The sequence below is a fragment of the Moschus berezovskii genome, chromosome 6 (genome assembly GCF_049115385.1).
Source record: "Moschus berezovskii isolate FMDL1 chromosome 6, NW_MosBer_1.0, whole genome shotgun sequence".
Classification (NCBI taxonomy): Eukaryota; Metazoa; Chordata; class Mammalia; order Artiodactyla; family Moschidae; genus Moschus; species Moschus berezovskii.
The window spans coordinates 30275435-30342493 of NC_142465.1; the positions used below are offsets into that span (position 1 = coordinate 30275435).

Here is a 67059-nt window from a genome sequence, read left to right on the forward strand (position 1 = left end):
CTCTGGAATTTGGTATTATTTGACCAGAATCGTACTGGCATAAACAGATTTTTCTGTCTAGGACTCTCCAGGGAGGACTGAGAGACCTCTTGCCCCCTGAGTCCCTTAGCCTTCAACCCTTTATTTTGGGGAATGGGGAGTCCAATGAAGACTGTCCTTACCTGACTGTGGCTGGACTGAGGGACTGGTCACTCAGTGGGCCCACCCCCACCCAAGCCAATGACCTGAATTATAAGGGCAGGGCAGGCTGCCCAATTGCCAAGGTGAAGCTAAGAGGGCTTGAAACAGCCAGAACAGAGGCTGGAGTAAGTGCAAGCGGGCTGGGTGACAGTGATGGCTCTGTGCTGGCTGAATTTGAATTTCAGACAGTGGACTCAGGCTGCTTGCCTTACCAGTCCCTCCACCTTTCCCTTCTCTCCTCTCCCCTAGGTTTAAGCTCCCTTATCCCCAACTCTCAGGCTTCTTCCAACCAAGTCCTCCAGACTGCCTTGAGCCTCACATCCTTCCCACCCTGTTTGCTTTCTAGTGCTGGGTGCTGAGTACTAAGGGTTGACCAGGAGAGATCAGAAGGAATCACATTGCCTCATCCTCAGCCCCAGCCCCTGGTTGAAAAAGGCCTAGTTGCTGGAGGGGCATGGGAGGGGGGGCAGATTTTTGATCTGGGCTCAGCCCAGGGCCAGGAGGAAGAAGATGGATGAGTGGAGGAGAAGATGCTTTCTTCCCATTGGGATCCTGGCATCTACCAACCCACTTTGTTTGGAGCCAATGTTCTCCCAAGGGCATTCTGCTCTTCTTCCTCCTCCTCCTGTTCACCTCCCCACTTTCACCTGCCCTCCCAGCCCAGCCAGCCCTCTCAGCACCTCCACTCCTCTCCATGTGAGTGCTCCCCAACCCTAAGTCAGATCAGTGGAGGAAACCTTTACTAGAATATTGAAAAAGGGTAAGGAGGGGAGGGTAGAAAGCAGGGGTACGATGGGGAAAAATCGAGTCAGTCATTACAGCTTCAAATATTTTTTCTCCACTTTTTTATTATGACTCACGTATACAATACAAAGTACTTGGACCAGAAACAGAGCTGCTGCCGGGACACAAAATCTACATTCATAGCTGGACATAAAGACGAATGACCAAAAATTATTTTATAGATATATTTTTAACGTTGTTTTTCTTTCGAGCACATTGCATAAACAGAGAATTCAAGACAGTTTAACTATACATTCAGTGCAATTTAGTTCTACTCTACTGGGGTTAGAAGCACAATAAAAGCGCACAGGACCGGCGGGCTAGGCAGTCTCAGTTGTTGGGTTTTTCTTAGTGAAATAAGCAGCAACAAACGACAACAAAACCGCATTACAAATACTCTCAAAGCAGGATTTCTTCCTATAGGTAGTGATAAAATACGTTGGAGGTTTCTTTCTTTTTTTTATTTTAAATTTTTTCTCTTTTTTTCTCCTGTATTAGGATATTTTTTAATTTCTCTCTTTTTTATTTTTTCAAGATTATTGCAGGTTCCCTTTAGGTAGTATGTTAAAGATTTACTATGATTATTATCAGTATTATTATTATTTTCATGATTATGGCGATTTCTGAGCGCTTATACCAGTGCAGCTCAGAGGAAGCTGGGCCCAACAACATGAATTAGACAGCTGAAGGGGAGGAAGGCATGGGCCCGAGTGACCATGGGATGGCTAGGTAGGATCTGAACAGCAACTGCAGGCGCCTTTCTACCCCGTGAAAAGGGAGGGGGGAGGGGGAGACCTCGTCTCCTTCAGGTTTCCATCAGGTTCCTAGAGAAAGTCAAGGGGGTCTAAGTGGGGACCCCCAGGGAGGGAGAGGGGATATTCCTTGCTATCAGTTTTAAAATGTCTTTGAACATCTTCCCTTTCTTTTCCTTCCTTCCTTCACTTTTTCTGTCCTTTGGGGAAAAAAAAGTCAATCTAAGACACTAATCCTAGCATGAAAACAAAGCCACGAGTCTTCTTCCGCATTTTGAGGGGGGGTCCCCTCTAAAATAAATACCAGAGAAGCAGGGAGGTGGCAGTGTGGCAAGAAGGGGCCGGGAGAAGGGGAAAGGGGGCCAGGTCTCAGACCTTAAAATCCAGGCAAGACTAGGAAGGGTGGGGGCAGGGAGAAGCGTATGTTGGGGCAACGACTGAGATAGACACTCGGAACTTTTCGCTGTGTCTCAGTCTCCCCCCTCCAGCCCCCAAACAAATAAAGATGGGGGGAAGTCCAAAGGTAATAAAACCAGAGCTGCAAGTATCTGACAGGTAGTTAGAGTTGTGAGTGTCATTCTATTCTCTATAAAAGCAAATGACAGTCGTAAACTTCTCAATTTATCTGCTACCATAAAATGAAACTTCAAGGGAGTTGCTAAAGGGGGGGGGGGTCTCTCTTTTTCGCTCAGTCCTTGTTCTCTTCCTTTTCCTCCTCTTCTTTCTCCTCTTCCTCGTTCCCTTCTTCCTCCACCTTCTCCTCATCTCGGGCTCCGGGCAGTTTATCCTTGTTGTTCTCCTTTTTCCACTTCATCCTTCGGTTCTGGAACCAGATCTTCACTTGTCTCTCAGTCAGTCCCAGGGCATGAGAGACTTCAATTCGACGCTTTCGTGTCAAATAAGGATTAAAGAGAAACTCCTTTTCTAGTTCCAAGGTCTGATACCGGCTGTACGTTTGCCTTCCGCTGCGCCGCCCCGGAGCTGGACAGAACAGAAGCCCAGTCTGGTTATGCTTGGGTAGGGGCTTAGCTTTCCCCTGTCACTCTTCCTCCCCTGAAATCCCCCCCCCTCTGGTTTCCCCAGTTCCCCTCCCTCCTGCGGAAAAGGCAGAGCAGGCAAGGGCAGGAAAGTTTGGGGGGTTTGTTATGGTTTAGCTTCACCTTGGGAGGTAGGGTGGGGTGGGGGCAGGGACTAGGATATGTCTGGAAAGTGGGGGCTGGAAGAGGCCAAGGGAGCACTGCAGAGTCCCCCCAGGCCTGCAGTTCCAGGAAACTGGTCCTGGCAGCTTTGTTTACAAGTGCAGAGGGGCACTGGGTGAGCAGGACTGGGGACAGAGTCTGTTTCCAAAAGGAAGGCAAAAGGGCTGGGGGTGAAGAAATGGGGCTCTGCTCACTGCCCCTCTTCAGATCTCTCTGCCTTATGCCTTGCAAGGAGGAAAAATAATTGATCTCCTGGAATGTATCACTGCTTGGTCTGATTGCTAACTGGAGATCAGCAAATAAATCACGGGCCATCCTCGCTGGAACTTGTCGCTTTCTAGCTTCCCCTTTTACTTCGAAATTGGGCGATGAGGGGCCACCCTTGGAGGGGCTCATGACCTGAGCTGCCCTGAGAGTCTCGGGAAGACCCCACAAGCCTTTGATGAGGGGCAGCTTGGCGAGGGTCTTCTGGACCTCAGAGCCCTCTAATCTACATGGCCTCCCTCCTTTTCAGGAGTCTTTTTTTTCCCCCCTCCTCTCTGACTCCCTCTCTTCTCTCCAACTGAGGGAAGTAGAGCAAAGTTGGGGTAGTGGCCCTAAGGCTAGTTCTCTGAGGGGAGGTGGTGGGTACCCCAGAGAAGCAGATCACCTGTCCTTGGGGTCCTGCCACCCTGTGACCCAGCCAGGGGAGGGAAGCAGGGGTCTTCATCCCAAGACAGCCTGGCCACTGTCCTGGACTGGGGCTCTCTGCCTTATGGAGAAACTGGCTTGTTCCAAAGGCTGATAACCTCAGGGTCCCCGGCTCCTTCCCAGCCACCTCCCCAACTTTGACTAGAGATGGTGAGAGAAAGAGACAGAGAAAGAGGAGGAGAGAGAGAGACAGACTGACTGACAGAGGTGGAGAAAACGTTTTTTTAACCCTTTGCACCCAGGTACCACCTTTCCCCCCACTTTTACCCCAATCCCCCAAATCTCCCAGACAAGCCCGGTGCCCCACCCCCAGCTGAACCTCCCAACCTCCAGAAACCCACTCAGGCCCGGGGGTGGGGCCCGAGAGAGCCCCAAGCCAGGAGGGAAAGCGAGGGCAGACAAAAAGGAGGCGAGGGAGGGGGGGAAGACCCTGGAGCGCGGGAGACCAAGGGGGAAAGAGAAAAGGCTTCTCACCGTGGGGTCTCATCCATGGAAACATGAGGCTGGGAGACGAGTTTTGATTTAAGTGGCCTTGTCCTTCGCTACTGTTAGTGTTGGCGGAGGATTTACAGTCGGGATATTGCACCACGCTCGCCTCTTGCTGAGCCCCATAAAGGGACTGTCTGGGGAGCGCCTCGTAGCCATAGAATTTGGAGGCGTCTCCGTGGCAGCTCAGCGAGCACGGGTTCTGCTGGTAGCCCGAGTTGGAGATGCCCGAGGTGCCGTGGTGGAAGAAGTCTTGGACGTGGTGCGAGGCGTGCTGGAAGCCGGGCGCCGAGCCGCCGGGCCCGTACACCAGCGCATGGCTCCGGCCCACGCTCTGCGGGAAGCGGCAGTCGTAATAGGCCGGCTCCAGGGACTCGCCGCCTTTGTACTTGGAGAACAGGGGGTTGACGAAGTAGGAGCTCATGCTGGGCACATGAAAACCCGCCGCCCCTCCCCTCTGGCTCCCGACTCCCCCGCCCGGGACCCCCGAAACTGCCCTCCCCCCGGGAGCGGTCCCCAGGCCGGCCGGCTCCCCGGGGCGGCGGGCCGGGCTGGGCAGGCGGGGGGCGCCTGGGTGCCGGCGGCCGGCGGGGCGGCGCAGCTCCCGGGCTGGGCGCGGGCGGCGGCGGGCAAGCGGGCGGCGGCGGCGGCGGCGGCGGCTCTCTTCACTGTCGGTAGGTAGAGCTCGCGCTCTCGCACTTAGCTCTTTCCTTTAACAGCCCAGGCGAATTCCTCAGACTCCCGGCGGTGGCGGCGCTTACACGCGATTCGCGTTCATCAATCCACGACATGAAGACAGGCGAGAGGGAGAGAGAGAGAGGGAGAGAGAGAGGGAGAAGGAAGGGAGGGATGGCGGGCGGGGGTAGCGGGGTTCAGGGCTGGGGGGACCTGGAGGAAGGGGAGGGGAGGAAGGGGGAGGGATGGGGGTGTGGTATGTGGGGGGGGGGTGAGCCAGCCCCAGCTAATGGCTAAGGCCAGCTTTTCCAAGGTGCGCGTTCAGATTTGAAGGTGCCTCTCCTCCCTTCCCTTTTCCTTCCTCTCAGAGAGAGAGGTACCTGAGCCAGCAGGTCAACTCAGGTTACCTCAACAGGTATAAGACCCCCCCCCCAGGGGGCTGAATGCCAACAAGAGAGATCTGTCCCCTAACAACCAAAGATGGGTTCCCCAGGGGGTCCTTAAGTCTGGGGACTTTGAGGAGGAAAAGCACATCTTATCCCCAGACACTTCAGCCATCAGAACCCTCTTGCCCCTATCCAGCTGCCCTGTACCCCCTAGATTCTTAAGATCCCTTGTCAGCTGGCTGTGGGTAGTGGAGAGGGCCAGAGGCGAGGACACGCCACATACCCAGTCAGGGCTGCACTGTCCCTTCAGACACCAGCTCATGCCTCAGGCAGGAAGCCCGGGCAATGGCCACAAGCTTGCTGGAGGCTCTGAGAGCAAAGCCGCTGGTGGGAACAGAAGGAGAGGGCAGCTGTGGTTCTATGGCTTCTGGCTGGGCTGATCCAGGAGGTTGTTTCTTAGGAGACCCCTTGTATCTCGGTTGGAGGAGTCTAAAGCAGGCCTCTTACTTGTCCCCACATACCCTAACCCCACAGGAAATGCCAGTTTGACCTGGAGGGGCCTCCTGGATTCACCGCATCCCCCTCCCCAACTTCCCCAGGCAGGCTGCCCAGGCCAGGATGTGGATGGGAACTGTCAACAGACACTCTTTAAATATTTACCCACACTTCTCTGGGGGGTTTCCCCCATCCCCAAGACTGGGTAAATTCAAGTTAATGCTAGTGGATAAAAGACCCTTATCCCATCAGCACCCTTCTCTGGCCATAAACATGTACAGTTACATGGACTGAACACAGACAGAGAGAAAAGGGAGAAAGAGAGCTGTGGACACGTGTGCTCTGTGTAGGTGAATGAAGAAGAAGAATGATTTTTCTGGTCCTCCCCTGCCACAGTATGTGAGAGCAATGTGGGGCCATACTCAGGATCCAGGCATATTGTATGTGCTCACTTCCACCACGAACAACATCAAATGCACACCCACCCAACTCTCAGAAAGCACCCCCTGACACTTCACAGACGCTGTGCACACTTGTGCACACCCAGGCATATATGAAAATAAGACCTGATAACACACATGCATCTTTCGCTCTTTGCATCACACACACAAAAAAATGCTACCTATTTTCCTCCACATCCTGGGGTTTCAGGGTTGGATGAGGAAGAAGGCAGTTAGAAAATTAGATCTTTTTCTTCACTATCCATCTGGAGCCCAGCTCTAGGGATGAAGGAAGAAATGAAAGTGCAGGGGAAGATGATGCAGAGAGAATGAGTCCTCCCCCTTTTGTATCTAAATAATTGCTGGGGAAATAGTCACTCTCAGCCACATTCCCAAAGGAGAAGCACTGGGGCCCCAGCAAGAGATCAGGATACCCTGAATTTGGAAGAATCCACCCCCATCTGAGTGAGGTGGGGACTGCTCCAACTCTGCGACACCACACCCATAACTCTGACCCTGGAGCCGCAGGAGGGGAGGGTCAGAGGGCCGTGCCAGGGCTGCAGGGTCCAGGGCAGTGGGGAACATGACAGAGATTTCCTCCACTACCAGAGCACGCTGCAGCCTTGCTTCAGGCTCTGCCTTCTCTGAGCCTGCTTTGCGGGTATAAGCTGACAGACTCTGGACTCCCAGCTTCTCGGTCACTGGGGACTGTCATAAATACTTTCCCTTTCCCTCCTGGAAAGCAGAGGCTGGGCAGGCCGCATCCGCTCTGGGGCTTGTGCCTTATCTTTTAGGGGGTGGGGGGATATCTCAACATTTTATGGGCCAGCGAAAACCCTGCCACAGAGCTATCCTTCCGGGCCTTTGTGTCTTGGAATGCAACTGTCCAGAGTGTGCTGCCTGCATCTCCTGCTTTGAGAGCCCACAGTCCCCAAACCCCTGGCTGGACTTGATTTCCCCTTTCAAGGGTCCCTCGCCTTTTCTCTCTTTAGTTCATTTGATTGTTTGTTTTTTACATGTATCTGGTTGATTTCGCTCCTGGAGCCTGGAAATAAAGGAACCGCCAGCAGCGATCCTTGCTGGGGCGTCTCCGTCCCTCGCCCCGAGGCCTGCACCGCCCTCCTAGGTATCGTGGATTTATGTTCGTTTGTCCGGGTCATTCTGCCTTTTCGTGTTAATTACGCGCTGCCTGCTTCGTGCTTATCTCCTCCGCAAAGCGATTATTTTCAACGCCCGCCCTTCTGAGCCTCCCTAGTCTGCTGGCAGAGCGAGGGCCCATCTCCTGCCGCCACTCGCGATTTATTTACACCTCGCAGGTGAGAGGATTGATTTGCTCAGAGCCAGAGGGGCCGGGCTGGGCCGGGGCGCCCGGCCTTCTAGTCGCTGCTCCTCAGGGCCGGGCCTCAAATGTCAATGCGGCCAGGCCGGCTGGGGGCACCGCCGCCGCCTCTAACATTGAGCAACAGCGCCACCTCGCGTCCACTTGCTCCAATGCAGTTCGGCCGGGAAAAAGCCAGCAGCTAAGAAGAGGCAGGTCCCCAGGCTTGACCCAAAGGTGGGAGGTGGGAGGAAGGAGTTTCCAAATGAATGCGCACGAGAGGGGTCCCCGGAAGGGATTCCCCCCTCCCCAGAAGCGCTGTTCTTTTGTTTGCTAAATCATCGAAATAAACCTTGTCCGAGGTTTTATACTATTTTCTATTTTTGTCACCCTCCCTTCCCGCATTAAGAGACACTGTGCAAAAGGAAATGCCGCGATTTTCCCCGCAATCAGGCGCATTTCTGGCCTCGGAACGCCGCGCACGCAGACGCACGCACCGAAGCTCCCGCGACCGCCTGCCCGTGGCGCGCACCTTAAACTCCTCGCTCCTCTTACCCTGCCGCCGGCTCCGTACCGCCTATTTCGCCGCCGCCTGCAGTACTCTGGGGTGGGCCTCTGACTTCTCCCGGCTCTTTGCCCCCTGGATTGTGGCCCATCCCTCTCTCACGCGCGCTCTCTCTCCACCTCTCCCTCCCAGCCAGTGAGGTCCTGTTCTCCGTGGGCCATAGACGAAACATTCCTATAATCCGATTTCAAAGGAAAGAGTGTCCACCTTATTTAAACCATAAAACAATTAAGCCCAGACGTCTAGCCAGCTCCTCGCTGCTGTTTTGTTCGGCCCCATTCAGAATCCAGCGCAGGGAGACAAACAGCGCCATAAAAGTGGCATTTCGGGGCCTCGGAAATGTACCTACCCTCTGCCTTCCCAAGTGGAACAACCTTTAGGGTTTTGTGATTCTGACAAAGGAGCAGAGGAGAGGTGGGAGGGGAGGATTAGGGCAGGGGGGCGTTTGCAAGCCCCTCTTTCGTCCCCAGCTTTCTTTCTCCAGATGTGTGTCGTGTTGCTGTGGTTTGAGTTCACAAATGACAATAAATAAAAATCGAATCCAATCCTGACCTGCAGGCTGGAGGCTGAGCTTGTACTGAACCGTGGGTGGACCGCGTGGGCCTGCTCTGGATCCCACGCTCTGGGCAGGGCCCTCCTTCCTGCCCGGAGCCAGACCGGCTCGGGCGGGCCGCAGGAAGCAGGCCGCGCTGACTGACGGACGAGGGGAGGCGACAGGGCCTTGGAGCAGGGGCGGGGAGGAGGCCCGGAAACACCGCCGAGCTCGGGCCGGGAGAGAAGCTTGAGCCCCCGCGGTCAGGACCGAGGGAGATGGGTGGGTGCCTTGTCCTCCGCGTGGGGCGCAACTGAGGCAAGGGTCCCAGAGGAGGAGCGAGATAGCCAGAAAACTACAGGCAAAGCACCTTTCAAAAGGACCAAGAAAACAATCGCTTCTGGAATTGGAAGGTCTCTTCTTAAGCGGGAAAGAGGAGAGGTGCTTCAGCGACTGGGAAAACCAAGCCACGACTTTAGACTCTCTCCCTCAAAATATTATCAAAAACAAAACGTTCACCTCTTCCCACCTTCCTCCAGCCCCTGAAACTGGACTGTTTAATAGGAGCGGGTAGGAGATTCAAATGATGGGAAGGGGCTGGTCCCTACAAGTGCCTCACCAATCCTGTAAGGTGATGCCATGGGGGGAGCTGCTTAGGAATTGGGGTTCCCAATTCTTTTCTTTTACGGTGGTATTCCCCAAGTATTCAGAGCAACACCCTGCACCCTCGCCAGAATGGGCAGCCTGAGATATTAAAGGGCTATATTTCAAGCAGTCTGAGTTTAATAGTTTCCAGATTGGGGGATTTCCGAGAAAGGGGGCGCTGGGCCGAAGCATACCCGGCAGCTTGAGTCTGCTTCTGATTAGCAGATGAAAACTGCTGGTTCTGGGGAAGGCTCTCTCGGGGTGCTAGGCAGTCGACCATCCCACTGGGCTGTTGTTACACACACATATCCCCAAATATTCACCCCTGGGGTCCCACAGCTACCAAAGAACACCCCACTTCTGGCTAATCCCTGACCAGCTTCCTTTGGCCCTAGCCTCGGGATCTCCTAGAAATGCTGCAGTTGCTCAGCATAACCACTGTCGCCCCCAGACAAACATTCAAACTTCACCCCCGATCAACATTCAAATTAAGCACCAGAGAGATAGAGAGCTTGAATAGAAAAGAGAGAACTAGGACATGGAGAGAGGAACTGAGAATACGCTGAGAAATAGAAACTAAATCTAATCTTGATTGCATTGGTTTTGCCATCTTTCTTCTCTCTCCCTCCTTTCCTTTTCTTTCTTCCCTCTCTACTTTTGCTCCCTGCTCTCTCTCTCTGCATCTTCTTTCACTCCCAATGTCCAGTGCCTGTCCAGTTCCCTGAGGCCTGCAGGGCCTTCCTCTTCACCCTTCACCGCACACCCTCCTTAGCAGCCTCCCCACCACCAAGACACCCCTCAAAGCACCGATGCAGCCAGGCAAGAATCCAGCCCCGGCCTGCACCCAGCACGCAACCTTCATCTTTACCTATCTCTTCCCTCCGATCTCATGTACTCATAAATTATTACAATTAATTACAGCCAAGGAAAACCATTCATGCCGTACCCCCACCCCCAGGGACTCCATCGAGCTACCAGGAGACTCACAGGCAGCCAGCCAGGGCAGGCACAAGCTGCACCCGGGCCTCTGCAGCCTCCACCGCACCCCGGGAGCCTCTTAGCCCCATCACACCCTGCCTGGAGAGAAGTGGCAGGCACTTGCCCTTCCGAAGTAGAGGGAGCCCCTTGCCTGGCTCCCACCTCCCCTGAAGGATCTAAGCACTTGCCTCCTCCACGTCAGAAGCCTGGGAGCGACAAGGAGGAGAAATAATGAGAACTGGATGCAGTTGGGTTTCTGGTTTTTTAAGTGACTTCGATATATTAACACAGAGCTGTTCTACCATAACAAACAGAAGCACGTTACAGGACCGACTCTGAGGATGAGAGGAGACACTGCTATGTACACGCCAGAGGCGCCGGCCTGCGCCGCTGGACCCAGCCTGCGGCATGGTTCCCAGCCCTCGCCTTTTAGCTCCTGGGCTGGGAAGCATACTTGTGTATGTTGTGTGTGTGTGGGTGTGTGTGTTTTTGTACAAAATCTGCACACAGAGCACCCCAGGCCTGGGGAACGATGGCCCGGACCAAATACAATACATGAAAAAAAAATTAGAAATGTAGCGATTCAAGTACTGGCTTCTCTGAAGAAAGGAGGAAAAAAAATCACATTTGTGTGTGTCATTTATTTCAGTTGCGCTGGGAGAAGAGAACGCGGTTTCTCTCCCCGCCTCCTCCTCCTCCTCGCTGGGTAGAACTAACTCTAAAACACCAATTTCTCAACACTCAACCCTCCCAAATCGCAAGAGTTTTCCTTTTCCCCTTCCCCCTTTTTTTTTTTTTATCCTTTTTAAGCCGATTGGCTTTTCTCTATCTTGCTCTTTCCTTTTCTCTTTCAGTGCTGTCTCCCGCCTGGGCTGGGGTATTTTGTGGGTTTTTTGTTTTGTTTTTCCCTTGGCTGTGCAAGGCAGCAGGCTGGGGCAGGGTTTAGGATTGCTCCTTGTCGGTTTTCTCTTTATTCATCTTTTTCATCTTCATCCTCCGATTCTGAAACCAGATTTTGACCTGCCGCTCGGTGAGGTTGAGAACCCGGGCCACCTCGTACCGACGGTCCCTGGTTAAATACATATTGAAGAGAAACTCCTTCTCCAGTTCCAGCGTCTGGTACTTGGTGTAGGGGCAGCGCTTCTTCCTCGTGGAACGGGCGTGAATCCAGTTTGCCACGGGGTTGCCTGGAGGGCCAAACACAGGCAGGGGTCAGTGGAGCCCCTTTCCAGCCCAGGACCCCTGCCACCCCATCCCCAAGCTCAGCCAGGCTCCCCAAACCCAATAATTGAACCTGAATTTGGACACGTTTTTGCTTTAGGAATTCCCCCCTTTACTGCTTTTGCGATCTCCCCCCTCCCTATCTTTGCCCTCCTCAGTTTCCAGCACCTAAAACTATAGGAAATCGAAGCTATCAAAGCCTCCACAGTCTGGTCCTCCTCAGCTTCAAGAGTAGTAATTCGAGAATATCCTCATAAAAAGTCCAAATTCCCAACCGTTTCATAGGCCCATAAACGCTTCTCTCTCTTGTTTTTTATTTTTATAGCGAGGTCTCTCTCCTCCCCACTTCCCTCCTCCTCTGCCCCCTCCCATCCTCCCAGCCCACGACCAAGTCCTGAAATTTCAGCAGTTCTGTTTCCTGACCCTGAGAGTCCCCAAGCCCCTCACTACCCTCTCCAGCGCCCCATCTCCGCTCTCGAAATTCAACCCTGCTGAGGCGAATTCTCAGGGTGATGCTGGGATGGGAAAAGCCTTTCTCCTCTCCCCAGGGAGCTGCTGGCCTTGGGGACAGGCTCCCCTATATCTTAGCTTCCCTCTTTGGCTCCCAGTGCCCCCTCCTCCTGCCAGCCCCAGGACAGGCTCTGCAGGAGCCAAGCCTCCAATTTCAGGTTTATGGGAGTAGCTGAGGGCAAGGAGGGAAGCCTTCAGAGAGGTATAATTAGGCCCTGGCCCCTGATGGGGCTGCAGGAAAGGATTTCCTGCAGCCCCCATCCTTTCCTGCAGCCCCCTCCTGGGTCTCCCCCAGACATTTCCTCACACCCAGGGGCTGCACCCCCTCCTCCTGCTGTTTCCCTTTCTATCCTCTTTCTGGCCCTGCAGCTCTCACCTGTACCCTCCCCTCCAAAAAAGAAAACTACCCTTGCCTTTCTCTGCAATACCCAGAAGGCTCCCCTTTCCCTAACTGGTGTGAGTGTGTGTGTGTGTGTGTGTGTGCAATTCTCTAATCTGGGGAGATGCTTCTCCCCACTCCTTATCCCTGACTCCCATTCCCACCCCTCTCTCCTGCAGACCCTCAGAAGAGGGCTCTCAAGTTTAAGGAGACTGGGACCCCTTTTTTCTCCCTCAACTCTGGAAGTCCTGATCCCTCCAAGTTCCCAGGCTGGGAAAGCCCTCAGACCTCTCATCCAGGGTTCCTGGGGGAGAAGCCCATGGACCTTCTGTTTTATGAATCTCTAGTGGGGTGAGGACCCCCACACTGCCTGGGAGATAGGGGTGGCTTTTCTCCTTGGGGTTATTTCTTCTCTATCCCCAGTGTCCTCCTCATCTCTCCCCCATCTCATCCCAAACCATAAAATGAACCTCGCCCCCACCCTATCCTCTGGCCCTGTCTGCGTTTCTTCGAAAGTAGTGACTGAGCCAAAAAGCCTGGGCTGGGGGTGTGGGGGCGGGGGTCTCATCAAAGCCAGCTCCTGAGAGAGGAGCCCCCCTCAGCCTTCTCCCAACCTGGCTCCCTGGGCCCCCTTCTCAGACCTTCCTGCCCCTGAAAGCTCCCCAAGGTAATTCGCTTTTATTGAGTCCTCGCCCTCACCCCTCTCCCGCGCTCCCTGCGCCGCTCCGAGGGGCTGTAATCCGCTCCCCCCGCCTGGCCTCCCCTCCCCTCCCGCGCGGGTTGTAAAGGAAAATTGCTCCCAACTTACTGGGGTCCAGGTCGGCCTTCTCCTCTTTGTGCTTGCTGCCGGCGAGGGCGTCCGCCTCGGGCGAGGGCAGGGTCTGCGGGGCGCGGTCGCGCAGCTCCCCGGGCGAGCCGTACATGTAGTCCGGGTAGCTGCGGCCGTCGCCCGGGCCGCAGTCGGCGCGGCGCCCGGGGTAGGCGTCCGGCTTGAGGGCGTAGTGACGGCCCCCGGCCGGGAAGCTGGGGAAGGAGACGGCGCCGGACAGCGGCTCGAGCCAAGTCCGCATGTAGCGCGTGTCGGCGCCGAGGTGGGGCTGGGGGCCGTACGGGTGGTAGACCACGGACGACTGCGAGGGCACGGGCGCCCACGACGTGCTGAACACTGCCGGCTTGGGCGCGAAGCTACAGGACGGAAAATCGCTACAGTCCGGCACCAAACCGCTGGGTCTGGCGGCGGCGGGGTGAGCCCCTGTGGCCGGAAACCTGGACGCTAGGAGGTCTTCATTGTCGTGAGAGATGAGCGAGTCCACGTAATAGTTACTGATGGGCCCCGTCGCCGACATCGTAACAGGGTTTTACATACATAAGATTATTGTATGAACTGTATATGTACTTTTTATCTGCTCACAGAACAATCAAGGCAGGTAATTATTTTTCCAGCCTTTTCCCCGCAGCTCATTGGCTCCCCGGCCCCCACGTGATCGTATTTACCCAAAAATACGGCGCGGATCAATGCGCAGGGGCTTTTTTTCCTGGCTTTTTTTTTTCCCTTCTCCCACCCCCTTCTCTCTGCTGATCCCCGCGACCTGCGTTTTCCTGGGGGTCCGCAACTCTGGACCCAAGGACCCGCCGCCCCCTCAGGACAACTCGCATCTCAGCACAGAAGCCCCTGCCGGTGTCCACCCATATGCAGATGGCCTCCGCCCCCACCCCCGGGAGGATTTCTTAATGGGGTGCCAATGCCAGTCCCCGAAGCCAGGGTTGCCGGACCCTCGGGGCTGAGCTGGGCGCTGGAACCCCGCAGGGGCGGAGAGGCCGGCCGAGGTAGGTGGAGGAACTATTTCTTGACGTAATCCGTCTCTGTCGGTCCCGACGCTCCCGCAGTCTCTGCGCGAGCCGAGATCAGCGATTGTCAGTTCGGAACGTGGCTTTTAAAAATGCGTTTTTAAATAGTGTGTATGTATGTATTTCTTTCTGGAGCAGCAGCAGCGAGGGAGGGAGAGTGGGAGGGGACTGGGGAAGCTGGGGTGGAGGGAGGGAAGGAGGGAAAGGGGAGCGTCCTTCTGCCACTGGCCAACTCAGCCCCCCAAATCTGGGGCAGGGGAAGCTTGGGGAAGGTGGCCCAAGGGTGGGAGGGGTAGGACCTCGGGACCTTAAACACCTCTGTCACTAGAAGTCCTCTCTTTGCTTTGGCACAGATATGCAAACGTCTTTATTTTAAATTTATTGTCTGTATCTTTTTATCTTTCTTTGCCAGCCTGAAGAAGTGGAAGAGAGATCTACACAACTTCAGTGGGATGTCCCCGTCCCATCTTCCTGTTCGCCCTCTTTTGCCCCCAACTCCATCTCTGAGACATCCTACCCTCCCCCCCAAAAAAGAAGTCACTCCCGGGGCTCTGTCTGCAGAGAACCAGGGTGAGAGCGGGCAAGGCGAGAGAGCGACCTCGGTCGTGGGCAAGTAGCTTGTTTTTACGTCCTTCAATAAAATTTTTATGAGGATCATTTGATTGTTCATAAATGTGTCTTTCATTAAATAAAATTGTAGGCTGTTTTTAGAACAAAAAAAGCTATGAAGGAATGGGAGAAAGCAATTTCTTTGGAGTCAGACACAGGAATTCTGGAGGGGGCAGTGTGATGGCAGGGAAGATCACACAACTTTGATTCCTCCCCCCCTCAGTAAGTTGGTTGCTACCCTCCTCCTTGAATTTGGGGTTCATTGCCCAGCCCTCTGCTTTCCATCAGACTGTCCCATGGTGGTTTAGCAAAGGTGGGCAAAGGCAAGCAGGAAATTCTCAGTGTGGGTGCAAGAGAGGGGCAGGGAAGTTGGTGGGGGTGGGGGAGAAGAGCAGGTGATATCCCCAGAGATACAGGCGTCCTAGGCAGGGCAGAGTGAATTTGAAGGAGGGGTGCAATTTCAGGGTCAGCAGGGACTAGTCCAGTTTGCGACAAGGAAAATAGGCAGGAGCTGAGGCTCTGAGACAGCAGGGAAGGACAAGGTTTCTCAGACTGGAGATGCCTGCTCTTCTTTCCCATTCCTGTCCTCAGGAAGGGACCAAACACGGGGGGGGGGGGCGGAGGCTGCTTTTTTCCTGTATCTCTGTCAACCTGTCTCCTCTAGGGAGGAGAAGGGCTAGAAAGAGGTGTTCCAGAGACTAGTGTGTGTGTGTTTGGGAGGGGGGGTGAGGAAAGCTGAGGGGGAAGGGTCTGTCTGCAGCCCACAGCACTGACCCCAGCCTGCCAGGCCCCCACCCCAGTCCCTGCTCCTCCCCTTCTTGGGTTCTCTCCTTTTCGGTCTAGCGGGGCTGGGATTTCGACGAATGGGGGGGAAGTGAGAAGTACCCGGCTGGGGAGAGGCGACCCGGGGCCTCAGCCTCTTCACCCTCAGCTCTGATTATCTTCTCCTCCCCGCTACCAGACTGGTTTTGGAAAAGCCAAATTACAGCAAGAAACAGAATATCTCTTTGGCCTTGATGGAGCTGGGTTAGCTGTCAATCAAAAATTCTCCCTCACTAGTTCAAGGAAAAGACTGGAGGTTACCGTCCCCCTGCCTAGGCTTCCTCCAAATCCCCAGCGCCATCAGCACCTCCCCCCCAGCCCTGGCGGCGGGGGACCCTGCCTGGTTCTTGGGTGGCTGCTGGCAATGCTGAGCAGAGCCGCGGAGCGTTCAGAGGGCCCGGGGCCAGACTGTGACCAAGAGGACATCAGGGGACAGAGCCTGAGAGAGACTGAGCCCGAGACAGCCTGAGACAGCAAGACTGAAGCACCGCGCCAGGTCCTCAGAGAGGAAGGGAGGAAGGAAGGAGGGAAGGAAAGAAGAGAACGGGTTAGAATAAAAGAACGAGGGAAGACAGAAAAGAGGGGAGGCAGCATGAAAAGAGAGGCAAGAGCAGGGAAAGGAAGGCAGGCAGAGAGAGTCGGAGGAAGGGCGGCGACAGGCAGGCAGGACGGGGCAGGGCGCGGGCTGGCCGAGCAGCCGTGGCATTGTGCAGCCCGCTGGCTGGCCGGGCCTTTGCCGCGGGACCGGCTCTGGGCGCGGCGGCCACTTCTGTCCGGACACAAAGGAGGAAGAGGCCTCCTCTCCTGCCCCTCCCGGGCGACCTGCTGAGGTGGGGACACCAGGCCTCCAGGATATAGAACCCTATCTCAGCCCAGGCAGCTACCCAGGCAGCTGGGAGCTGAAACACGCTCTCATCAAGGAGTAAAGAAGACAGGATGAAGGAGAAGGTTTCAAGCCCTCCGGCTCCTCCTTTTTGTCTTCGCCAGGGGACAGGGACCATCTGCCCCTACCTCAGTCTTCCTAGAAGGAAGCTGCCCCCAAAGCCCCTCTCCTATGGGCTTCTACTATTTAGGAAAGCCCCCCAGACACAGTGGCTGTAAACAGATGCCCCTTTCTCTCCTACCCAGCTTGGCCACCACCTTCTTTTCAACTCTTGAGCAGCCTGCCCACCCTGCCTGCCCACCCGGCAAGAGGCAGCAGCAGTGGGGCAGACAGATCACCAGGCCCACGCTCTCTGCTGCCATCAAATTCCCTGTGAAACTGAGGGGAGGTTGTCGCCTTCGTTTCAGAGCATGAACTCAGACCCTCCCCACTCAGGCACAGACACAGCTGTGGATCTGGAAGCAGGCCTCACCCACAGCCTCCTCCCCACCAACGCCCCATTTTGCCTGGGCCTTGCTGAGAGGCAGCCTGGGGGAGGGGGGGTTGGAAGAGGCTGAGAATCCCTGAGATCACCAGGCCACCAGGCCGAGGTCCCTCGGGTTCCACAACAACATGTGGACAGTACCCCCATCCTCTACATTTGGAGGTAGGGTGGCAGGTCAGGGCTCTGAAGCAGACCCTAGGGCTCTCCCCAAATCCAGACCTGGAGGTGTCAGGGCACCAAGGATGTGGGAGCACCAAGAAGGAGGGGTTTGTCTTCTGAGGTTCAGTTACGCCTGCTGAATCTCCTGCCAGGTTCCCAGACTCCCTCCCACCCCCACCACTCCCTTCAATTTTCCTCATCACCGATGGGGAGCCCGAGGGACTGGAGGCCACTGGGAGTCCCTGTTGGGAGATGGGAGGACTCCAGCTTTAGCTAGCAGCTGTGCATTCACTGTGGTTCTTAGAGCTCTCTTCTGACCCCAAAAGACGGGCACTGGGCAGAGGAGAGCCCCCTCAGGGGGAGGAGCACCCTGACTACATCACCTCAGACCTGGACAGCTGGGATCACAATCAAGCTAGCACCACCGTGGGCAGGACAGACAGACAGCCAGGTTAGACTGATCCCCTCCCCTGGCCCTGCACCTCCCTTTTAGTGATTTAAATTCCCTCCGGTTCAATCCACACCGTCAAGTTCGGATTATATTTAAAACAGGCTTTCTCCCGGTCCCCCAGCGAGTCATTCCGAAGCCGCAGGCAGGGCGCCCGCTCCAGGCTCGTCAGCACCCGCCTGCGCGGAGGAGGCCCTGCGTGCTCCATTTGCTTTCGTTTTCCTTCTCCCCCTGAAATGGGCTCAGTTCACCTCTCCGCTGCCCTCTCCTCCTCCCCGCCCCCTCCTCGGTTCCCCACTCCTTTCCCCCCTTTTCTCTCCTGATCCCTCTTTGTTGGGAAAAACACACCCACACACACAACTCCTCCTAGCTCAGGCCTGCGCTGGAAGCAGAAACTGAATTCTCCTGGCCGGCCGCGAGGAGACCAGCGTCTTGCCCCCACCCCAGGTGGGTATCCGGGATCCCTACACACCAGGAGTCCAGCCGCTAAGCCCAGCAGGAGTGAAACCCCCAGGGTCTGTGAACGTGGCCCTTTCAACGCCACGGCCTGCATTCCCTCCGGCCCCCTGCCCTGCGCTCTGCAGCAAACGGGGCTATTTCCACTCCCCCAACCCGATCTGGTTCCCCAGCCTGGGGAGTGGCTGGAGGGGGACCGGCCCCAGAGCTAGGGGTGCTCTCAGCCTGGAGCCCCCCGTGGTCCTGGGCGCCTGGTTACCTGATCTTTGTGTGATGTACGTATCGCAAGGAAATTTGCAGTGACTTTGGAGCCCAGACTGAGGAAGCGGAGGTGGCGAAAGGAGAGACAATACGGGTCCGAAGTACAATTAAGGAGCCAGAGCCGCTAGTCTCTTCCCCCGCCCTCCCTGCCAGACTAGGAGCTGTCTGGCCTCAAACCTCAGGGCAACCCGCGAACCTGGAGCCGGAAACTCAGCCCACGGCGGAGGGAACCAGAGGTTCTGGCATCCAGAAAGCAGGAGGAAAGCGCCCACCAACTTGGGGGCCCAGGCACCAGCCCCACCGAGTCGCTGAGAATCCAATGAATGAAAGTGCACATTCCGATGAATTTTTCCCGATTTTTTTCAGTCTTTGGCTGGACAGCCTAGGGTTTAGGACGTCTCAGACGGTCAGACAGACAAGACAGGCAAACCGCATCTCCGGAGGCAGACAGACTCACAACATGAGTGTGAGTCTGAAATCAAATACAGGTTCAACATTCCCCAGGCCTCTCTGCCAGGCCGGGCGGGCGCCGATCTCCCTACCTTCTCTCCCCTCCAGGGCGTCCGGCAGAGACCCGGAAGACTCGGTCCCTCTGGCTTGGTCCAATCCCGCCTCGGGAAGCGCCTTCGTTACCTGCTCCTCGCTCCCCACGGCCACAGATGCAGGGCAACCGCCTCCGCCGGGGGAGGGAAGCCCCGGCCACCGCAGCCGCCGCCGCCCGCCCTCCTTCCCTCCCTCCCTCTCCCTAGCCCTCCCTCCCTCTCTCCCTCCCTCGCGCGCCGCCGCTCGCGGGGCCCTCCCGCGGGCAACCTGTTCTGGACCAAATCCAGGTATCTCCGAAAGAGACAAAAAAGAAAGGCCCTCTGATGTAGAAAAGAAAGAAAGACCCTGAACTGCATTTATTTCTCACGCTCTGACCATTGGTCGGCCTCAGTTCAGGCGTCCTGGGCCCGGCCCTGCGGCTGCAGAGGTGTGCAGGCCTGCTGCCTCGCCCACGCCGGCCGCCGCGCCCCGCGCGCTGCGCGCTCCACACTCTGGGCCGCCGCCCCCCGGCAGCCCAAACACCAAGCAGACCTCAAGGTCCTTCCTACAGACTCAACATCCGGTTGCCCGCCTCGCCGCTGGCCTCTCCGCCTGGGAGCCCGCTCCGCTCCATCTGCGGCCAAAGTCCTCACACAATCCACCTTGTCCGTGCTCTCGGGGCCCGGCCGGACACCCTTCCGAGCCAAGGCGCCCGCTGACCACCCTCGGGCCGCGGCCCTGCTCGGGGCTGCACACCTCCTCCCCTGCACGGGACGCACACAAAGCCCAGTGTCCCGACGCCCCCACCCGCAGCCCCCTCTCCCCGGCCCCGCTGCCCTTCACCTGTTCTCAAGAAGGGCCGCATCTCCGAGCCAGCCGAGGCAGGGCGGTGGCCCGGGCCGGAGGGTGCCCGGGAGCCGAGGTCCCAGGGAGGCCACAGATGATCCGCCGCCTAAGCCGGAGCCCCCGCAGCCGGCGAGAGATCTCAGAGACCAAGGCTCTCCTTGGCGAGCTCTTGCCTCTTCCTCCTTCTCCCGCAAGTCTTAAACACTCACACGCCGAGAGTTCAGCTCTATAAATCCTGCTCCTCTTTCCCATATCATAATTAAAAAAAACCAGTAGGGGAGGTTTTAACTTTTATTGCGATTTCTGGAGTTGGGCTGCAGAGCATATATTAAGTTTACGCTTATGCGCTCTCGGCGGGGAGGGTCCTTTAAGAAATAAAAATCCATCTTAATATCCACAGACGAGAGAGATAATTTTTTCCCTCCTCTTCACGCTGTTTCTATTGAAGACTCCCCTCCAGCGAAGCGAATAAATAATCACCATCGCCTTAGCCATGATCCACAGCCCCAGGGCCCCGCGGTGGACACTGGCCACCAGACTGGCCCTCACCTTGGCCCTGTGAGAATGCACCCCACTCCCCAGGATATTGGGGGGGGGACACCCAGACCCATGGCTCTGTGGCCACCCCCCTATAAACCCACCAGCTCTGAAATGGAAATTGGGGCTGAGAGACCCAAAGCGCAGAAGTCGTTCATTGGTAAATTTCGGCCCATCAGGGACACTGTCTCAAAGCCAGGCACTCCTGAGCACCCCGCCCCTGCCTGGGACTCCCTTCACTCCAGCTGGCCCCCGGCTTCTGACAGCCTGAAAACTCAGAGACTGCCAAGGGCTCCCAAACCGGGGAAGCCCTTGCCTGCCTCGCACCAGCTGGCCTTCCTCCCTGAAAACCTCCCCATTTCCCTGGGAGCCATAGGGCGATTTGAGCACTTCCTTCCAAGGGAAGAGATTTTTTTTTTCTCCCCCTTACAAAGGGCTGGGGGACAGACAGAAAGACAGACTGACAATTTCAGCTGGGGAGAAGGAAGGCTCTATTACTATTCTCTCCTCTAGTCTCCATGGGATCTCTTTGTATAAGAGAGAGAGAAAAATACATGAGTATGCACAAAATATATACAGGGGATCTGGGAGAGCCTGGAGGAGGCAGAGATATAGAAACAGAGACCCACACGCTTGCAAGGTTCCATATATCCCCCAGCAGACAACTGCGTGAATAAACTTCATGTATATACTGTGTCACAGGGACACGACTTTGTTTCCCTGTCTGAAAGTTTCTAATGTTTTAATAATCGTAATAATTCCAAAGTAAGAGAACCAAGAACCTGTCCTTTGCCTTTTGCCTTTCTCTTTCCCAGTCTGAGAGCAGAGGTGTACCTCCCCATTTTCCGTGACCCTCCCCATTTTTCTCTGCAGGCAGAGAAACCTCTTTGGAGAACCCTCTCTCTAGCAACCAGGACCAGAACTGAGGAACCAGAGGGGGAAAGGAGGGGAAGAAGCTTTGCAAAGTTGCACATTGCTCGGACGCCCCTTTACCCCAGGTCCTCCCCTCCTCCCCCTGGCATCAGCCAACAACCTCTCCAACAATATGATAATGGTGGGCGCTGGCAGCCTCCGTTCACCCAGACCTTTCCACACAGTGCAAAGACTAGCAGCTGCCTGACAGGCACAGACACAACAGACCAAGGCCTACGGGCAACAGACAGCTAGAAAGAGACCAGAGCCAGATTCTTGCCCTGATGTTTCCCAGTAGGGTGTGTGTGTGGGGTTTCTACTTGGACTTGATGACTTTCTTCTAGCCTACTAACACTCTAAATATGCCCTTCTCCTGGGGATGAGGCTATACAAGAGGAAGAGGAGGTGGCTAAGCTGGCGCTCAGAGTTCCCCAGCTCCTAGGACCCCCCCACGCACCCCACTTTTCTAAGAAGTTCCAGCCCCAGTTGACTGGAGGCAGATTTTTTTTTCCTTGGGGGTGGCAAGTGGGAAAAGCTAACCCTTCAAAGACTCCTTTCTATTTCTGTGGTCTTCTCTCTTCTAATCATCCTGCCCCACCCTGTTGCCCAGCTGAGCTGGCCCGCCAGGACACCTCTTACTCAAATTCCTGAATTTCCTTGGAATTGGTTAGACCTCCTTTGTCTGTCTCCATCAGCTGGGCCCAGGAAACAATAGCTGCAGGAAAAACTCCTCTCCCTCAAGCACGGGGATTGGGGCAGGCTGAGGAGTGGACGGGATAATCTGGGGTTCTCCAGACTTGTTGTGTGGCCCCACTCACAGCTTGCCCTCCTCGGTCTGTACCCATTTTGCCCTGTCTAGCCGGGGGCCTGGAGAGCAGTCCCACTGGGGAGGGTAGGAGCAGGATAGGTGGGTTGGGGCCCTCGACGATAACCGACTGATGTAACTCAGGCAGTTTCTTGTTGCCGAGTTCAAAACTCAATCCCAACAACATGAAACTACCTAAGCCACAGATCAGCTGAGCGAGCAGGGCGGGAGATTCAGCTTTGCATCTATCGGGAGGAGAAGGGAAGGGGGTTGGGGAAGGAAGAAATTCAGCCCCGTCCCCCTTTCCGCCCCCACAACCTCCCTAACAACTAGAGGGTAGACTTTGGGTGGCTGGGTGGGTAGGGGGTCTGACTGCCTCATCAGCTTCTGGTCTAAGCAAATCGCTCAGGGAGACTCTGGTGAAATGGGACCTCAAGCCGCCAAACCCCCGCCCCGCCCCCAGCACCGCAGTGGGGCTATCCCCCTGCCTCTGGCCCTGGCCCTGGGGGAAGCTGGAGTGTCTTCCACTCTTGAGCTGGGTCCCCTGTCTTGCCCTTCTGGCTCTCCTGTGCTCTCCTCCTAGGGTTCCTCTGATCCTCTCCGTCTCTCAGCTGAACTCTGGCTTCCCTTCGTCCGTGTGTGGCCGAACCACTCCAAAGCCTCTTCCAATCAGGCCATTTGCCTGGCAAAGCCCCACAGCCAGAGCGAGTGGGGACCGAGAGCCTGGCTAAGGCTCACATCTAAACCAGCAGAAAGCAGGAAAACCTAAGCTTCAAGCTCCAACCCTCACCAGCCCATCCTCCTTTTGCCTCCCCCCAGCAGAGGACCAGACTGAGCTACATCAAGACCCATGTGTCGAGCTCCAGGCGACCCTGAGTGACCGAGTAAAGAAAGAAGCCAAAACCACCAATTTACCCCTTTAACCGCCGAACCCCAAGGCAGTGGGTCAGGGAGGGGGAGCTTGTGGCCACTGCCCTCCGCTTCGAGCCGCCACAGGGCAAGCCTGGGCTCCTAGCAAGCAAAGATGCCCAGAACACCTTCCACCCTGCTCTGCCCAAAGCGCGCTGGGCACCTGGGGACGCCGCTAGTCCCCACTCCGCCGCCAAGAGAAGAACAAGAAACCGCTTCTCTTACCTTGTCGCTGCCTCCTCCTCCTGCCACTGCCCGCGCTTCTGCTGCTGCTGTCGAGAAGGGGGGGTTGCTCAGCTCCTCATCCCCCTCCGGCGGTTAAGTTTATTCCTCTCCTTGGATAGGTGGGGGGCTCTTGGGGTTCCCCCCAGCAGCGGTGGGGTGCGCCTGGCCCAGCACCCCAGGCAATGGGATCCGTCTGCTCCTCAAGATTGCAGTTTGCTTTCTGCCTCTTTCCCTCCTCCAGTCACCTTTAAATGCATCTTTTACTGCAGCACCACATTATATTTGCAGATCATAAAATCCACCTCTCGCGCGCACCAAGACCGTCCTGACATTACTGTTTTATGACCTTGACTTATTGTGGTCACCTGGATAATATTTAAATCAACGTTATGGTCTCTCACTTACATTAAACCCGCCAAGAGACGTTCTAGAAAGGCTCTAGGAGATGAGTCGAACACAAAACACACACATCCACACACTCAGCCTCTTTGGGGGGAGGGTGTCGCTAAAAAAAAAAAAAAACACTAAAAAACAAAAAAACCACCCATTTGAGGATTACGATTCTGGAAATTTATTAGGATTTTTTTTTTCTCCATTAAGGAAGCTACATGCAAAAGATACAACATACAGAATATCTTTAAATAACACAACTCCCAGACAGGGACAGGGTAATATTTGGGGGAGGGGCATTCTGTCTTTGCTTCTCTATGTTCTATTTTTAATTTAAAAATTGTTTTTTGTTCCTCTGAATGGAATTTCTGAGATGGCAGTGATGGAGGATGTAGGGGTGCTGGGAGGATGGAGAAAAGCAGAAAGCAGTACAAATACGAGACTTCAAGCAGATTCTCAGAGCGACTGGGAGGTAAAGACACAGAGAGGGTTTGGCAGAGGCGCTGGACGCTAGGACAAACACACAAACACTAGCTGAACTTTCCAAAACGTCTATTATTCTAAGGAGGAAATGCAGCAAGGAAGAAGCGATTCTGATTTTGACTGTGCTCTGCGAGATTACAGACCTTCTCTGGTTGATTTTTTCCCCCCTATAATCGGGTGGATTCGACCTTAACTTTGCCTGGAGAACAGGATGCTATGTGTGAGTGCGTGCGTGAGTGAGGGGTTGACACACACACCAGCCACACTCCCACCCTCATCTATGTGGGCACACCACACCCCACACCCCAGCACCCCATTTCTCATGCTTTAGGTGGACGCATCTTCAGAGCACGAACCATAGGTCCCTTGGAAGGAGAGTCTGAGGTCTTTGCCTTTTTTGCAGGCGTGTTGCATTTATACTCAGGGAGGAAAAAAATATATATACCACCAGGCACAAAGGGAGGAGGGGCGGGGAAAGGAAGGTGGGGGGAGGAGCGAGGGGGAGGGGAGGCCCCGAGCTCAGGTGAAATTAAAATTGGAGGTCAGTTCCCGGATCCGATTCTCTCGGTTCATTTTCTTGAGTTTCATTCTGCGATTTTGAAACCAGATTTTGACTTGTCTGTCTGTAAGGTTAATGGTCTTGCTAATCTCCAGGCGGCGCTCTCGCGTCAAATACATATTGAACAGAAATTCTTTCTCCAATTCCAGCGTCTGGTGTTTAGTATAGGGGCACCTCTTCTTCCTTCCGCTCTTTGCTGTCAGCCAATTTCCTGTGGTGTTTTCTGCTTTTATCTCCTCTGTTAAAAATAACATTATTTACATAAGTATCCCTCGAAGAGGCAAACCCTCGCAGCACTGCAGCCTTAGCCAGCTTGCTGTGGGGGCGGCTGAGGGAGCCCAGGGGAGCTGCTCTCGCCCCACAGGCTTGGCTGGTGGGGTCCTCTAGGGTTCAGGGCTTTTAGAATTTTTCTGGGGTCTAAACTTACAGGGAAGAAAGACAGAAGGTACTTGCCTCCAACCTGTCTATTAAATTTAAATCACCCCAGTCCACCTTGACTTAGCAGGTTCTGAGTACTCCCGCTCTCCCTCAGCTTGTTGACCCTGGTGGGCTCTCTAAGCCCCACCAGACCCTCCCTCCTCTCTGTTCCCTTCCAGCTCTGGGAAGAAAAAAAAAAAAAACCCAACCAGAAGGAAAGGTGTTTTCCAGGCCTCAGACTGGGTAACAGAGGCCACCCCGCTGCCCTGAGCAATTCCCAGAGAGCTTTGGCCCCTTTCAACTCAGTGCAGGGAGGTTGCCCCAGTCTCTGCAGCCAGAGGCCATTGCAGCCGTCTCTGCATCCAGAGTCAGACCCCCAGCCCTGACTCCCACCCCAAGTGCCACAGAGCGACTCTGCCCCCACTGGATCTCCCATCGCCAGCTTTTCCTCTCCTGGCTGTTTTCCCCAGGAGTACCTGAGGCAGGGAGTTGTGCAGGCAGCAGAGGTCAGGGCAACAGCTCTGGGGCATGCTGAGGGGTCCTCAGACAACTGCCCTGGCCAGAGACCTAAGGTCAAGGGAGAGAGATCCTGAGGAAATGCCGCCTCCTGGAAATCTCCGTCTATGCAGATATTCATGCTGCCTGTACATGCGCATTTCTGCAGCGACACACATTCCTCCCCATATGCACACACACAGGGATATGCACATGTGTGTCTATTTATATAAGGAGATACTCTAAATATACTGTGTATTTTCCTTCCCCTCATGGATAGCTTCTCCCCCTGGCACACATTCTCGCTGAAATGAACCTCAAGCAGCAGAAGAGACCTTGGCTGTCTTTTCCAGGGAGAAAACCCAGAGTCCAGAGACCCAAGAGGGACACCCAGCAAAGGACTCTGCTGATGGTTCTGTGCTCTATCCCCTTCTATGCCCAATGAAACTGCCAGGTTCCTGGATCTTATCTTGATGGGGAGTGGGGTGGGGGCCCTAGGGGAACCAGGAAGCACCAGAAAAATGCAAACTTGAGGCTCTAGTTTAAAGCACTCGAATGTCTTAAATTTTGCTCCCACTTCTGCACCTGCAGCCTCCTGCCAAATTGTTCAAAGGCTCTCCACATGTAACTCTGTGCCATTGATTTTTTAAATTGGGGTTTAGAGGAAGGGAAGAAATTATAAGTGGGGAAGTCTGGCCCAAAGCCGGCTTGCCTCTGGCCTGGTGGAGGTACCAAAATGGGGGATGGAGGCAAGAAGGGCACAGGCAGAAGGCAGAGAGGGTTAGTTGGGGCTGGAGGGTTTAGATGGTGTGGGGATGGCAGGAGAGACAGGAGAGTCTATCGGGCATGGGGGCAATTTGAGCTAGGAGGTGGGCTTGTTAACCTTGACTTTGCTTTTGGTGGGGCTAGAATGCAGCTTTTCCTACCCCAAATCTGCACCCCAACCAAGCCCATGGTGTGGGGAGATAGTATAAAATTAAACTTCTGTGCTGCACACGTGCCACCACCAAGGCTTCGTGGGAGTGTGTGCCTCTCTCCCCCTCACCTTCAGGAACACACCCGTGCCCATCTTCCCGTCAGGGTCTCCATGGGCTGATCTGCCAAGGCCCACCTTTGATTTGCAGAGGAGACCCAAGAGGGCGAGGCTCTGCCCTCACCCTCTGAAAGAGTACGTGTGCATGTATGAGAGGGCACGCGTGAGTGTGTGTGAGTGTGACACAGGTCGCCGCCAGGCATGCGTGTGCACCGCATCCATATACAAAGCACCACAAGACCCAGGCCGCCCTCAGTCTGCTCAGTTCTCACTATTTCATCTGCCTCTGCACCCAAAGAGCCCATCTTGCACACAGCCTCCAGTAGCCAGTGCCGTGGGGAGCAGTTTATCCGCCCCCACCTCGTCCGCCAGTTGGGCCTTTTCTGATGCTTTTTGCTCCAACTTTTCATGGAAAACCCCCTCAGCCTCCCTCCACTGCTCCCCATTTCCTTTACATTTTCTCCAGGTGTCAGAGAAGGGTCCTGAAGGCCCCCAGCTCCTTCAGCAGAAATGAATCTTGAACTCTGAGCTTGAACTCTGCCTAGGCTTTCCCTCACCAACCAAAATCACAATGAAATCCAACTAAAGCCACACTCCCTTGCAGGAGAAAACCGCTTACTGTGCACACAGAAATTTACCAACCACTCATTTGTAGGCTGCTTTTGGAAACCAATGGGAAAACTACATTTTAAAAAATGCAACTAGAAAAAAGGAAAAGAAAAATTTTTCAAAGGGAAGACAAAAAACTTAACAACATTCCAAATGCCCTGTTCCAACGCCACAGGCGGCCTAGGCGTCTGGGGGAGGGAGGGACGCAGCGGGCAGCCCTTCACCTCCACCTCTTCCGGCCCCAGCCCTGCTGCCCGAGGCCCCCGGCCGAGCCAAAAACCGCAGGAGCCCAAACCACACGCAGGAATCAGACCCACAAACAACAAATCGCGCTTCGCAGGAAACATTTTCAACTGGGAAAACGCAGTAAAGCGAAATCCCCCTTCTCCCAAGCTTCCCTTAGTCCCTGGCCAAAGATCGCCATTTTAAGCTTTTTTGCAAGCTTCTGACCTGAGCGGGGGGGAACATCAGCCCCCCAGGAAAACAATGTAGAGCAAGCAAACCAAAGGCAGCACACACCCAGGCGCGGTCACCCGCCTTGGGCAGCACAAGGCGCCCGCAGGCTGCCCGCGATGTGCACCACCCCGGTCTCGGCGCCCACCGCCGCTGCCGGCCTTGCACCTCCACTTCGCCGCTTACCTTCCCTAGCCAAGTGACGCGCCACCAGCCTGGCGCTCAGCAGACATGAGTCGCAAGCTGGGGTCGCATTCCCAAGACCCTCCAGGGCCTCCTCGGCCCAACCCTCTCACTGCCCTCGCCCGGGGCCCGAAGACCCAGTGCCCGAGCGTCCAAGCCGGACCACGGCCCAGGCGGCCTTACCTTTTGCTTCGTTATCGGAGGTGTCTGGGCTGGAGTCGGCGGTTTTGGCCCGATCCTTTTCGCTCTCCAAGGGGCTGCCTTTGGGGCCTGCCAGGTTCTGCTCGGTCTTGATCTCATTGGGACTGGGGGTCTGGCTGTCGGACTTGGGGGTCTCAGGGAAACTCACTTTACCCCCGAGCTGGGGAGACTCCAGATGTTCGGCGCGCGGGTTGAGACTGGCCCGCTGCTCGAAAGGGGCTTCGAAGTCGTTGGCCCCGGCACAGTGGGGCGGCTTGTCCAGCGCGGAGTAGCTCGGGCTGGCGCGATAGTAGCTGGGCACGGGCACCTCGTGCTCCCCGAGGCAGGACTCCTGCAGAGGGTGGGAGTAGAGAGCTGCCTCGGGGCCACTTTTCGCCCGCTTCTCTGCGCTGTACATGCAGCAGACATTCTCCTCCTTGACACTAGGTGGGTAGGAGCAGGAGGACAGCGGCCTGCCAACAGGTTGTTCCAGGCGGTAGGCGGCTTTGGGGTCGCCCCAGGAGTCCAGCTGCGAGAGGTAGGACGGGTAGGTGTTGAGGGCGAGGTTGGGGCTGCTGCCCTCGTCCCTCTTGGAGAGCGAGGGCGCGAGCCCGCAGCCCCTCATCACCCCGCAGTTGAAGTCACTCCCAGATTGCATATACATGCCTGCGCTCCGGCTATAGCGCTCTCCTCCGCCCGGCGCAGCCAAGGGCTCCGCGTACGAGTTCGGAGTTACATTGCGAGGGCATGTCATTTTCAGAGAGAGGGGTTTTTAAGGAGCAATACTACAGCGGAGGAGCTGACATCTTTTTTTTTCCCCCATCCGGGAGGGGGGGCGGTTGAAGGGGCGGGAGGGAAAAAGAAGGGGAGGGGGGGAAATATCAGCTCCATAATTATCCGCGCATTCGGGCCTCACCATGTGACGGCTAGACCAATGGGATTTGAAAATGGCCTTGATGATTCAGACGGCCGTGACGTCAGCGGGGTCAAGTTGTCGGCAGGCGGAGTGCGCAGCGTGGAGTAACAGCGCCACCTAGCAGCCGCCTCGGGGTAGGGGCGCCGGAGCCCTTCCCCGCGAACAAAGGAAGGGCCCCCGGGGCGACGGGGGCAGCAGGGAGGTAGAGAGGGGTGCGGGAGTTCCAGGGAGAATGGGGCTTGCTTCCCCGGGAACCAGCCTGTAACTCCTGGGGAGAGGGGGGCGGGAGGAGGTGGGGGGAAATGCGGGAGAGAGTGAGAGCGCGAGGCAACACAGGGCTCAAAACAGTCAAATTCAAATTAAAAGGTCAAGACACGATTCAGGTACTTCTCCCCTCTCCTCGCCTCCTCTCTTGCTCGCCTCGGCCCCCGCCCCCACTTCTTCCCTTGGGATGGGAGTGGGGTGAGGTTTGGGGGAGGGCTCCTGTGGGCAGAAAAAGGGAGAGAAAAAGTTCAGGACTCCCGAACAGAACTAAAGTTTCTCCTCTGCTGCGTCCTCCTCCGTCGGGCTCCTTCCCTGGGGCTGGGAGTTCAGCTCGGGACCTCCTGTCACGGAAGTTGGTTGAGTCGCCAGTCCCCTGCGGGGATTGACGGGGAGCCCGCAGTGTCCCGGGCAGGCCGGGGAGGGGTCAAGACGGCTTCAGGGCTGCGTGGGCCAGGGAGGTTCCGAAGGGGTTTAGGGGTCGCGGGAGGAAGAAGCCGGCAACCCAAAGCGCCGGCTCCCCGACCAGGGAGTGCGGCCTGGGCCTGGCTGGGTGGGCGGCTCCGGGGTTATCAACTCAGGGGCTGGAAGGCTTTGGCCTTGGAGCCGGTTCGACTGCTTTGCTCCGAGCCCTGGCGGCCCTCGCTTTCCAGTTGACCTTGCCCCCCATGAAAACAGGGGATATTCCCAGAGAGACGGAGGGAACCCTCGGGGCCGCTTCGAGCGGCTTGGGGGGAGTCACGTATCAACCGGGAAACCGGGACAACAGAGGCGACGAAATCCGACCTAGAGAAGTGTCCTTTACGGAGCCAAGGAGCTGGCGGCATTTTTGAATGGAGCGGAACCAGACTGTTTTTGTGGTTGTTATTTTATTTTTTATTTTTATTTTTGTAATAAGGGGAAGCGAGAAATAAGAGACAAGGTATGTTTCAAATAGTTCTTTCCGTTTCTTCATCTCCTTTCTCCCAAAGCGAACTAAACTCTCTACCCCTTCCTCAGGAAACGGAATCTGGAGAATATTTTGTCTTTTCGGTAGCCCCACATTTCCCCCGGTGCCGAGCCTCGGGTTTCGATTTTCCAAAGGACTGGAGCCGGGCCGGGAAAGGGACCTGAGCCCTGGGCGCCCTGGCGTGGAGTGGAGACTGGATCGCTTCTAGGGAGGCCCAAGCCGGCGGCTGCTAGAAGACGACTTCGGAAAGAAATCCACGATTTCTTGCATCCAGAGGGCGAGAGAGAAGGCGCAAGGGTTCCTGAACCCCAGAAAAAACTGGAAGAAAATGTTTGTAATGTGTGACTTGCTGGCCCGGCCAGCCAAGAGAGATTTGAAATGCTTTCGTGTTTTCATTTGCAGGGGTCGCAGTGGGCTCGGCACAGGGGGTTGGCCCGGGCAAGGTTAGCCTGTTTAGGCCCCAGATGAGACTTGGCCGGCCGGGGCGGCAGTCAATCCAGGGAGCCATTTGTCCCACCGCCCACCCCGCGGGAAACGCGGAGACTTTATGGCCACTCTGTTTGTATTATCTGCATAAGTCTTTCCCCACCAGTTTGATCGAAACTGTTCGCTTTTACGAGGACCCAACGAAAATTCCCCGTCATATTTATCAGCCGAGGATAAAAATTTAGTATGGGAACTGATATTTCCTCATTTATGGGGCGATGAAATTAAAGACCAAAGCAATTGAGAATTATATGGCTTTGGGGGGTTCCCTCCCCCCTCTTTCCCATCTCCTTTATTTTCCTGCCTGGTGTGCCTGTCCCTGGAGTTTGACGTCCCAGTCCCTTGCCCTTGCTCCCCATTTTGGGGTCTGCTGGGCCCTGTCCCCCACACCCAGGGGCCGCTTGACCACCTCAGGCTTTTCCTGGTCTTTCTCTCAGTGTTGGAAGCTGGGGGCTGGGACATCGTTCCCTGAGCCTCTGCCCAGGCCGAGCTGGTATCTGCTGGGTTGTGGAAGGTTTCCAAGAGCCTTGAAGGGGAAGGGTGTGAGCCTAGCCCGGGAGGGGGCGAGGGAGGCGGCAGAGTGAGGGGGACAAACCCCAGATAACGTCTCAAAAACATCCAGCCTCACGGCTTAACCTGGGGAACCAGCTGGAGGGAAGCAGACTCACTGGGCCTCGCGACCTGTCTCTCAGACCAACCTGATCCTGGTCCCAAACCCACTCCTTACCTCAGTCTTGGGTGGGGACCGAGTCACTTTCAGAATCCTTGGTATTATTCATGGAAATAATCCCCCCGGGGGGGAGAAGGAACTTCCCGCCTCCACTCCCACCTCCTCACGAGAAGGAATAGTGTTTAAAGTTGAAATAATTAGAAGTATGATAAACACGGCTCATTAATGAAAAAAGAAATCAAATTCATCAGCCTAAATGGGACCCCCGGTGGGACAAATGTTTGCCTTTAATTACGCAGGATAAACGCAAACCCAGAGCTGTTAAACAAGTACCCGAAGCCACAGACTTGAATAACTTGTTGGGTTTTGCAGACTAGGGTTTCTGCCCCAATGGAGGCGAAAAGAAGGAAGCTACAGGGTGAGCAAGGGGAGAGGGGAGTGATTGTGTGGGTCCGGGTGTGGGTCCTTGCCCTGCCCCCTTGGGCTCCGTCTTTCCCGAGGCCACGAGCAAAGGCCGTTTCAGTCCTATTGTCCGGGCCTGGCGTTCAAAGGCACTCAGGCTGCCACGGCCACCCCGCCTGCCACCACTGCCAGGCACCCATCAGCCCAGCCACACGGGGCCTAGAGCCTCAGGCCTGCACCCCTAGGGAACTGGATTGGGGTCCAGGAAAAGTCTGTGTTGCTAAAATCACCTCACTGTTAAGCCATTTATCCAACTTTCCGGGGAAGTGCCGCGTCTGTGCCTGACTCCAGATTGCCCTTTTCTTGCTTCAACTTGGGGATGCAAAAATTCCGGGGCTTCAGGCCACAGTGAGGGGCTCAGGCTGCACCTGTATTTTGACAATCCCCCCCACCCCGAGAGCTCTGGCCCCTTGCACCCTTCTTCCCAGTACCCAAACCCTGGAAAGGGAACAAGGGATGGGAGCTGGGCCTCCTGCCGCCAGTGGGACTGTGACCAAGGGAGAGGTGGAGGGTGCTCCTCACAGATTCCAGGGTGGTCGGTGGGTTCCAGAGGACGGGCTGAGGGCTGGGGCACTAGGGGTCCCCACGTGGAAACAGAAGCAGGAAAAGGTAGTGCTCAACGAACAGAAAGGAACCTCGACTGCTTTGCCCGCTCTCGCCTTCAAAACGCCCCAGAGGCACCCTGATTCCTCCAGGGAAAATTGGCGGAGTCTCCTCACCAGGTTAAGGAAGTCATCTAGGAAATTCCAAAGATGAAGTGAAACAAAAATAATATGTCTCTCCGTTTAGGATCAAATAATAAAATAATTATACAGCGTGTGTGTGTTGAAATCTCTTCAAGCGAAATGGAAAACAAAATCACACCACTGGTGAAAACTGCAGTTTTTTTCCCTCTTGTTTTGGAGGCCCAAATAAATCAATCTCTTCTCAAAACTTGAAGGAAAGATTTGCTTTCTTCCTTAACACCGGGCTCTGCCCCGGCTGAACTGGGAGCAGAGAAATCTCAGGCAAAAGACAGAATGTTTAGAAGCTCCCCAACCCTCCACCCCACCCTGCAAAACGGATTTTCAAACAGGTACCAGAGGCAATTGAGAGGCCGAGGACGCATGGAGGGGCCTCTGATCCACCCGGATCTCCTTGCCACGGTGGCAGCCCAGCCATCAGAGTCGCTCTCACATCTGGACATTGTACACGTTTGCACCCAGATGCTATGGAGGTTACTGCCTAGACACGCGTCTGACTAGGCGCTTAATTGTATGTACAGGGCCACAAATAGTCACTTTTACCCAAAAATGTACTCCCTGCGATTCCCGAATCCCGAAGTCTGATAACCAGCACAACTGCTTTCTTGCCCCGCTGAATCCAGCTAGTTATTTAACTTTGCCTCCTGAATTGAAACCAGATAGCAAACACATCCAAGAGAAGCTTTAGGAGGAGGACGGATGGGAGGATGTCTAGGGAGGGGGAAGCCTTGCTCCCCACTTTATGGTGTGCTCCCAAGTTACCCAGTAGGTTGGGTTTCCAGCCCGAGTCAGGTCTGCGGTCAGCCCGGCTTACTCCAGAGAGAATCTCGCTCCTCCCTTACCGGCTAAATTCCTTTTTGAAGATCTTTGTTTTCCATCTTCCTCCCTACCCCTTTTTTTCTTTCCCCATCTTCTTCCTTTCTCGTTATTTGCTTTTTTCTCTTTTTCTCTGGAATCCATTTGTTTCCTCTCTTTTTCGGATTCTTTCTCTTTAAATTAACTGTCTTCCTTATTTCTCTCTTCCTTCTTTATTATACAATTTATTCTTTACTCGTCTTTCCTCCTCAATGCTTTCCTTTCCTTTGACTTTCTCCCCCAGCTCTTCTTACTTTTCTCTGCTGCACCCGGCGCCCCGAGAAGGGGAGAGCACCAGGCTCCATAGCATCCCTCCCCAGCCCCGCTGCTCAAGCTTGGAGTTGACCTTCCCCCGCCTCCAGCCTTAACTCGTTTCCTCACAAGGCGAAGTGTAGGGCTGTCAGTGGCTGGCAGCCAGGCCTCAGCAGTCGCCATTAGAGAGAAGGAAAAGCAGGGTCTGGGGCACGTCCTGACCGGTTCCGATGGCTCCTCGAAGTGCCCAGCTCCAGGGCTCACATATCCTCAAGTCCCTCACCCCAAAGGAGCCTCATCCGCCAGGCCTGTCTTTGGAAAAGTTGCTCCGTCTTTGTCGTGACTTCCAGAGCTGAACATTAAAATAGCCCTTGTTTCAGTCAACTTGATGTCCCGAGGCTGGAGTTAAGGGAAATGAAGGAGTGGGGTTCCAGGTGGGGGGCAGGTCCAAGGAGTCACGAGCAGGCTTAGCAGCCCAAGGCCACATTTCAAAAAGGCACCTTTGTTCTGCACGCTCCTGGACTGCAGCCCACTGGCTTTCCTCTTCTCTCAGTCCTACAATTGCTGCAATCTCTGGGCAGGCAGTTCTTGTCGTTTTGAATTCTGTCTTTCCTCAAACCCTTTGTGGACTTTGCAGGAGGCAGGGACGCGGGTGTGTGTGTGCAGGGACTCTGCCAACTTGGAGGTCTGAGTCAAGGTTATGGGTCTCCACTTTGTGCAGTGGGTTGAGGGTGAGCTGGATGTGTGCGTGTGTGTGTGTTTGTGTGTGAGAGAGAGAGAGAGAGAGATGCCTACAAGAAAACAAGAGGATGTGATGGAAAAGATCTGGTCCAGTTGACATCGTCCAAATTTTGGGGGTCTGTAAGTGTGTGCTAAGGTGGGCCTCAGGAATGCGTAATCCCTACCTTTAAGCCTTGTTTTGCCTTAGAGATGCAGCTCCAGACATTCCCCCCCCAGCACACACACCCTGGACCCCAGAACCTCTCTCTCCCCACCCTCCCAGAGATCTTGAGACTTCATTCCATGGAAAGACCAAAACTTTAATTTTTTTTTAAAAAAAGGGAGGAGGAATCTTGTAAAACTTTTACGCCAAACAAAGTTATAAAAACTTCCCGGGCGTTGCCTTTTCCAAAGGTTTATATGAATAATAAAGAGTGCAGTCGCGTGCAAGCAGTTCTGGCGGGCTCTGAGCTGGGAGCCTTCAGCAAACAGCATTATCCAGCCCTGGGGCACCAGGAAACCCCAAGGGCTGCCCCCTTGAGGGAATATTTGCTCAGAAAGGAATTGCCCTGTAGATTCGGAGAGGGGAGGGGAGAGGGAAGGGGTGGTGCCCTTGACTCCCGTGAAGTTCAAAGTTCTTTTTTTGCTCTGGTGAGGAAAAACCCCCTCTGCCTTCAACCCACTCGAGAAATCAGCCTCAGGTAGTTTCTCCTTCTCTGGTTGAGGAAGGGTTCCAGGTATCCCCAACTCTGTCCACCTTTCAGACACCTGGTCTGTAACCTTCTTGCTTGTCCAAAGCAGAGCTCCCCACCCGCCCCATCTGGGACACCTAGAACCTGTGGGTTTTCTCTCAAAGGTGCTTGGTGGGGCTTTGTGAACCTTCGTTCAAGTCTCCCTTGAATCACCATCCCCCCAGCAACCCCATGTCTGAGCGACAAAGAAACACAAATTCAAGACTGGCCCCAACCCACTTTTCAAGTCCCCCAGGTTCCCCCTGCACCCCCAAAGCCCATAGTGGGAGGGGGAGGGGCCCAGAGTGCTCTCTCAGCCCACACCACTTAATACCCTTGTAAACTCCCACGTGCGCTATAAACTTGGATTTTTACAACCAACATTCCTCCTTAGCTCCAGGAAACTTTGAACTCGGCCTCGGGTTTATTTACTGGGGTGGGGGGAGGGGATTGGGGGTGCTGGGAGCTGAGAAAAGCAGGAGGAGAAGACGGGGGAAATGCAGGCAAGGGGGTGATGGAATGGGGGTCTGGGGTGTGTTGGGGGAGCCGAGACTATCCACGGCGGGTTTGTTTACTATTTAGGGCGGAAGCGTTTTCTAACACAGGCCAGACTGGGTCGTTAAGGGCGAAATGAAACTGGGTTTAGAGGCGCGGGGGGGGCGCTTTATGGCGGCGTCTAGACGAGGCTCTTTTGTTCCCAGGCAGCGCCGCGGCTGGAGGGGATTACCCGAAGAGGTTGCGCCCAGAGTGCCCCTGACCGGCAAGGGGGGGTTGGACATCCCAGGGGCCCGGAGGTGGGTTTGTTTGGGGGACAGAGACCTCTTTTCCCCCCTAATTTTTAGAGGGTCACCAAGGACTGGCAGGCTCCTGGGCTTGAATCCTAGAAGCTTTTGTTTTTCTTTCACTATGTCACTCTGCGCCTTCCTTTAGAAATCCTTCTAGAGCTGGGGACGTTTTCTGAGCTTCGTAATACAGGGAAAGTGGTAGCTTTGGAGTTTTAATATTTTCCTCCAAAATCAGGAGCCATTTGGAAATTAGTATTTTGCTTTATAAACAGGTTCCTCCTATAGCATTATCGTTATCTCCTTCCTATTTTATTGGAAACACAGCCGGCAGGTCAATATGCCTTGTCATTACTGGCGGACAAACGCCATACCTAGAGAAATCGCTGGTATTGCTGTGCACACGCATGAACACATGCAAGCACACACACACACACAGAGGCTCCTCAGCTGCATTGCTGCTGACACTCATCAGCACCAACGCCGAGATGGTTACACACCTTGGAGGACACAAGCTCTAGCTGTGCATGGGGGCGATTTCCCTCCATGCTACAGGCAAAAACGCACTCAGAACATCCCTTTCCATGTGCGCCCATAGGCATCCCAACTTAAACATTTGTGTGCAAGCACATGAAAGGATTGTGGGGCTGCGTATAAACCCCAGTTTGCCAATTTCATCTCAAGACCTACATTTACAAATTAGAGACTCAGATACCTCTGTCATCAAACATGACAGAGCCTAGATGCAATAGTCAGTCCATAGTCGTGGTGCTTTTTCTTTCATTCAACAGAATTGTTATTGACCAAAAACACATTTTCTTTGGATTACAGAACAGTTCCAAAAAGAAGGGAACGATGAGAGAACTGCTTCCAAATCTCAGCCCCCAAAGAACGAATTTGGAACAGAGACCATCAGAGCGCCCTCACTGAATGCGCTGAAAGGACTCTGGTTATCTTTATACAGAAGAAACATGCAGCAAACATAGATGGGTGTGGTGATGGTCTCACAGGTTACCTGCTTCCCCAGAGCCCCACCCCAAGCCAGCCCCTCATAAAATGAATCTCTGGGGCTTTCTCCTCTGGGAAACCAATGTATAAACATCAGGGTGGCCAGCCCCAGCCCAGGGTCTTGTTGTGTCTGGAGGAACTGGCCATTTGTGCCTGAGGGGAAGGGGCCCAGCCCCACCTTCCCACCCTCAGGGACCGGCGCAGGGAGGAAAGGGACAGGGGGGGGCTGGTTTTCCCCCCTCTCCCTTCCCTCCCTCAAAACTGTATATAAAAATTCCAATACAGTCTTCTCATGGTGGGGGAGGGGGAGGAAAACCGAAAACCCTACCCTCGACCCTACACATTTAACTGCGACAGACGGAGACATCTGGCAGGAGGGTGGTGGAGCCAAGAAAATTCCTATAAATTTAAATTCGATGATGGTTACAATTAACTCCACAACAAACGTGTGCTTAAACGGAAAGCGTTGCTGGGCATTTGGACAAGGCTCGAGCAGCACGTGAGAAAGGACATCTTTGAGACTCACTGTGGAAAGTCCTCAGCCTGAGGAAGCTACCGCCACACTCCTGCCCCTGCCCGTGGAAGGGAGGGTGCAGGCCCGCTAGCTCTGGCCTACTTCACCTTCACACGCTTTGCCCGCCTGCCTCCTCCTCCGCCTGGAGAGCATTGAGGGTTTTAAGAGGAGAGGGGCTAATAAAAGGATCAAATAAAATCATAATATTGAACAGAATGAAATATCTTTATTTGCCACAAAAAAAAAAAAAAGTCACAGCAATCCCTCTGGAACAGGGAGCGAGCCGGATGGGGATTGCACACGTACACACACTCACGCACATGGAGATGGGTGATTCCAATCTCATTCCAGGCCAGTCCTCCCCACACCCCCTCAGGGTAGAAAGAAATGCTTGCGAAATTTATTTACAAAAAATTCAGGCCCCAGCATAGGGGAGGTGCCCAATCCTATCTCCCTATTGCCTCTTCCACCCTAATCTTTTTTATTTTTTCCTTAACAAAAAAAAAAAAAAAGGAGGTAACAAATGCATAGACTATAGCTATAAATTCATGGAGTGGGGCGCGGCTAGGAAAAAGGTTAGGAAACCTCAATGCACCAGTTAAGAAATTTCCAAAGAGGGCTCCACACCTTCAAGGGGAGAACAGCTAGGCTCGGGCGGGGCCTGGGCGTAGACGGAGGTAGGACACGAGTTTGCACACCTAACACCACGTCAAAGGAACAGAAATTTCACAGCAAGCCGGGGTCACATTTAGCTGCCCCCTACCAATGGAGCCAGGTGGGGTAGGGACGGGGAGCCCGGGAAGTCTCCCCTCGCAGACCCGGTGTCCTATTAGATCTTGTCACTTGGGCAAGGGAAGGCTTTTAGTTCAAGGATTGTTCAGTTCAGGCGCCCACGACTTTCGCCCCTCCCCCACCCAATCCGAGCAGCAAGACATGGTCGCGAGGTGTGTTTTCTTTTAAATAAGAGTCTTGGCCTCGGCGCCAACGGTGTCCACTCGCCGTGGGTCAGACACTTTCCTTCAGCCCCCCATTCCAGGCCCTGTCCCTGTCCCACATGGAGTCAGACCAAGGTAAAGGAGGTTGTCCAGAAAGACGTGCGGGAAACGGCAGTGGGGGCCAGCCCTGGCCACAGTCCAGTTTTCCACCCGCGGAAAGTAGGCGAGTTAGAAAATAAAAAATTAAAATAAAATAAAATAATTTCCCCCTTTCCCCCCTCCCCTCAAAAGGGCCCAGTCTGCGGTTACAGCAGAGGATTTCCCGAGAAATATTGCAGCCGGTCTCTGCTTAGTTTTTTTTCTTTCATCCTTCTGTTCTGAAACCAAATTTTCACTTGTCGGTCCGTCAGGTTCAGCATCCGAGACAGCTGCAGCCGCTTTTCTTTGTTGATATACACGTTGAAGAAAAACTCTCGCTCCAGTTCCCGGATCTGGAATTTCGAATAAGGGCAGCGCTTCTTGCGGGTGCGGGGGGCGTCTGGAGGGGAGGGGAGGGGGCAAGTGCGAGGAGAGGGGGAGAGAGACACGTGAGACCCGGGCGACCCCAGCCCCCCGGAGCGCTCGGCGGGCCCCTCTGCCGTCCCCTCCGCCGGGCAGCCCTCCCGCTAGGCCGGCCGGCTCTCCTCCCGCAGGCGCGGCGCTGGCCCGAGCCGCGACCCCCTGCCTGGGCGGCAAGCGCGCCCCCCGTCCCGGGCCACCGCGGGGGCCCGGCCCTCTCCCCTCCGGCGAGGGCCGTGGCTGTGGCGGGGTCTGCGGGAGCTGCGCGCCAGCCGCGGCCAAGTGCGTCCCCAAGGCCCCCCGCCCGCTCAGCCGCGCTCCCCTGCCCTCCGGGTGGCTCTGAAAACCCACCCCCAGAAACGTGGGGGGACCGCGGAGAACAGGCGCAAGGAAGTGCGATCCGGCGAGAGTCACTGGGAGGCGGGGAGGAAGCAAGCGAGCAGGCTCCAGAGACACCCGAGAGCCGCTTCCGGGGGCCCTGGCGCCCCGGGACGCCCGGCGGGCCGCTCCTTCCCCGCGGCCGGGCCAGGCCGGCGCAGAGGCCGCGGGCCGCAGGGAAACGCCAAGCCCCAGGCCTGGAGCAGAGGGGAGCCCTGAGCCCGCCTCGCCCCCACCCCTCGTCGCCGCTGACCCTCGGGTCGCTCCGGGCCCTGCTCGGGGACCCACCAACACAGAGTTTGAACATTTCAAAAAGTAGTTTTTTAAAAAGACGCAGAGCGGTCCTGGCTGGACTCCCCTGGCTCCGGCTCTGCTCCATTGCCTCTCTCCTCCACCACTCCCCCTCTCGGAGTTTCTCCCTCTTTCCCTTGCCCTCCCCTTTCTCCCCCTCCACCCCTCCCCTCCCTCCCACCCCCAACCCCGGGCCGCCGGGCTCCCCATCCTTCCCTAAATGCTCCTCTAAGTTCACGATCAAAGTTAATATTGCCCGCGATGGTGGCGCTTTTAAAAATTTCACAGACCGAAGGAGATAACGGAGAGGGGGGTTCACCCGGCTTTTCCAAAGAGCCCTTTTCCCTCCCTCCCCACCCCTTCTCCATCGTAAAAAGTCGAGTCGTTGGGAGAGAGGGCTTTGTAGGTTATAATAAAATCCTTTGAATGCTTATAAAACTCCACATAAAATTGGACTGACCCAAAACACGAGGCCGTCCCCTCGCCTCCCCCCTACCCTCGCTCGCCCTCCCTCCCTAGCTCCCTCCCTCCTGCCCGCCTGTTTCCCGGCCGCTGCTACCTACTGGGGGCGGCTCCCTTGGCCGGCTCCTTGGCCGCCGAGTGGGCTGAACCGGACGAGCTGGGATTCGTGTTCTCCTCCTCGGCCTCGGCCTCGGCCCCCGCCTCAGCCCGGGACGCCAGTCCCGAGGCCGGGGGCGCCTCAGGCTCCCCTTTGGCCTCACCCTTGCCCGGGCAGGGGGGCTCGGCGGGCGGGTCGCCGCCGCCGCAGTAGGCGTTGTCGAAGAAGCGGTCAAAGGCTTGGGGCAGGACGCTGTTCTTGTTGACTGAGGAGTAGAAGCCGGCGGGGGCGGCGTGCGGGGCGCTGGGGTGGTGGTGGCCGCCGTAGGAGCCTTCGTTTTTCATAAGGATCTCGGTGACGGTGGAAGGAGGCAGGCACTCCCGGTGCATGAGCTCGTCGGCCGCCGCATAGCAGGAGGAGTAGCTGTTCCGGGGGTGCCACTTGCCGGAGGGCTCCAGGCCGTAGGAGACCTCTCGGACCGGGGGCACTTGGGCCGGGTAGGGATAGGAGATCTGACGAGAGGGGGCCTGGGGCAGGAAGGAGGAGACCGTGGAGAACTCGGGCACGTAGTAAGTGCAACTGGGCAGATAGAGGTTAGAGGCGCAGCTCCCTCGCTCGCCGAAATCGGCGCCCCTCTCCTTGCGCGACGGCGAGCAGAAGTTGCCCAGGTTGACCGAGTTAAACATCGTTCTCTTCTGCCGGCTCCAGATGGAGGTTTTGGACCAGGTCTAGCGAGGGGGGAAAATTTGGGAAGGCGAGATGACGCGTTATCCGTCTTAGTCTCTCTCCCCGAGCACGTGATCCAAAGTAGATATTGTCATATATCAGTTCGGAGCACTTCGCAGTCGTAGGAGGGGTTCTCTCTTAGGTAAGATGGGGACGTTCAGGCGATTGGTTTGCAAACACCGCAGAAACATTATGAAAATCAATTGCAGATTTGTATTCGTTTTGCTCTTGACACTCCCCTCCTCTCCATTGCACAGAGCTAGCAAAGGAGGAGAGAGAGAGGGTTGGGGTGGGGTGGGCGGTGGGATGGGCGGGGGCGGTGGCTAGGAGGGGGTAATTGTATTTTTTTCTAGCTGCTGCTCTTTTTTTTCCCCAGGATTGGGAGAAGGAGGAGGGTTCTCACGTATGGGGGGTCTTGCCTTCTCCCTGTGATCAGCCCAAGACAGGGGTGGGGATGAGGACCTCTTTCTCCGCTGCCTGATTCCTCCAGAGACGTGAATCTTTTCCCCCCAACTCTCAGGGACTCTTACCCCACCAACCCGAAAAGAATCAGTGCTTGTTTACATGAGTTTGAAGAAGTCGATTCTTTTCCTAGCCAGGGCTGGGTATCCAGACTCGCTTTCCCCTTTGGAGGGACTCCCTGGAAGACTATCTGAAGTTTCCCAAAGGTGAGGCGGCCCAGCAACCAGCCAGTGTCCCAACTTTGTCTGGCTTGCTGTGCTGCCAGCAGCTAGGGACTCAGATTAGTCATAAACAGTGTTAAGCAGTGAGCCAGCCGCCCAGCCGGTGCCTGGCGAAGTCTGGGAAAAACCTTCTCTAATGTTGTGTTAAATATTTAGTATGAGAGAGTGGCCCTGGGTGAATATTTCATGCCTGCCTTTATTGTCAATCAATGCACAGAAAGCTGCATCCACTGTGGCTTTTTAAATTTCAACCCCCAAGAAAAAGGTTGCAGTGGGAGTGCTGCGTCTTCTCTGTTGGGGCCCCTTTGGATTGGGTGCTCAGTCTCAGCTTCTGCGCAGTAAAGAAGCCCGGTGTTGGGTCTAGGTAGGATATGATGGGGGGGGTCTGGGTTTGGGGGTGATACCCTTGAATGATTTGGGTGGACAGTAGAGATCTCTGGGACAGACCAGCAGGGCAGTGGAAAGGAACTGAGGACCCTGGCGGGCTTCGCAAGGCCAGGGGCCACTCCCTAGTGGAAACCCCCAGCCCCACTCCCCCCTCCCCAGGGATTGCAGCCAGACCTTGGTACGTGCCTCTTTCCTGTTTCTCAGCCCTGCCTTGCCCTCCTTCACATCTGCCAGCCTCCTAGATGGCTGTGACCCAAGGGATGGACTCAGTGGTTCTGCCCTCCCTTGCCTGCCTCCCTTCCCTCTGGGCACCACAGGACACATCTGGATAGTTGAAAATCGGTTTATTGATGGGTTTTGGGCTGGGTACCAGAGCAACCGCCCACGAGCAGAAACCAACTGTGCATCTAAAGAGGAGCCAGCAGAGCATGATCTATTCTGTTCGTTTTCAAGGGTCGGAAGAGGGAGGAACTGAAGCCCTCAAGGACTTAGTCCATGCACTCTTAGGGAAAGCCAGAAATGGCCCAAACCCTCTTTTAACCCCTAACTCATGGTTAAACTTGGTTTCCACTTAAGTGTTATTTGTATTTGATTTTTTTTTTTAAATGAACTTGATGAGGTACAGAGGCCCCAATACCAGACTGGGAAGATACACACAAAAAAATACCTTGACTCCAAATACAACCCTCCCAAAAGTCATTCTTTCCCAACCCTCCTGCCTCCCCAAATCTACTTTAGTGCAACACCTGGGTTGGGAAAGCCTTGACCATGGGTCCCGTTCTTGGGGTGGCTCTGGCATACCCAAGGGTAGGCCTCTGGCTTCCCTTTACCCATTCTTGGCTGGGCACTGCTTCCCGAGCCCTCCTTTAGTTCTGGCCAGATCTAACTAAGGGCAAAGAGGAGCTAGACTGGAGTTTTACTAAAGAGTAAGCTGCAAGAAAAAAAAAATCTGTTGCTTTTCCTCTTTCCTCTACCCATTTTTATAGGGTGAACTGGGGCCAGCGTTTTTAATTATAATGATGGGGAACTATGGGCTATGGCTTTTATGGGTTTCGTGCTCTCCTCATTAAACTCGAATTTATTGGAGGCAAAATGATCCCCAAACAGTGATAGGAACTGGCAAGAAGGAGGTGAGAGGTACCCCTATCCCTTGCAGAGGTGTGGATGACGGCTCAGAGTCTCAGCCCCGGCTTTCCCCACTTCCCCCCAGGGCCATGTTTCCTCCCTATCCTGGCCTCCAGGGCGCTGTGGGGCCCAAGCCCCCAAGGCACCGCCAGGGCCGACAGTGGGGAGGGGGTGCACTTCCTGGTGAGGAGACAGCTGTGGGCCTGAGCACTTGAATTTGACCACCAAAGTTTATTCCAGGGCCACCATAAAAGTGAGCCAGGCGGCTGCAAGGAGCTGCTGGCGGCTCGATTTCCTTGAAACAAAAAGAAAGGCAAGAAAGAATGTCAAAGGAGTCGATGTTCAGGAAACTGTGAGGTCTCCCAACAGAGGCTTCTGAACATTAATATTTGTCTCCCTAAAAGTAAGGCACAAAGTTCAAAAAAATGTTTTTTCTAGTTTTGGTCTGACTTTTCATTTTTCAACAGCTTAGAAAAAGTCTCAACAATAGGAGGTTGCTATTGGGGTCAAGGAGAGAAGGCCCTGGTGGCCGAAGTCAGGAAGATATTGGTGAGCAAAAGTGCCCAAGGCATGGGTGAGCAGCCTCCCTGCCCAGCCCTAAGTCCAGGCCACCCTGAAGCATAGGCTTAGCCACCTGCCCCTGCCTGTATCCCTGGGCATCAGTGCTTTCCCTGAAGTGAGACCCCAGATCACTTCCCAAGAGCCCTGGGCAGCCCCACTCTTCAGAGTGGAGGTGGCTGGCTTTCCCCTCATTTCATGGATGCCTGTAGCCTCTCCTACTGAAGACCCAGACTTCACCTGAAATCCTCCTCAGCGGGGCCATCCTGCCAGCCCCACTGAGGTTCTGGGTAGCCTCAGTCAGCACCGTCTGCCTGCATGGCGGCTAGCAGGCAGCTGCGGTCTGGGTAGCTGCCTCGGTACTGTGGCCAGGGCTGCAACAGATACTAGCACCCTTCCCTTCCACACGCAGACACCAGAAGCGGCTTCAGAAGGGGGCAGTATCTTCGGATCCCAGCGCAGCACCCCCCACCCAGTACTGGGCCCCCTTGCAGCTTATCCACCTCCGGCTGAGGCTCAGGAGAGAGTGGATTGTGGTGGGGGATAGGGGCCCACTCCTACAGATCAAGAACTGGGAGGAAACCTCAGGTTGGAGCAAGGGGGCCCTTAGGGCTCTTAAGTCTGTAAGATCAGTCTCTGTGCAGTCAATAAAAAGATAAGCAATCAGCACATGGACTCCCTCCGTGGGTCTGAGGCTGCCGGGCAGGCAACGGTTGCATCCTTTTGGGCACATCTCTCTCCTTTAGAGCAATGCCACTGATTTTAATAATCCTTTTAGTGTGCTTGGGGATTTTCAGGCCAGCAGTTTATCCTGCACCCCGGGACACCTCACACCTCCAGCCAGGGAACTAGAAAGGAAAAGGACTACCGGTTCCCAATCCTCATCTCTCCTCAACCCAAGCCCAAGGTCCTAATTCAGGTCACCTAAGAGGACACGCTGCTTCGAGGTTCCTCTGGCCTCTGAAGAGGATGAGGGGAGGGAAAAGGGCAGCCCCTCAGTGCCCGCAGCCCCACCCTCTTTCCTCCGAGGAGGGATTGTCCTGGGAGGCTAGCAACGCGACCCCATTTCTCCCCATAAAAGTCCCATTTTACGAGCCAGTTTCACTGGCCCCCTCACCAAATGCTCTAAAATGAAGGAAATGTCTTAAAAGCAGTCTGGAAACGGAGTCACGACCACTGGACCTTGGTCTCCAAATTCAGCTGCAGCAGCACACACACACACAAAATGCCTTTTCTGAGCAGGATTGCCCTGCCCGGCCACCCCGCCACCAGGATCTCCGACCTTGCGGCGGAGCGGAGGCCGGGTTGGCCGGAGCAGCCATTCCCCGGCTTTAGCGCCTACTTAGGCTCGGACCCAGTCCGCGCAGATCAAAGTGAGCTCGCGGCATTTTTATGAGATCAACTTCAGTGGCTCTTTACTTGTAATCAGACACCCTGGTTGAAAATGCATCAATCCCAAAAGGAAAGGGAGAGAGAAGGCGTGGGGTGAAAAAATTCAGGTGACACGTAGCAAGATTTGGGTCACCCACAAAAAAGACCCTTTGCCTGCAGCAAGAATGGTTTGAGGGTCTGTCCCAGCCTCCAGGCCCTGCCATTTCTCCCTGATTTCAGGATCCAGGAAGCCTGACTCGCCTGTGTTCTGAAGCCTGATCCAAAAGCTTCCACACTGTGGACCTGCCATGGGGGCTGAGTGTGGCCGCTTGCATTCCCTTGACCAAGCCTGGAAGTCGCCTTCTGCTCTAGATTCAAAGTTTCTTCCATTTTGCTGCTCCCCTTTCAGCGGTCTCCGTGGTTCTCCCGTCACTACAGCCAGAAGTTGAGTTACAGGAAGATTCACCAGAGATTTATCGCCTGGCCCCAAACTTGGAGAGCCTTGTTGTCATAAACAGCCATCTATTGTCTAGACTTTTATCTCCGGGTATGGATCATGCATTATTGAGGCTCAGGAGACTCAGGCCTGACTATGTGGGGTGTGTGTGCAGCCCCCCTGCCCAATAGGGGCGCCGGGTGGGTAGCTTTAGCAGGGGACGCAAATGTACATGTACCTTTGGAGCTGGGCAGGTTCACCTGAGTGTTCCAGGGTGGGAGCTGGAAATAGGGAAGGACTGCCTGTGCCTGGGAACATTCTGGTACATGTACTTGTGTGTTGGGTGAGAATTTGTCACGGTATGCTTTGTTTCTGGGGCATTTTAAGTGTTCCTGTCTGGGATTTTGCGGGTTTTATTAACCTGCATCCGCTTGGCCTGTTTATGTCTCTTCGAAGCAGATCATCTGGTGTTTTTCAATTTTGGGCCCATTGTGTGTGTGTGTGTGTGTGTTTAGCTTCTCTGAGAAAAAGGGTTTGGGTGATACCTTTCCAGTCCCTTTCCCTCAGATTCCTGCACCCACCCTAAATCACAGCTCATCCTCTGCCCTCACCACAGCATCTGGCCCTGTTCCACTCACTGCCAGTCCCCAGTCTCCCCAGTGGCTACCAAGTTTCTGTGCCAGGCACAAAATACATTTTTGCAGGATAAGGTCTGGCTATCTCTGTCTTTCCCACATTAGGGAAAGTCCCAGCTCCTAATAAACTCCCTCCCTTCCCAGGGCTCCCTTTCCCCAGGCTGAGGGAAACCTCAGCAAGGGCTTCCCCAGTCCATTCTGTCCTTTAAAAGTACTCTCCGCAGAACTCTAGAGAGTGTCAGAGAGGGCCTGCCGCTCCCTCCCTGGGGCTTCCTGGCTTCAAATGTCCTTACCCTGGCCACCCCCTCAGCCTCTAGAGCCCAGGCAGTAGGAGGTTTGCCCAGATTAAATGTCCATAGGAGAGACACTTATCACCTTAGAGCTCAGGGTCAGAGGCTGTTTTTGAAAGCCTGGCTCCTTTAACACCAGCAGAAATAATCAAATCCTCCCCCTTTGTTTTTCATTATCAGAACACAGGGTGGGAGGGCTGCGGGCAGGCGCGCAGGCCTGGGAGCTCCCTGACCACCCTCATTGCTCCCGGCTGCTCCTACCTGGGCCCCAGGCCCCAATTCAGGTTCCAGAGAGCCCTTAGGTGCCCTCAACCAGGTAGGTCAAGTGGGAGGGGGCTGATCCCAGACGCTGATTTTTCAGTTAAGAAGGGTGTAAGTGACAACCAGAAGGGGTTTGTGGGGCATCAGGTTTAACCAGAACGCCCGGCTTCAGGGCGTCCCTCCCTTGCTATTAGAATTCCCGTCTAATAAGCAATGATTAGGCCTAAAAAGGGCAAGGTGGGCGCAGAGCAGGCGAAAACAGGAGAAGTCCTAGAGAGAGGTGAGTCCTTCACAGACACCTCCACGCCATATTCTCTCTCTCCCCCCCTCTCCTAGTGCTATTCTGGTACCCTGGAAGGACCGGGCCAAGGATTCCACTTCAGGCTCCTCTGTCTGGCCTCCTTTCTCCCCTGAGCCCGCCCGCTGCCCGCTGCCCGGGCCGCCGCGGCGGCTCCGGAACTCGCTTTCCCTCCTGCCCGCCGGCTGCGGCGCCGCCTCACTCCGCCTGTCTCTGCCTGCCTCCTTCCATCTTGCCTTCGCACCCCGCCGCCCCCACCTCTCAGACCGACAGACATCTAATGCCCTCGTCTCTCCGCACCCAAGGCCTAGGTTCAGCCGGCCCAGCGCTCGCGGATCGCCGCCGCGCCGCCGGGTCCTTGCGCTTCGCTCCCCGTCCCCCGCTGCAGCCTGCTTCTTTGCTAGCTTCTGGGTCCAACCGCTTCTCTCTCTCACTTTCCCGTTTCTCCCCCACCCCTTTCCGCCTCTGGATGTGAGAAATAAATAAATCCAAGTCCCCAGATTCATCAGCCCTCCCCATTCTTGCTGCCTCACTTCCCCTCCTCCTTACCGAGTGTACCGCCTTGTTTTCGAAGGAAATCTGAATAGTCAGACATCTAAGCTGTAAATGAACTTTTTTTCTTTGTGACGGCTAATTTTCTCTCCAGTTCTTACGTCCCATTCCGCTTCGCGGTAGAATGAAAGGGATTTAGACGTCTGCAGTACTGGGAAGAGGGAGTGGAGAGACGGAGCCCAGAGTTACGGACGGCGGCGAGAGATACGGAAGACGGAGAGACTCCGAGAGGAGAAGAGGCGCGGGGTGGGGAGAGGGAGGAGGAGGGACGGGGGAGGGGGAGGGGGCCGCCGGCGGCGGGAGCCGAGCCGGGGAGAAGAGAGCAAAGTTTCCCCGATCTTCATTAGTTGACTTCCGTGTCCACTGCTTCCCCCAGCCGGCCGAGCTCACCCCCAATAAAGGAAGGAGGGGGGTCTTTATTTTTTTTTTTTTAAGGCCCCTAAGACTCCAGTGTTTACAAGACCAGAAATGCCACGGCCACGTCCTGGCAGAAAGAAAGGCTGAAATGGAGGACCGACGCCTTCCTTATAAGGTACGATGCTAACTTGACCTTCACTTTGTCATGGCGCCCCCCGCCCACCCAGACCGCTGCAGGCAGCCAGGCAGAGCCCAGGCGACCCTGGCCTCTGCCTCCCTGCTTCCTTTCTTTCTCTGTCAAATGTGTCTCCTTTTCTTCTCCTCCCTTCCTCCTCCCCCTTCTCTCCCTTTCTTCCCCTTTTCCTGCCCTTTCTTTCTTACTTTCTTCCTTCTTACGCCCCTCCCGCCCCCACCGCGCTGTTCTTCTTCCTCCCGGTTCCTTGCACTCATTCTGTTGATTCTTGCCTTCTGGTTTCATGGCTTCCGTTGGGTCTCTCTTTCCTGGCCTCTCTGATGCACTCTCATTCTCTCTTCTTTCCTGATCTTTCGAATCTCAGAAACGGGAAATAATATTTTCAATACTCTCTCAACCCCACCCCAACTGATCTCCATGGCCCTCACCTGGCTTCTGCCCCTATCCAGGTATTCCTGAGGAAGAGGGTCCAGGAAAGAAGGCAAGTTTGGGATGAAAGGGGCTTCATTCTGGGCCCAGTCCCCACGTAAGGATAGACGCGAACTTGGTTTTGGTAAGATTTTGTCTTCCTTTCACTGGCCTCACCTGCCAGGTCTCTGTGACCCTAGGGGTCTTGAACTGAGGGTGAAGCTCTTGTTTGGGGGGGGTTATGGGGAGAGAAGAGACCACTGCTCTTGAGACTTAGGGGAAGGTTTAAGGAGTAAATTGCTGTTTGCCTTTCTTGAGCTTTCAGCCTGTAAAATCCTAGATTTTACAGTTAAGGCATTTGGGGAGGGAATTTAGAGAAATAGGGATTTGGCTATTCCCACACAAATAAAACTAGAAAAGAGATAGATTATTCAGGCCTCTCTACTTTGCCTCTTGTTGCCTCCCAGGCTCCAACAAAGCCTCCAACATTAACTCTAATCATATCTTGTGTGGCTATAAAATAAATTATATTATGGACACCCCTATAATTATCTATTATTCGCTTACTTATGATAATTACAATACTGGATGAGGCAGATCTATGCAGACAAAGAAAAGCCAAGGAAATATGCTGAAAAATGAAAGTGAGACTCTGTCCATTCTTGAGTGTGTTTCAGAATCTGTAAACTTGCCAAGGACCTCGGTGGTTTAGGAGTAGCCATCTTGTAGGGGATGGGTCATACTGGGAGACCCTACCACCTCCTTTTCCCCTTATACCCCCTCTCCTCTTCTGCACAGACACCAGAGAGGGTCAGACCATCAAAAGGAAATGCTTTCTCTCTCCCCCTACAATTATCCGGATAATTGCATGAATCCTTCCTTGAATACTGCTGGGTAGTCAGGTTGAGATTTCAGCAGGAAGTGCAAGGGAGGCGATTCCAAATGGGGGAAGCTGAGCAAGCCTGTGTTCTTACATTCCTAGACTTTATAGTTCTGTCTAGTGTTACATTGTTTCTTCTGGCAAAGATCTTTGTTTGCCTTCAGTCATATTTCTCCCTTCCCCCTCCCTTTCTCTCTCTCTCTCCCCACTCCCCCCCACCTTTTGGTCCCTTTAAAGTAGATTCAGATTGCTCTCTGCTCTTAATAAATGACTATAAAAGTAAAATTATTTCCCCCCTGCATTCTAATATCTCTCCGTTCAGTATCCACATTGGTGAGAATAAACAGAGTTAAGTACTGCAACCCAAACCAGCAATTACATCCAAGGGGTTTTTTGGGGGAAGGGGAATGTTTTGTTGTTGTTTTTGTTTGTTTTTTTGTTTTCCTTTGGGCTTATCTAGAGGTGTTTATCTGCTGAGAGATAAGCAGGGGAATCTGTATTATTATTTTTACAAGCTCATTGGGGCCTAAGCCAGTATCAACTTGGTAGAAAAAGTAAGCTTGAAGCCAGACAGCGAGCCTAAGGAGGGAAGAGAGCACCAGATGGAGATGGAAAAGGCCCACACAGAGAAATGCTGGGCAAGGAGAAAGCGGCAGGTTCCTGAGCAAACGTGGTGGAGGGCAAGACAGGCACTCATGGACAGAGGTTTATGTATCTTTTTTTTTCTAATTTTTTAAAATTTGAGGCTTGATTTTAAAAAGGGAAAACTCAAGAAGGCAGGAATGGGAGAGGGAATTATTCGAGTCACAGCGTTTCAACTCTAGAAGGGAAAAACTGGATACGTTGGATCCTCGGTGATCTCCGTCTCGGATCATCTCCTCGATCCTCGGTCCTACATCACTCTGGTTCCTACATCGCTCTGGCTCTGACCTGCTGCTGCCCCACAGACCCTTGGTCTGGACCCTCGAAGTCCTCCCCACGGCCACCAGGGCTTCCTTGCTCTTCTTATCATCGCCATCTTTATGACGAGGCTTGTTAAGAAGACCAGCGAGCTGGCCACGTACATCTATCTATCTTCGCCACTCAGGCAGGCTCAGCCAAGCAGCGGCGGGTGTGGGGACTGGTGAGGCACTAATTAATTGATTCCTTTGGACAGTAAAATATGGCCGCATCTACACGGAACCCATTGACTCATAAACAGTATCTCTGTTGCGTGTGAGTGTATTGTTTGTCAAAGAATTTTTCCATAGGCATGTGTCAGTCCCGGATTTTTATCTACTAAAGAAGGAACCAAGTGGACTTAATTTTTAGGGGACCAAGTCAGAGTTTGCTCAGCCCCCCAAAATGCTTTAAGTTATTACTGCCTCTGGAAGAGCACTGGGAGTGGGTTTTGTTGAGAAAAACTAGGGTTATGGGATAAATTTTCCCAGTTGCTTGGATAGACCTGGCCAAGATTGAGGCTGGAAACTGGAGTCCAGGCGCTGGGCAGGCCAGAGTCCTCTTCCTGGTTGTTTGGGCAGAGTGGGGCTGCTATGGAATTAGAGAGGAGCATAGAAGACAAGGTCCGGTCTTTACTTCATACTGCTTCCTAGACTTGAATTTTGAAAGTAAATTTTTAAAAAGTTAAACAATCCTCACCCTTCAAGGAGCCCTTGTATGCCCAGCACACACTCAGAACCTGCCTGTTACACACCTCTCCTGGCTGCTGCACTTCCCTAATTGGCAACCCAGAATAACTGGATATTTATAGTAGGTCCAGAAGAACAAATCCTAAGATAGAAGGGGTAAAGTAATTAGACAATGCTAATTCCATGCAGGCATGATTGTGCAGTTAGACCCCACTGCAAACAGGATTTGGGGCTCAAAATACAGACCCTGACCTCAAACAAGAGAGGCAACAGTTAAACAGAGACAGGAGACCACTGATATAAATATTCCATGTAGCTATAGAGGGGGTTTTGAAAAGACAGAAATAATAGAAAGTACGGATGGATAGAAAAGAGCTTCTGCTGGTGGAGAATGTCATTGCTAATGCTTGGGCTTCCTCCTGGTACTGTTTTTAAGACTGGAAGAGAAATGTGTTCTATAAATACAATACTATGTGAACCCAAAGTATGTCCTTTAATGTATTTGGTACACATACACCATGTATGCAAATGTAATTCATCACAGAATATATTTTTCATGTACTGAGTTGGTATGCACTTTGTGTATATATAATAACATGATGTATTTTCCATGAAGTTTTTAAAATGTGGATATATTAATAAGATATAATGCTATTAATATCTAATATTATAGTTATTATTATCTGGATGCATTGTCCATGTACTGATTTTATATGGCTTTTAAAGTGTATATACCCATGTATCTAAATAGGTGCAGGACTGTACTGTCCCTGTGCAAGAGTACTGTTTATACATGTAAATGAATTTTTATATATGATGGATATACAAGCTATATGTAATCTTTTTTCAGGAGGTTGCTTTCCCATACAATAGATGAGTGCCTATGTTTGTATATTTTCTAGAGAAACATATTTTCCATTGCCAGAATGTCATTGTAATATAGATCTCTGTGCATTTTAGACTGTTTCAATATGTCTGTTATGTGGGCAGTATGTCCAGGCGTACATTTTGTGGACCATCTTTTCCCTGCTCCGAATGTGGACTATCTTTCACAGGGAGCTTTTCTAGCAAGAACTGCCAATGAGTTCCATCAGCACAGACCGGTCCTTGAAGTTCTCCACTACAGATCATGAAAATTGACAAACCAAAGGCTTGTCTCGGACTACCCGCGAAGCGACTCACGCTCAGAGAGGAGAAGTCACCCCCCAGGCAACAGGCTGGGTCACACTGGTTAAAGGTTATCTGTGTTTGATCTCTTCCAATGCCAGGCTCCTGCACAGGCTTTATTTAGGTGCCTGAGGCAGATCGGCCCGCGGCGAGGAGACCAGCAGGAGGGCCGGCAGCGCTGTGCGGACGCCTCGCAGCGTGCCCAGCAGAGGGAGGCCATTTGGGAGGAAGGCCTGGTTCCCGCAGCCTGGCAGCGTCTTGGACTCAGGCTGCTCTTTGAGGTCACCCACAAACCCACGGAGCGTCTCCCCAGGCTGGGGTTCGGGGCTGATCAGCTGGGCGGGTCCGGGTCTTGGCGGTCTCCGCGGCTCCGGCCAGCAGGGGTCATCCCGTCATTCGCGGGGGCCAGCGGCCCTCGGGCGGCGACTGGCGCTGTTGGTTGGGCTGGCAGCTACATGGGGCGGCGGGGCCGGGGCTGGGAGATGAGCAGTGTTTCCTCTCCTTGGGATCCCGGGCGCCCTGGATCCGAGGTCGGGTCAGGGGCTCGGGGAACTGGACCGAGGTCCGGAGCCCTGTCCGCCGGGCCGGGGCAAGGAGCGCTCCGGACGCGCGGGGCGGGGAGCGAGGGGCCAGGCGCCCGTGTCGGCCACCAGCGGCTGGCGGGTCTTTGTCTTAGGGCCTGGAACGGCGATCGCTAGCTCGGCGCCGGTCTGCCGTGGTACGGGGCGTTCGGTGGCGGCGGGCCCGGGACGCACGCTTCCCCGAGGAAAATCGGCAGCTCCTTTTCGATGGAGGCAGACACCGTAGGGCGGCCAGTCGGGCCAAACACTCGGCTTATACGCGGCGGTGGGGTCCTCGGCTTGCAGCCCACCTCGCGCTTAATTACGCTGGAACCTTCGGCGCCTCGGTGTCCCCGCCGCTCAGAGAGGGTTGGGGGCTCCGGTATGCGTTTCCCACACGGGTCGGGGGCCTACAATCCTCTCCTACTTTCCGGGTAATGGCGGGGAGGGTGGGAGGAAGCACTGGCCGATCAGGAACCCAAGGTCCCGGGGGTTTGCGTTGTTCGAAGATGGGGCCGGCGGTCCCTGCTTGGCTCTGGGTCTGAGCCATCGATCGCGCCGAGTTTCCGGCTGCATTAGCATCCGCAGAACCCGGGCTGCCGGGCCCAACTCCCGTCCGTTCGATAGTGGCCTAAAATACCCTAGCTTCGTCTAGGCAGAGCAGAGTGGAGCAGAACTGGGTGATAATCAGGGCCAAATGCACAACTTATTTGAATGGTATAAGCTTACACATACACACAGTGAAATTGTTTTTTACCTGAATTATCCAGATAATTCTCCCCTTTTCTTGTTCCTCAAGACCCAATTACAGACACAGGATGCTTTGTCTTAAATCAGTAGAGTAAATTGTAGTTTGAGGGCTTAAACCAGACAAACCATTGCAAAATAGATGCAGTCCTTGCCCAGATACAGAGCGTAACTGTACACTGGGTTATTTAGGTTGCGGCTCCAACCATGACCTTCTGTTTGTCCAGGAGAGCCAAGGACTTGTTATTTAGCCATTGGGAAGAGGTTATAGTGTTTTTTTCTTCCCTGACAGCTTCCCCAGTTATTGAGTCTCTGGGCCTGCACAGACAACACCCAACAAGGAACCTTTTCTCTCAGATCTGTACTGTCTCTGGGAATAAATCAAGGGAGTAAGTTGAAGGTCAGTTATTCCTGACCTTCTTTCTTTCCTATTTAGCCAGAAATGCTTTCTCTGTTAACTTCCTGTATAGATATGGCTTAAGAAGAGGGTAGTCTCTTTGGGATTTAGGACCCTCTCCCCCCACCTTTATTTATACCTAAAGGCAGCATTCCAGTCCCTCCCCCAACCCAGTTCAAGGCTTCCAGAAGCTATCCAGCCCCTAGCCTCCCCTGAACTCTGTGGGCCCTTTATATGAGTACCCCCAAAGTTTTGGATCTCCTTCCTGCCTGAACCCCACAGATGCACACTCAGCAGGGGATTGGGGCAAAGGGAGGATGGGATTTAGTCTGAATTTGGTACTTTTTCTAGTTGCAGGAGGAAGAAAAGGAGGAAGAAAAGAGAAAGATTTCAGGGCCGGAGGCCTGGCTCAGGAGGCTGAACTCTGTGGGGGCTCCTGCCATTCTGCAGCAGGCCCAGGAGGGTGGAGGGGGAATGTGGAGAAGGCTCATGACTGTAGCTTCGCTGTTAGAATGGGAAACTCGGGGACCAGAGGCTCATGGGTGGCGGAGGGAGAGGGAGGGTATCCCATCCATAATGAAGGAGTGAGGCAGAGGTGCAGAGGACTCATGGACCCAGCTAGGACTAGACTCTGGCCCAGACCGGAGCCCCTCTCTAGCATAACCTGAAGGGGACCACGGCTGACAGAGATGGAGCCTATATCACCAGCTTCAAGCAGTCTTGACCAGCACCAGATGTGCTCTCACAGTGAATCCACAGAGCTAGAACCATACAGCTGAAGTGTGGGCCCACCAGCCCCTGCCCTATACCCTATGGCACTCTCACCATCCCATCTCCCACCCTGGCTTCACTTCTTGGAGTTCTTGCAGCTCAGACTTCGTTTCTGTGGTCCCATGGGTAGTGTCAGCCTCTTCTGGGCTGTCCACATGATTTGTACAACCCTGTGACTCCTCAGATATCCCTCTCCTCCCCACTCATCTACCATCCCTCAATTTTCTTTCTGCTAGTAATTGCTGGGGACTGGAGATGGCAGCTCATCAACAGATCTTGCTTGCTCATATATTTTTGTTGCCCATGCAACCGCTTTTCCTTTATTATTGTAGGTTTATTATTTTTATTATTCATCTGAGCTGGACAAAATAAAGTGGGTGAACAGCTAGGAGGCTGGGGATCCCATTCTTTCTGGGCAGAGGAGACCATGTGTAGGGAGCCAGTTTAAATTTTTTTCTCTCAAAAAATCACATCATCATACCATCATGTTTTAATTATTATGATGAAGCAACTCTGTACAAGGACAATATAAAGGGGAAACGTGCTAGAGACAGACATCCGCATAGGAGGGCACACTACAGAGAGCTGGGGAGGGAGGGAGAAAGGGCATCTACCCACAAGGGTCACTCTAGGTACTAGCCACAGACAGAGCAGGACACAGAGTAACAGAGACACTCACAGAAGTCAAGTTTAAAGCGACAGGAAGAGAATATTGCATATCTTTGTTCCCCCACCCCTATTGGAGTGTTCTTGTCTCTCTTCTCTATTCAACTATAAGAGTCAGGTTGGAGTGGTGGAGCTCAAACCCAGCACCCCAGAGCCCAAAGAGGTCACAGGAGGGGCTCAATGAAGGGGTAGATGGGTGACCTGGCAAAGAGGGGAGTGTCTCACACCCAGGTCCAGCCCATAGGGGAGTGCGAAGACAGCTGGAAGCCTAGTGGTTTTTGTAAATTTGCACATAGGTTAATGTTGGTGGGGAACTGTGTCAGGTGCCCAGTGGGGGGGTGGGGGTATGTGATTGTACAGGCTACTCTGCAGGGCTGAATTTGGGGTTATGAGTCTGCCTGCTTGCAAATACAGTCAGGAGAATGGTGTAGGCCCAGTGGTGTACTGGGCAGCTGTGCCTATGTTTGTCCATGCCTCTGTACAATCTTGTGCAGGGCCTTGAAGCTGGTGGGAGAGTGGGGGGCCCTGTGGATTGCCTTTCCAGGATGTGGAAGGAGAGACCCTCCCCAGGTGGGAAGAACTCCAAGCAAGCAGGCCAGTTTCACACCATCCAGGCTGGGTTTAACTCCCATCATTCCCCCCCACCCCACCCCGCTTCTCATCTCTGCCTCCTGGCAAGGCTGGATCAGCAGATGGGAGGTTGAGGGACTCTCACCAAGAGGAATACAAAGAGTGCAAGAAGGCAGGCCAGCTCCCTCACTGCTTCTCTTTACGAAGCCAGCCTGGCATCTACCCAGATGGGGGTGGGGCCGCGGCGGAAGGGAGCTAGGAATACAAGGCTCTCGGTGGGTGAAGCCACTCTCTGGCCTACAGTGGGTTTTGGGGATGTCCCCTTCCCTCTCCTCTGGTCCTCCTAACCCACGGCTCCTCGGCCTGGGGGTGGAGGCACCGGATCCTCCCACAAAAGGCTGACATTGGGGAGCCGGTGGAGTGAGGGGTAGGTAAGAAAGAAAGGAGTCCGGGTGGGGGGCTGCAGCGCCCACCTCCTTCATTGTCACCAGACTGGGAAACCCGGGCTGAGCGGGGGGGCCTCTGCAGGCCGGTAGCCCCTTTGAGGGGAGGATTCTCCTCCCGCCTCGTCGTAAATTATCCTGGTCCAGCCTCCGGCGGCCGTGACCATGAACGCCAGCGGGAAGAGAGGATCTGCCGCGGCTGCCAGAAACTCTCTTGGCCAATCAATGCTGCGCTTCGCAGCTCCTTTTACAGCCTCCCGGGTTTCCCAGAGAGCCAGGTGGGGGCCCCTGGGGTGGCTACTGAACCTGAGACTGCGTCTGCTCAGCTCTCAATTCCCCTCTTGCGGCTTCCGGTCCACAGCCGCCCGGACGGCAGGGAGAGTGGATGGCAGCACACCTGTCAGCGAATGGGTGCAGGGGGCTCGGTGGAGCGGGCTGAGGACCAGGAGGACGGTTGGTTCGTTCAGGTAGACTGCTCTAAAGGGGACCTAAGGCTGATGATCGCCCCCGTCCACAGCCGGCTCTGCGTCCAGACCTGGAGGACCCAGGCCCCAGCGGACCTGGGCGCTGCTGACCATTCTGTTCTCTCAAACCACACTTCCTCCTCTGTTTCCCCACTTCCTCCTGCCCTCCCAGAGCAACCCTGACCCCATCCCCAATCTCAGCTGATACTCCACTTTCGCTCTCTCTGCTCTTGGCCAGGCCAGTCCTAACCCAACAACTGCAAGCTCTGAGAGCACTGGTCCCACTGTCCCCACCCCGGCCTACTCCTGCAGGCAGACTGACCAAAGACCATGGAAGGAAGATGGTGGGAGGGGGCGTCGTAGTCATCCTTCCTCCAGATCCTCAGCCAGAGGCCCAAAGCCCCGGTCAAACTAGCCCCTCCCCAGGGCCTCAGCCTTCCCTTCCCCTACCCCTACCTGCAGCTGTGGGCTTCGTCTCTCCCTGGCTGGGTTCTTCCCTTGGCTCTGGGACTTGGCAGGGTCTGCTGGGGGTGTGTGGGAGGGAACCAGGAACAAAAGAGACTAGAGGACATCCAGGGAGGACCTGCAAGAAACGCCTGGCGTTCTAAGCAGGGACTGTGTCCCAGGCAGCACGCCCTCTTGCTGTCCGCCAGAGACAGGTTCTGTCTGGGGCTGGCACCCGTGTCTTGGCCCCCTAAAAGAAGGACAGAGCTTGCTCCCTCAACAGAAGTCTTTTCTTTTTCATTCTGCGGTTCTGAAACCAGATCTTGACCTGCTGGTCACTAAGATTCAAGCGGTCTGAGAGTTCCCTCCGGCGCTGCCGTGTGATGAACTCGTTCACCAGAAACTCGCCCTCCAGCTCCGCCAGCTGCAACTTCGAATAGGGCTTGCGCTTCTTCCGTGAGCGGCTGTGGATCGGGTACCAGGGCGCTCCTGGGTGGAGACGAAGCAGCAGGGTTGACCAGAGGACCAAGAGAGGACAAGCCCAGTACCCTCGGTCCTTCCCAAGCCCCTTTCACCCTGGCCTAACAACCCACGCCAGGCTCTTCCTCTCCTGTGTTGCCAAGACTCCCATCCCCACCAAGACCTCCACCTTCATCAATCTCTTCTTCCCCTTTCACTCTTCACTCCTGGCCTCCTCAACCCTACCCCTCAATGCCACATCCGAGAACCTTCTAGATTCCTATCTTTTCACTTCTCCTCAAACCTCTCTCCAGGATATCCTGGTCCCTTCCTCTCACATCCTCCAGAGTGGGGTCCCCGGTCAGTTAGAACAGACAGGAGCTAGTGACAAGAATAAACCATATCCACTGGCCTTTTTTTTTAAAAAAAAAAAAAAGGGCATGGGGGCCTGTGGGAAGGTGGAAAGAGAGGCCCTGGGCAGGCAGGGATCGTGCTCTGGGTCCCCAGCCCCCAGGCCTGGAAGTCTGTCAGAATCCCTTCTCCGGAGCTCCCTGCCCCCTCCGGCTGCAAGCCAAGCAAAAAGGGGATCTCTCTAGTTCTTTTATGGGGATATTTACGTGTATATAGAGCTCCCCTCCAACTCTTTTTTTTTTTTTTTTAAAGAAGCGCTTCCTCACCACACAGTCTGTCACCCTAGGCGGCCCTAGCTGAGACCTACACTGCCCGCCCGGGTGAGACGTGCCGTCCGGAGTGGGCCGGGGTCCTTACCGCTGGCCGCGAGCCCGCCGCCGGGGTTTAAAGGCGATACCAAGCTTCCGGGGTCGCCCGCGCCGGCGCCCTTGTTGCCCTCGTTGAGCAGGGACGAACTGGAGTCGGATTCCAGCGACTGGCACGAGGGCGGGTCGTGCGGGGGTCCCGCGCCGCCGTCGCCGCCGCCCGCCGCGTAGTCGTACTTGAAGCCGAGCGCTGGCGGCCCCGACGGCTCCAGCGGCAGCAGCGCTGCCCCGGGCCCGACTCCTGGGCCGGGGTCGCGCCCGCGCTCCTCTCGCTTCAGGCCCCCACCACCCTCGGCGCACGGCTCGCGGTAGTAACCCTTGCTGTCCTCCACGCGCGCCAGCTCGCACGTGCGGCCGAAAGGAGGGTTGAGAGACACCGGGCTGCCGAGGTAGGGCTGCGGGTAGCCATTGCACGGCTCCGCCGACGGCCAGGGCAGCGAGCACACGTTGTCGCGGCGCGGGTAGGACAGCGAAGGCAGCCCGGGCAGCTGCGCCCCGGACGCGCGGAAGTTGGGAAAGTAGAAGGTGTCTCCCGTGTGGATGTTCACCAGCGGCCCCACAAACCCGGGATTCAGGAGATTATGCTCGCCCATTTCCGCGGGGCCCGACCGGCAGCTTCTACTTTATTGCTATCTGACATTAAACATAGTTAAACCTGCACCAGCCACCCATTGGCCGTCCGGCTCACGTGGGCGCCGCCGCCAGGGGAATGGGTGGGGACAGAGAATCCCCCCACCCTGCACCAACTCCAACTTCCCCCTTCCCCAGTAGACGGGGGTGAGAGTGAACGAACCGCGGGGGCAGATTTATTCGCTGGCTTCTGGTTTTTAAAAGAATCATATAAAACCTAATGCAGAGATCGAGGTAATCGCCCGACACGGGTCAAGAGGGAAAAAGCCACACCAAAAATACCCGCACATACACGCTTCTGCACCCTGCACAAGCCCTCCCCCCGCCCAGATGTATTATCTTCTGACCAGCAGCTGGCCAGAGCACAGCCTGTCCCTCTTTAATTAGCTCCTTTATTAACTAAAACCGTTGGAATTTACAATATATCCCCAATAAATTACTATTAGATATTGTGTCATATAAAGTTTACTGGCTGTTTAAGGAGACGGATGAGCCCTTTGGCTCGGGATTTATTTACAGTAGAGGTGAAGTGGGGGTAAAGACAGGTTTTCCTGCCGCTGTCTCTTTCAGCCCTGTCGCTGCCAGCTTCTTTTCCTCGGCTCTTTCTCCTCAGGAATTTGAGGAGACACGTGGGGTCCTCGCCTCCACGAGGTGCTCAGGGAGGATTACTAATGCCAGGTCTTCCCCAGTCTCCACCTGGGAGCCACCCAGCCCCACATCTTCAATCACTGTTAGAGGAAGAATAACAGAAGAGAGACGGAAGAAGCAGAATAAGGACGCTCCCAGCTCTATGAGGACTTCCCCACCTACTCTTGAAAGCCCGGGGAGCTGAACTACTCTTCCCCATGACTTCTGTGGGTCAGAGGGACTTCTGGGGGGCTGTCCTCTTCGAGTCTTTGCAGCAAGAGACTCTGGGCTCCCAACAGGGCTTGACTGGCCAGAAACGCTCCTGATTCCCACTGTGGAGGAAACACTCATACCCCAGAACGAGCCCAGCCTACTGCTTGGACCACAGATAACAGTGCCCAGCCCAGCAGGTGTGCTGGGAGTCAGGGAAGGAACACCAGAGTATTATCTTCTTGGGATAAAATTATACGTATGGTACTAACCCCAGCAACTCTTTTTGCAGAAGGCTGAGAACCCAGTGCAGACCATTGGCGAAATTAATGGACATCTGGAATTCACAATCTAACTTCAACCAAGTCCACAGATACACAGTCAAGCAGATTAAAATGAAAAGGGAAACAAACCTTCCCTTCGAAACCAGTGTATTCTATTGGGGTCTAGTAGACAGAACACTCAGATTTCTATGCTATTATTTTGGGTTCTTTTGAGCCAAAGCTCAGAGCACCACTTTAAGTAATACCAGGTGGGATCAATAGTTCAGCAAAAGTCTAAATATGAGAATACACCAGATTTAGAGAAAACTAGAGAGATTACAGAATATGGGAGAAAGAAACCCACGTGGGTGAAAGTTTAATATCTGAGAATGAGCGGAAGCCACAAAAGCAGACCTAAGCAGAAGATTCTCATCTCCCTCTTTTTCTCTCTTCTGCAGGACACAGCAGAGAGAATGCAGAGTCTTTGAATTCCAGAGCTTCTGGAGCGACTTCATATCCCAAACCATAGCTGCTCACTCAGACAGAAATGTGTCCGCGCGGGCGTCTCCCTGCCGGCACAGCTCGCAGCTCTTAGCTTGGTACGCTCCGCCCTCAACCCGCTTCCTTTTCCCCGCGCTGGCCCTCTAGGCGGCCTGGCCAGGTCCCTCCTGCCCCCAGGAGCCCACTTGCCGGAACCAAGGTCAAGCGGTGGGATGTCAGCTCTGCGCAGTCACCTCCAGTCAGAACCGCGACAGTCGGGGAGGCGAGGAGCGAGCAGAATTGAACTGGCCTTTTTGTGCCTAGTTTATTAAGGCGCTGTGCGACTGCACAGAGGAGCATCCCTCAGCTGCGAATTCCCGTCACAGCATCTCCAATATCTTATTTATGCCCTCTTTTCAAGATGCATTAATAAGCGTTACTGAATATTTAATTAAATGTATTTGGAGGTTATTTGGCGTCATAAAGATAAACAGGGTGTGACTTTAATATTGTTGCTGTTTTCAATCAGAACACTGCGCCGGCGGCGAGGTCTCCATGCCTCCAGGCCTCCCGCTCAGCCGCTATTGTTGGTGTGGGGGACGCCGATCTGAGCTTTGCGGGATAATCACTAGTCCTTGATGGGGTGGAGGCTTCTCCCCATTCTTTTTTCCCTTCCCAGATGACTCCAGTCTCCTAGAAAGGGGGGGTGCAAGGAGAAAGGTCTTAGGCTCTCCCCACCCCTCCCTAGCTCGAAAATCTCAAGCCCGGAGCTCTGCTCGCTGTCCTCCGGGACAGGCAGCTGAGCACGCAGAGCAGCGGCCATAGGGCGGCAGATGAAACGCCGCGGAAATGAGGGTGGAGTGAGGACTTCTTCCAGACATGCAGTTTCTCCCAGTCCGATCTGGTCCCATCAGGAAAAAAAAAAAGCCACCACTTCCCCCAGGTTTCGGACCCTGGCACTTGCACACACACAAACCCCCTTCCTTCCGTGCAGCCGACCCTGTTTCCTCTAGGCAAGAGCTGCCGAGGACCGTCAGCAAAATTCACATCCCTGGTACCCTACTGTTCGCGGATCACTAGGATTGCTACAGGGTTGTTAAGACCCCGGCGAAGACCCAGGCAATCTAGGCGCCCAGCCTCCTCGTGGAAGCCTCAGACCTGTACGCCTTTAAGGCTCCCCGCCGCACACGCCGCTCAGACGCCAGTTCCTTAACCCCGCTCGGATTAAAAGACTGCAGAGACCTCTCCCAGCCTGGGTACCCGGGGCCGGCGGGAGGCTCGGGTGCAAAGCTAAAGCCAGCCTCGGGGAAAGCTGCTCGCCAGGAACCGACCCGGACTTGGTGAGAATAATTCGCAGGACAGCCCGAGGCGCTGGGCAGCCGCTTCCAGCCGGGTTTAATCCGCCGGCACTTGCCAGCCCACAAGAAAAGCTATAATGGCCAGAGCCAGGCTCCGGACGCGCGGAGCGATCTGTGCGCCCACTCTAATACAACATTCATAAAATCACAAGAAGAGGTGGGCTGCCTGTTGGCTTCTGGACCACAGGTTTCTGCTGCAGCTGGCCTGGCTTAACCATACCCCCCTTCATTAACTCAGGGGTTAATTAAACTGAAGACCAGGATGTAGTCCAAGGACTTCCTTGAAGACCCCCGGCAGCCCTCGTGCTTCCTCGCATCCACCAGCGGGATGCCCGGCGGCCTCTCCCGACCTGGCTCTCTCTAAGCCTCGGCATCTTCGCCGGCTCTGCGCGGTTCTGCGAGTCCCGCCACCGCCTAGCCGGGCGAAAGGAGTTATTGCAAAATCTCTGCCAGGTCTGGTGGCAGAGGCAGAGTGGCTGCGGGTGGCTTAGGCCACCGCGGAGTGACTGTGAGCTTCCTGCCATGGTCCGGCTCCCCTGCCAACCCGAGGTCGGAATTATTCCGTGCGGTGCTGCCTTCTCCCCAGTCAGTCGAGAGGCCAATGCGACCCAGTTCAAGGTCACTGCCTAGTTTGCACAAAGTGGTTCTGCCACGTATGCAAATGAGGCAGGGCCTTGGGTCCCGAAGGGAGGTGAGCAGGAGCTGGGCTGGCCCAGAGAGGAAAAGGAGAAGCGGCGAGTGGGGTAGGTCTGCACCCCAGCCCGTCCCCTTAGCTCTCTCTAGGTCGTCCTTTTGGAGCATCTTGGGCTTGGAACAAGATATTGTCGGGTTCAGACAAGACTGATGGGTGGAAGTAGGGGGCTCAGACCCCTCTTTCTTCTGCTTCGCTAGCTCAGCCAGGGGTCAGAGCCCCCTGTCTCCCAGGCCCCCTTATGCGACTCAAGGAGAAGATTGAAAGGTCCCTCCCCCTGTGCTGTTTTCCAGGGCTCTGCATCCTGGAGGAGCAGGGTGTGAGAGGAACCTTGGATGAGGGGGCCCAGTCAGGCTTTCAGGCTCACACAAACGGCCCGGGGTCAGCAGCGCCCTTACCTCCTCCAAGTCTTCTGTGGCTCCCTTGGGCCCCCTCCCACCACAAGATCCCAGCCCGATTGCCACTCAGGAAATGGGAAAGGGATGGGGAGGGGCCCCAGGCGGGAACATCTGGGAGACCATCTCTCCACTCCTCACCTGAACCTTCTTCCCTCATTTTCACTGTCTTTTCAGCGCGCGAATAGTTAACTAGTTTCGCGGCTCTGACATTTTCTCCCTCCGCCAGCAGAGGATCTCCTCCGCCTAGTGAATTACTGAGTGTCAGGAAAGGTGTGGGGACCAAGTTAAAAAAAAAAACAAACCACCCTCTCCTCAACACCACACTACAGCAAAGTAAGGGGAGCCCTGGGCCAGGGTCTCCGTGGACCTCGAAGCTTAGCATGGGGTGAGGATTACCTACAGTGCCCTCTGTCACACAACCAACTGCTCCCTCTGACCATGGCCTCTGGCCAGTCCTGCTCAGGACAAGAGCTGAGATCTGCTTGCGGTCTGCTCTGCCCACCTACCCAGCTGCTTCCCAAACCAAGCCTCCAGTTCCGGGCAGGGGAGGAGATGGTCCTGGGCACAGGCGGATTGGTGGGGGCAACCGGCCTGAGAGGCCAGCGCGGGTAGAAGGATGCGCTGCTAACCCCGAGGCTGGTTGGGCTGGAAGAACGGGAACGGGGGTCTGCTTACCTTGGAGATTGAAGAGGTTCAGAAGGATGCGAGGCAGGGGATCTCAGCCTCCAGGAACCCTCTGGATCCCCCCCTCCCCAAGGCGACCCACTAGCCCAGCCGAGGTATCTGAGGAGGGCGGGGCGGAGGAGGCGGAGGCTTCGGCCAGCGGTAGGCGCGCGGGAGCCGAGTTGCAGAGCATCTCTGGAGAGGCCGCCTTTTATGGGCGTTATTAGCGCCCCTGTCTAGACTGCAGACGACACCTCTGTGTGTAAACAGAGGTGGCGGGCTCTGGCGGGAAGGGGGATGGCGCGTCAAGGGGGCGAGCGGCCCTCTCCTCTCTGGCCACAGGAAGATCAAGGCCTTTTCCACCCTCCCCCCTTCCCAGTGCTCCCTGCGATGTCAAGGTCAGAAAGACCTAGTCACGGTCAAGGCTAAAGGAGGAAGAGCCTGGTTGGTTGCGAAAAGGCTGTGGCCCCCTCCTCCTCCTCTCAGAAGTCCCTGGCTCCCCAGGGCCCCTCCATTTTCCACTAGCGCAGGTCTGGATACACATCTGCCTAATCCAGGGCTTGGAGGTTTTTGAGAACCAGGCTTCCGACACCATCCAAGTGAGACTCAAGTAGATCTTGGTGTGTTTTTTTTTTTTTTTTCAGAACAGAACAGAGCGGGCTGCTACAGGGTCCCCAGCTTCAATCCTCAGAGAGATGAAGAGTGTCCCAGGGGCTGCCCCCACCCACCCAGCCCTGCTGACCAGCCGCCTGTGCAAAAGCATCTGGTCTGGAGACAGTCATGGAGGAGTCTCCCAAGAACTGCTGGCCTTGCATCCTCAGGTGGGTTCCTGACTGTGAGACTGACTACTGGCCAAAAGGTGGGTTGTGCTGGCCCTAGGTCTGAAGGCTAAGATGTGGGTGGAGAAGGGGTTATATCCCCCAAATCAGGAAAAGCTCTGAGTCCTCGCTGGCAGCCTGGTAGAGTGATCTCCAGAACGAGAGTCCTGTGAGGCTCTGGCTCTCCCAGGTCCCCCAGCCCTGGCCACAGAGTCACAGGGAGCAGGCGATGCCACTGGGTTATGAGAAAGATAGCAGGAACCTCAGTCTCGGAGAAGAGGACACCGCAATGCTCACAGTTCTTCGGACCTTTTCTATCCCCTTACACCTTCATATTTATTGCATCCTCACTCTCACACACACAGTAAGAGACTGGCCTCGGAAAGAAAAGCTTTTGTAAATTTGAATGAAGAAAACACACACTCTATACCTTGAGATGAGTGCTGGCCCACAGCATTGCTACATGCACACACAGAGGCAGTAAAAGCTGGGGAAATTCTGCACTAATCATAGGCTCCACACACACACACACAAAGATGCACACAGGCACACACACAGGCATGTGCAGACACACTCACACACACACCCTTTCATAGGAAGGTCTCAGGGTTCCCCAGTGAGAATGCCAACTCTTGGAGGAAGGACAGGTAAGGAACCAACACAATCAGGGAATGAATCGTACTTTTTTTCCAACTCTGGGGAATGTGTGTCTCCCCAGAGTACACTCACACAATACCTGTCTCACACAGGAGTTTCCATTCTCAGACCTGCTTACTTTTATGGGAGAGGCATCCCCAAAACTGCTCCAGGCATATTTAATCCAGTGAATGGGTGGCAACTTAAACACCCTGGCACACTGGGGCTCACTGGGACTCAGAAGTACCACAGTGCCTGCCTGGGTCACTGGTGTCCCAGTGAGCCTGCACCAGCTTTCCCTTTCTTTTCCATCGCCCCCTCCTGGGGCCTTGGGGCGGGTCCCTTTGTGTGGGAAGTTTCGCTCATTTGACTTCATGTGGGTTTGTGTGCAGAAGTGGAAGGATGCCTCCTCGGAGAACTTTAGAATTCTCTTTCCCTACTGAGCCTCCAAGTTTCCACTGTGTCTACAGCTGTGTCATGGGACTACCCAGTGTACCCTCAGGTCAAGAGGGGTGTGGGTCCATTAAGGAAGCCCGGAGGTCTCTTGTCTACTCACTTCCCTTTTCAAATGAAATACACACATTTAGTGTTCAATTCTTTACATCTCAGGGAAGACTGAGGGGTTTTGGAGAGAGGTTAGAGTGGAGAGTGGGGAGAGAAAGGGGAGATGGAATTAAGAATGAACCTTTTTGCCTGGGAGATCCATTGATTTGCAACTCCTAAATCTGTACTGCTCAGCCTGGGATTCTTTGGTTAGTTACTCCAGGGTTGAGATGGAGAGAACAGGATCGGCAGCCACATCAGTAGCAGAGGCTCCACAGAGGGTGAATTCTTCAGTCTGTCTTAGTCTCAGATTCAGTGTGTGTGTTGTGTGTGCATGTGTGTGTATCACACCCCCTGCCAGACATGTATTTAAATAAAACTTGAAGACCTTCAGCCATCAGGCAAAGAGAAATTGGAGCACTCTGAATTCCAATCCAATGCTTCCAGTCTTTCTATATCTCAGGAGAGAAAAAATATCATATATAAATAAAAGTTGTTGCAGTAAAGATTTAATCTGAGATAACATTGTTTTAGGCTATATTGCTTTTTTAAAATCTCTTAACCTGACAACTTAATGATCTCATTAACTCAGCCGGATAGGAAGACAGGCGCAGATGGACACGACAGTGAAAACAAATTAGTGGCAGAGTCTACACAGCTCCTGATTGCCTGAAAGACTGAGGTTCCCAAGAAAGCTGGAGAATAGAAGCAAGGTTGGCTTAGCAAACTTGGGGCCCACAGCGTCCTTGGGGCCTGACCTCTTGCGCAGGTCGGCGGGGAAGAAAAGAGAGCAGCTTGGGAATGCTGAGCTTACAGCCGCCCCCCCAACAGGGCTGGCTAAGAGGACCGCTTCCTAGTTCCAGCTCTGAACTGTTGGCAAGGATTTGGGACCCTCTGGGGCACAAAGGCCTCAAGAACCTAAGATTAGAGCCCGATTGCTGCCACTACCACCAGAGCATCCAGCTCCCAGATGGGATGGTCATTTTTTCAGCCCCGGGATCCAGATCTGAGCCCTGACTATTAACTGAAGTGAACTCACTTACCTGCTGCCAGGCCTTTTTAGTCACTGATCATATCCTTCTCTCCAGAACCTACTCATTTGTTTGGGGCATCAGGATGGTAAAGTTTTCTCCTGTCTAGACACTATCAACAATCTGAATGACTAACTTAAAAAATTTAAGTAAAGCAAAATATGAGTTTGGGATGTACCTAGCCTGGTGTGATATCAGGACTCTTGCCCTGGCCAACTCTGGCTGTGTCAGGACAACAGAGCCTCCCCCAAACAGCCAGTGGATAGGAGTTTCAGAAGTAATCTAAGCAATAAAAATAAGGCAAAAAAAAAAAAGATTTTATTTTAAAAACAGGTTTATGGGTTCTTTTTGTCTTTTTGCATTCAGTACACTGTTATTTAGACACCACAATACTATATACAGATACACAACATTTTTTTAAAAAACCTATTTCTGATGAACATTCAAAAGAACACTGTTTTGTAATGCGCCAGTGGGAAAGGAGAAGGTGAGCCCCCACACCTCCCCAGCACCGAGCTGGCCTTTGAGGAGGGAAATGTCAGTCGGGTCTACAGTAGCTGGCTAACTGTGATTATATTGGCCTCCAGGAAGAAAACGGCTTTCCTCTGGACAATGAGTCAAATTGAA

At 54.5% G+C, this 67059-nt stretch overlaps 6 protein-coding genes and 4 long non-coding RNA genes across 12 annotated transcripts in view; 4 read left to right on the forward strand and 6 right to left on the reverse strand.

The window, feature by feature from the left end:
• Nucleotides 1–1020: 1020 nt before the first annotated feature.
• Nucleotides 1021–4681, reverse strand: HOXC8 (homeobox C8). Its single transcript, XM_055394489.2, has 2 exons — nt 4079–4681; nt 1021–2696 (listed from the first exon to the last, which is right to left on the reverse strand). The coding sequence occupies exons 1-2, from the start codon at nt 4512–4514 to the stop codon at nt 2404–2406; spliced, it is 729 nt and encodes a 242-aa protein (XP_055250464.1). The 5' UTR covers nt 4515–4681; the 3' UTR covers nt 1021–2403.
• LOC129535834 (uncharacterized) lies at nt 4680–8434 on the forward strand. Its single transcript, XR_016037568.1, has 4 exons — nt 4680–4764; nt 7131–7212; nt 7403–7616; nt 7814–8434. It is a non-coding gene; the product is annotated as an uncharacterized LOC129535834 (long non-coding RNA).
• A 1938-nt stretch (nt 8435–10372) lies between these two features.
• HOXC9 (homeobox C9) lies at nt 10373–13719 on the reverse strand. The gene is made up of 2 exons (XM_055394488.2): nt 13043–13719; nt 10373–11311 (listed from the first exon to the last, which is right to left on the reverse strand). The coding sequence occupies exons 1-2, from the start codon at nt 13578–13580 to the stop codon at nt 11067–11069; spliced, it is 783 nt and encodes a 260-aa protein (XP_055250463.1). The 5' UTR covers nt 13581–13719; the 3' UTR covers nt 10373–11066.
• Nucleotides 13720–17277: 3558 nt separating this feature from the next.
• LOC148777567 (uncharacterized) lies at nt 17278–20418 on the forward strand. The gene is made up of 3 exons (XR_016037569.1): nt 17278–17934; nt 18571–18670; nt 18763–20418. It is a non-coding gene; the product is annotated as an uncharacterized LOC148777567 (long non-coding RNA).
• A 3097-nt stretch (nt 20419–23515) lies between these two features.
• HOXC10 (homeobox C10) lies at nt 23516–28611 on the reverse strand. 2 transcript variants are annotated; one of them, XM_055396311.2, is made up of 3 exons: nt 27766–28611; nt 25286–25376; nt 24407–24630 (listed from the first exon to the last, which is right to left on the reverse strand). In XM_055396311.2, the coding sequence occupies exons 1-3, from the start codon at nt 28514–28516 to the stop codon at nt 24552–24554; spliced, it is 921 nt and encodes a 306-aa protein (XP_055252286.1). In that variant the 5' UTR covers nt 28517–28611; the 3' UTR covers nt 24407–24551. The 2 variants fall into 2 exon arrangements, with proteins under 2 accessions (XP_055252285.1, XP_055252286.1); XM_055396310.2 differs by lacking the exon at nt 25286–25376 and having other exon boundaries at nt 23516–24630.
• Nucleotides 28612–28932: 321 nt separating this feature from the next.
• On the forward strand, nt 28933–32497 carry LOC148777568 (uncharacterized). The gene is made up of 3 exons (XR_016037570.1): nt 28933–29061; nt 29618–29861; nt 29939–32497. It is a non-coding gene; the product is annotated as an uncharacterized LOC148777568 (long non-coding RNA).
• A 4792-nt stretch (nt 32498–37289) lies between these two features.
• On the reverse strand, nt 37290–47269 carry HOXC11 (homeobox C11). 2 transcript variants are annotated; one of them, XM_055395957.2, is made up of 3 exons: nt 47152–47269; nt 39837–40817; nt 37290–38584 (listed from the first exon to the last, which is right to left on the reverse strand). In XM_055395957.2, the coding sequence occupies exons 2-3, from the start codon at nt 40516–40518 to the stop codon at nt 38352–38354; spliced, it is 915 nt and encodes a 304-aa protein (XP_055251932.1). In that variant the 5' UTR covers nt 40519–40817; nt 47152–47269; the 3' UTR covers nt 37290–38351. The 2 variants fall into 2 exon arrangements, 1 of the variants encoding a protein (XP_055251932.1); XR_016037571.1 differs by lacking the exons at nt 39837–40817; nt 47152–47269 and adding an exon at nt 38956–39223 and having other exon boundaries at nt 38447–38584.
• Nucleotides 47270–47374: 105 nt separating this feature from the next.
• LOC129536826 (uncharacterized) lies at nt 47375–51579 on the forward strand. The gene is made up of 3 exons (XR_008681878.2): nt 47375–47686; nt 48154–48257; nt 49738–51579. It is a non-coding gene; the product is annotated as an uncharacterized LOC129536826 (long non-coding RNA).
• A 5520-nt stretch (nt 51580–57099) lies between these two features.
• HOXC12 (homeobox C12) lies at nt 57100–58677 on the reverse strand. The gene is made up of 2 exons (XM_055396831.1): nt 58077–58677; nt 57100–57338 (listed from the first exon to the last, which is right to left on the reverse strand). The coding sequence occupies exons 1-2, from the start codon at nt 58675–58677 to the stop codon at nt 57100–57102; spliced, it is 840 nt and encodes a 279-aa protein (XP_055252806.1).
• Nucleotides 58678–66779: 8102 nt separating this feature from the next.
• HOXC13 (homeobox C13) overlaps nt 66780–67059 on the reverse strand; it is a 7684-nt gene continuing 7404 nt past the window's right edge. Inside the window, exon 2 of the mRNA XM_055395428.1 lies at nt 66780–67059. This exon is cut by the window's right edge and continues 1246 nt beyond it. The gene's annotated coding sequence lies outside the window, so the exon portion shown is untranslated.

Bases quoted from the DNA above. Each gene is read 5' to 3' on its own strand.
- HOXC8 (XM_055394489.2), bottom strand. From the start codon at position 4,514: ATGAGCTCCTACTTCGTCAACCCCCTGTTCTCCAAGTACAAAGGCGGC. The intron at 2,697-4,078 runs GTGAGAAGCCTT...TGTTCTGTCCAG, and splicing joins TCCATGGATGAGACCCCACG to CTCCGGGGCGGCGCAGCGGA.
- HOXC9 (XM_055394488.2), bottom strand. From the start codon at position 13,580: ATGTCGGCGACGGGGCCCATCAGTAACTATTACGTGGACTCGCTCATC. The intron at 11,312-13,042 runs GTAAGTTGGGAG...TTGGCCCTCCAG, and splicing joins GAAGGCCGACCTGGACCCCA to GCAACCCCGTGGCAAACTGG.
- HOXC10 (XM_055396310.2), bottom strand. From the start codon at position 28,516: ATGACATGCCCTCGCAATGTAACTCCGAACTCGTACGCGGAGCCCTTG. The intron at 24,631-27,765 runs GTAAGGCCGCCT...TATTTTTAACAG, and splicing joins CTCCGATAACGAAGCAAAAG to AGGAGATAAAAGCAGAAAAC.
- HOXC11 (XM_055395957.2), bottom strand. From the start codon at position 40,518: ATGTTTAACTCGGTCAACCTGGGCAACTTCTGCTCGCCGTCGCGCAAG. The intron at 38,585-39,836 runs GTAGGTAGCAGC...CCTCCCCTCCAG, and splicing joins GGCCAAGGGAGCCGCCCCCA to ACGCCCCCCGCACCCGCAAG.
- HOXC12 (XM_055396831.1), bottom strand. From the start codon at position 58,677: ATGGGCGAGCATAATCTCCTGAATCCCGGGTTTGTGGGGCCGCTGGTG. The intron at 57,339-58,076 runs GTAAGGACCCCG...GTCTCCACCCAG, and splicing joins CGGCGGGCTCGCGGCCAGCG to GAGCGCCCTGGTACCCGATC.